At 39.4% G+C, this 72,089-nt stretch overlaps 1 protein-coding gene across 9 annotated transcripts; it reads left to right on the forward strand.

Annotated features, from left to right (window-relative positions):
- The first annotated feature begins 19,446 nt into the window (after nucleotides 1-19,446).
- On the forward strand, nucleotides 19,447-58,536 carry LOC128700028 (nuclease EXOG, mitochondrial). Of its 9 annotated transcripts, none has more exons than XM_070098770.1 (8): nucleotides 19,454-19,666; nucleotides 21,424-21,677; nucleotides 21,988-22,139; nucleotides 33,273-33,413; nucleotides 45,983-46,174; nucleotides 47,066-47,265; nucleotides 47,562-47,700; nucleotides 58,171-58,536. In XM_070098770.1, exons 2-8 carry the CDS (start codon nucleotides 21,497-21,499, stop codon nucleotides 58,381-58,383), a joined length of 1,218 nt encoding a protein of 405 aa, XP_069954871.1. In that variant the 5' UTR covers nucleotides 19,454-19,666; nucleotides 21,424-21,496; the 3' UTR covers nucleotides 58,384-58,536. The 9 variants fall into 9 exon arrangements, with proteins under 9 accessions (XP_069954879.1, XP_069954871.1, XP_069954872.1 ...); XM_070098771.1 differs by having other exon boundaries at nucleotides 21,438-21,677; XM_070098776.1 differs by lacking the exon at nucleotides 19,454-19,666 and adding an exon at nucleotides 19,835-19,965 and having other exon boundaries at nucleotides 21,438-21,677.
- The last annotated feature ends 13,553 nt before the right edge of the window (nucleotides 58,537-72,089 follow it).

Here is a 72,089-nt window from a genome sequence, read left to right on the forward strand (position 1 = left end):
TAACACTCAGGTACCTACTTACTGCTAGCAGAACAGGGGCAGCAGGTGTAGGGAAACATACCCAACGTTTCACCCTTGCCGGGGATCGATCCCGGTCCCTAAGTGTGAGAGCTGAGGACGCTTCCAACTGAGCCACGAATTCACTTTGTTATAGTTTAGGACCTAATGTTAGGTATATAAGGCAGATCATGTTGTCAGTGATCGTTCCCTTTGGCTAAGTATGCAAAATAAAAACAATAGTGGTTCGTTGGATTATTATTCTCTCTCTCTCCCTCTCTCTCTCTCTCCCCCAACGAGTTAGATGTTCGCTTATTTTATACCTTTGATTGCAGGGACACCAAGCTTCTTTTGATATAATTATTCGGTATTGATTTATTAATGAATGATCATAAGAGCATCGAGTGGGCAGGAATGTGAAGTGAGAAGAGAAATGCGTTAGTGTATTATAAAAGAAAAATGCCCAATGGGCGCGTGCGTGCGTGTGTGTGTGTGTGTGTGTGTGTGTGTGTGTGTGTGTGTGTGTGTGTGTGTGTGTGTGTGTGTGTGTGTGTGTGTGTGTGTGTGTGTGTGTGTGAGTTCGTTCAGCAAAACACAGGAGATTACCATAACAAATAAAAATCAAACAGTGCTCCGCCAGTCACCACCTCAGTTACAACAATCATTGTCTGGCTACACGTAATCATTCATGACCACATACTGTAGATAAATGGTTCAGAGAATCGACAGGATGATGAATTAGACACTAGAGCAACACTTGGGTATTGTCGGTTCTCTGAATCATTTATCTACATTCTTGTCAGACACAGCAACATCTTGGGACCTTGATACAGGGAATTCTACGCTTATCTAACCTATAGTCATGACCTACTTCCATCTGTGGTTTGTCCAGGGTGATGCCGGCTACGACTGCTTCACCTCACCTGTCTACACGAATGAATACTGTTTCCAGCAATATCTGGTGGAGGACGACTAAATTGAGTCCTACTTGGTGGTCCATTACTAACCCCCTCTGGCGGTCCATAAACAAATTATCACATGTCATGATGAAGATTAAGACGTGCAAAAGTTGGGTATCTTTATTGATGAAACGTTTCGCCTACACAGTAGGCTTCTTCAGTAAAGATACCCAACTGTTGCACATGTGTCTTAATCTTCAACTTGTCGGTATTTTATACTATTTTCAACACTACATATCATATTGTCAAGCGTCGTGCAAGTGCACGTTCAATGCACCTTACAACAGAGTTGTAGCGTAACGGAAGACTGAATCCCTGGTTTAAGGGATACGTCAGTGTCCCTGTCTTCTAATAACGTATTATTTTTTCCTTTTAATCTACCTTGTTCATTATTACTATCGTATTTACTTTGTCTGTTTCGTAAGGTGAAGTCCAGGATCTTTCCTTATTTCATGGTGGCCCGGTGGCCTGGTGGCTAAAGCTCCCGCTTCACACACGGAGGGCCCGGGTTCGATTCCCGGCGGGTGGAAACATTTCGACACGTTTCCTTACACCTATTGTCCTGTTCACCTAGCAGCAAATAGGTACCTGGGTGTTAGTCGACTGGTGTGGGTCGCATCCTGGGGGACAAAATTAAGGACCCCAATGGAAATAAGTTAGACAGTCCTCGATGACGCACTGACTTTCTTGGGTTATCCTGGGTGGCTAACCCTCCGGGGTTAAAAATCCGAACGAAATCTTATCTTAACAATTGTCATCAATGATTTGTTAAGTTATACCATGAATTACGAAAGCAGACAAAGCAAATGTGATAGTAATTATGAACAACGTAGATTACAGGAGAAAAATAAACATGGGAAACTCAGGCGCCTCTTAACTCTGCAGGACCTTTATTATTTGGACATGATACATAGTTGTACAAGGAATTATAGTTGGGTGTACATGTCAAAAGCCCCTTGAACGAAGCTTGCAAATTGTAATGATCACGGGAGTGGTGTAAACTGGGGAAGCAATTCCAATAACTGGTGAAAAAAGACACTAGGTCGGAGAAATATATAAGCAAGGAGGATTGAGTTAGAGAAGGACTTACCTAGTATAGGGCAGTAGGCCTACTGCAGTGCTCTTCTAGTTTTATGTTCGTATGCAGAAATTTACATGATAAATTAGACACATGTGCAACACTTGGGTATCTTTATTGAGGAAACGTTTCGTGGCACAGTGGTTTCATCAGTCCAGTGCAGAGAAGAATGGTGAAGATCAGAAGGAGTTTGAGTTAGTCAGTCCCTCAGAACCTCTGAACCATTTATCTAGAAATTTACATACATGAAATGCCAATGACTGAGGTGGCGCCAACATCCACCAAAACATTTTGACAACTTTATTTTCTACTGACTTTATTGACACATCGACAGTTTCTAAGGACAACGAATCCAAGACATGAGTAACACACAAGTGCAACACTTATGTATCTCTCTTTATTAGTTATCTAAATTATCGTTAAATAAGGATACCCAAGTGTTGCACTTGTCCCTCAAGTTATTGGTGTTGTATATCATTTTACTACGTGTGATAAATGGTTTTGAAAACGAGTCAAAGACACATGAACACGGTAAGTTTTTTATTGAACCACATAAAAACAATGAAAATTAGACACATGCAACACCTGGGTATCTTTAATGTAGACGTTTCGCCATCCAGTGGCTTTATCAATACAAATTCAAGGACATAATTTGAAGACAGTAGAACTATATACAAAAGATGAGGTAATCAATCCCTCGGTCTTGGAGTTGGTGTGAAGAGCACCGTGGTGGTGAAGAATCAGATTCTTCACCACATTATATATAGTATCGTGCCGCATAGGTAAAACTTGCTATTTTGGCTTAAACAGCAACGCTCTTCTTGCCGAATAAGACAAACGAAAATTTGTGTATGCAGTAATTTCGCAAAAATCATTCTGAATCTAACAAAAAATATACATTTCATTGTGTTTGTTTATTATTAAATTATTGTAAACTTATCTAAAATATATTTAGTTAGATTAAGGTAAATTAAACTGCGCTTCTTATAATAATGCTACATAAGTTTTCTAAGGTTCTTTTGGTGCAAAATTATTAATTTTTACATTAACATAAATGAACAAAAATATACCTTTAAGCGTATAAAATAAAATTTTAGAAAGAACTTACTTTAAATGAGTTCTTGCTAACTGGCCAATTTTACCTATTCAGCACATTATATATATATATATATATATATATATATATATATATATATATATATATATATATATATATATATATATATATATATATATATATAACACCTCGTCATTTTGTTTTACATAACATTCATATGCTAATTCCATTTTCACCATTTAAAGGCAAAATTCAACAAATATGTTTAGTAAATTCATCATATTAGTATTAATATCTGCGTTTTTATGTAAGTTTTGGAGTTGTTTCTTACCACAAGTGTATTACGTCACCTTCCTAACGTTCTGTGAATCATGTAGTATTTCTCTTATTTATTTCTGCCAGAAATACCGTGCATAATTATGACCGTTGCCAGGCGCACGTACGCTGGCAAAGTCCAAAATCTCATCAAACGTAATATAATTTCGGAAAATTATTATTATTGTGGTTAACAATATTTTAATTAATAATAATACAATGCTATTTTTGTCCCGCTTACTGCAACACATCAGGAGAATTTCCGACTCTTCACTAGTTAAAAAGTATCTTAATTATCTTCGTCCCAAAGTCTGGTATTGCTGCCTCTATTTCATCTCTTACAATCGACAATTTCTCATATTCTCCTCATCTTTTTAGCGTCTTCTACCTCCTCCTACCTCACCTCACTCCTAACACAACATTCTCTCCAATTTTCTAGCGCCTTCTACTTTCTGATCCCTCATGTCACTCCTAACACATTGTCCTCATCTTTCTAACGTCTTCTACCTCCTTATTAAACTTACTCCTAACACGCAGATCCGCAAATCTAGTCCTTAGTCTCTGCAAAATTTGCTAACAGTAACTCATCTCTCTTCACAAATAATATTTGAGTATATTCACAAATATACCCTGTGTGTGTATATTTACAAATACACCCTCTGTGTATAATTAAAACTGTAACTTAAATATGTATTTATAAATATAAAGTGTATATACACAAATATACACGAGTATATATTCGCAAAGTGGATCACGTATATTTACCTGGAGAGAGTTTCGGGGGTCAACGCCCCCGCGGCCCGGTCTGTGACCAGGCCTCCTGGTGGATCAGCGCCTGATCAACCAGGCTGTTGCTGCTGGCTGCACGCAAACCAACGTACGAGCCACAGCCACAAAGTAACCCGTATATACAGTATAACAAGTGTGTATAATCAAAAGTACATTATCCAAGACATTGCTTTAGGCCAAAGGACTGACCACCCTCTGTCAAGACTGGGGGACTGACCACCCTCTGTCAAGACTGGGGGACTGACCACCCTCTGTCAAGACTGGGGGACTGACCACCCTCTGTCAAGACTGGGGGACTGACCACCCTCTGTCAAGACTGGGGGACTGACCACCCTCTGTCAAGACTGGGGGACTGACCACCCTCTGTCAAGACTGGGGGACTGACCACCCTCTGTCAAGACTGGGGGACTGACCACCCTCTGTCAAGACTGGGGGACTGACCACCCTCTGTCAAGACTGGGGGACTGACCACCCTCTGTCAAGACTGGGGGACTGACCACCCTCTGTCAAGACTGGGGGACTGACCACCCTCTGTCAAGACTGGGGGACTGACCACCCTCTGTCAAGACTGGGGGACTGACCACCCTCTGTCAAGACTGGGGGACTGACCACCCTCTGTCAAGACTGGGGGACTGACCACCCTCTGTCAAGACTGGGGGACTGACCACCCTCTGTCAAGACTGGGGGACTGACCACCCTCTTTCAAGACTGGGGGACTATGAGTAGTGTACCATCCCACCACTGGTTCTACTATCAGTAGTGTACCATCCCACCACTGGTTCTACTATCAGTAGTGTACCATCCCACCACTGGTTGTATCAGTAGTGTACCATCCCACCACTGGTTGTATCAGTAGTGTACCATCCCACCACTGGTTGTATCAGTAGTGTACCATCCCACCACTGGTTCTACTATCAGTAGTGTACCATCCCACCACTGGTTTTATCAGTAGTGTACCATCCCACCACTGGTTGTATCAGTAGTGTACCATCCCACCACTGGTTCTACTATCAGTAGTGTACCCGTCCACCACTGGTTGCATCAGTAGTGTATATCCCACCACTGGTTCTACTATCAGTAGTGTACCATCCCACCACTGGCTGTATCAGTAGTGTACCATCCCACCACTGGTTGTATCAGTAGTATATCCAACCACTGGTTCTACTATCAGTAGTGTACCATCCCACCACTGGCTGTATCAGCAGTGTATATCCCACCACTGGTTCTACAGGTTTCCTGACCACTTTGTATGTGTGAATGTTTGTCGGAACAAACGACTCACTTGAAAAAAAAAAGAAGAGGAAAGGTGGTGCATGGGGTGGAAAAGGTAATGAAAGGAGGGGAAGGAACACTAGCGAAGAGTTAGAATGAGAGAAAGAAGGATAAAAGAGGAGAGAAAAGAGAAGCAGAGCAGGAATATGGTGGATCACACACACACACAAAGCACGTCAAGAAGTTAGAGAAAGTACAAAGGTTTTCAACAAGGCTAGTTCCAGAGCTCAGGGGAATGTCGTACGAGGAAAGGTTGAGGGAAATCGAACTGACGACACTAGAGGACAGAAGGGTCAGGGGAGACATGATAACGACATACAAGATACTGCGGAAAATAGACAAGGTGGACAGAGACAGGATGTTCCAGAGAGGGGACACAGAAACAAGGGGTCACAATTGGAAGCTGAAAACTCAGACGAGTCACAGGGACGTTAGGAAGTATTTCTTCAGTCATAGAGTCGTCAGGAAGTGGAATAGCCTAGCAAGTGAAGTAGTGGAGGCAGGAACCACATATAGTTTTAAGAAGAGGTATGACAAAGCTCAGGAAGCAGAGAGGGAGAGGACCTAGTAGCAATCAGTGAAGAGGCGGGGCCAGGAGCTGAGTCTCGACCCCTGCAACCACAATTAGGTGAGTACACACACACACCACAGACAGAGAGGACGAGAGAGAGAGAGAGAGAGAGAGAGAGAGAGAGAGAGAGAGAGACAGACAGACAGAGAGAGAGAGAGACAGAGAGAGAGAGACAGAGACAGAGAGAGAGGGCGAGAGAGAGACAGACAGAACTTGAGGTAGGTAACACCTCTTAGCTTGTAAATAAAGGTAGGAACTCTTACCCTAACCATGTATAACCCTTGTGTAAATAAAAAAAAATAGAGGGAAGGAGAGGGCGAGTGAGTGAGAGAGAGAGGGATGGAGGGAGAGAGCGAGCGAGAGGGCGAGAGATGGAGGGAGGGAGAGAGAGAGAACTGGGACACCTGAATAACCTTGCATGTGTCGAGGCTGTCAGTCTGGCTCTTTTATTACATACATACATACATATATGTCGTGCCGAATATGTAAAACTGCTCAATTAGCAAGAACTCATTTAAAATTAAGTCCTTTCTAAAATTTTCTCTTATACGTTTAAAGCTACATTTTTTTTTCATTAATGTTAATGTAAAAAAAATTAATTTTGCTCCAAAAGAATCTTAGAAAACTTACCTAACCTTATTATAACAAGAACAATTTATTTTAGCCTAACCCAACTAAATATACTATAGATTTGTTTACAATAATTTAATACTAAACAAACACAGTGAAATATATTTTTTTCGTAAGGTTCAAAATGATTTTGGTGAAATTATTGCATACACAAATTTTCACTTGTCCTATATGGCAAGATGAGCGTTGCTATTTAAGCCAAGATCGCAAGTTCTGCCTATTCGACACGACATATATATATGTGAAAATTTGTGTATGCAATAATTTCGCCAAAATCATTCTGAACCTAACGAAAAAAATATATTTCACTGTGTTTGTTTAGTATTAAATTATTGTAAACAAATCTAAAATATATTTAGTTGGGTTAGGCTAAAATAAATTGTTCTTGTTATAATAAGGTTAGGTAAGTTTTCTAAGATTCTTTTGGCGCAAAATTAAAATTTTTTACATTAACATTAATGAAAAAATATATATTTAAACGTATAAGAGAAAAGTTTAGAATGGACTTAATTTTAAATGAGTTCTTGCTAATTGACCAGTTTTACATATTCGGCACGACACACACACACATATATATATATATATATATATATATATATATATATATATATATATATATATATATATATATATATATATCTATATATATATATATATATATATTTATATATATATATATATATATATATATATATATATATATATATATATATATATATATATATATATATATATATATATATATATATATATATATATATATATATATATATATATATATATATATATATATATATATATATATATATATATATATATATATATTTAAAATATATATATATATATATATATATATTTATATTATATATATATATATATATATTTATATATATATATATATATATATATATATATATATATATATATATATATATATATTTATATATATATATATATATATATATATATATATATATATATATATATATATATATATATATATATATATATATATATATATATATATATATATATATATATATATATATATATATATATATATATATATATATATATATATATATATATATATATATTTATATATATATATATATATATATTTATATATATATATATATATATATATATATATATATATATATATATATATATATATATATATATATATATATATATATATATATATATATATATATATATATATATATATATATATATATATATATATATATATATATATATATATATATATATATATATATATATATATATATATTTATATATATATATATATATATATATATATATATATATATATATATATATATATATATATATATATATTTATATATATATATATATATATATATATATATATATATATATATATATATATTTATATATATATATATATATATATATATATATATATATATATATATATATATATATATATATATATATATTTAAAAGTTTACAACGTAATTTTCACATGTGCGTTTATTTTGACCTGATTACTTTTGTTTTATTCTATCCATATTCCTGTTTACAAGTTAGTGTCTAGGTATATTTCTTGTCATTTGTTAGTCTTTGTATGTCTGTAATTTTGCTTATCTCTGTCCATAATGTTTATATAAACTCAAGGTGATTCAATACAAAAATAACCCGTACATAAGAATAAGAAACTTATGACGACGTTTCGGTCCACCTTGGACCATTAACTAGTTAAAGATCCAAGTTAGACCGAAACGTCAACATTAAGACACGGTATTGTGTCTTAATGATGTTCAAGATAAGCCATAGTGAACGCTTGGATGGGACGAGACAGACATGGTCAGTGAGGAGGCGTTATCTTATACTGTTCTAAAAAAGCCCAGCTTATTAATGTTGTCATTTCATATTACCTGGAAATGATGTTCTTTAGACTATGCTTAAACCCCAGTACTACCTTACTACTGTACGGTAGTACTGGGGTTTAAGCACAGTTGATAGCATCTACTTGTATAGCAAGCAGATCCTATCAACTTCCTGATGAAAAATTTGGAATCCCTGTTTCTTCAACATAAATGTCAACATATAATTGTTAGTGACCTCAATCAACATCTTATACAGAGGGATTTTGATGAAACTCTTGCATTAAAAACTTTGCTGACTTCCCTACTTATATCTTTGGCTCCTCCTTGGACCCAGTAGTGAGTGATCTGTCTGAAAGCAGTCACTGGCTATGTAACCCAACTTAGCCTCTTGGCTTTGTTGGGTTAGTTAACCACATGACTCTGTACGACACTGAAGATACCAACCCAACTTAGCCTCTTGGCTTTGTTGGGTTAGTTAACCACGTGACTCTGTACGACACTGAAGATACCAACAGTACAAAGCGAGGAATCAAGTACAACCTGGATATGGGAGAGAAATTGGTTGGTTCTTTCCTCAGAGCTCGCCACCTCCGATTGGAATGCTCTTCTCTAGGGATGATGTGGATAATCACGCGAATGCCTTTATTAAATATATCCTTAATCTCCAACATAAGTACATCTCTCACCGGCAGTATGCAAAGAAGCCTTCGGATCAGCCTTGGTTTGGGTTTCGCTGCCGAGAGGCCGCTTGGAGAAGGTACAAAAGGCGTCCTGCTATCTGTAACAGGAGCCTCCACAGGCAAGCCTGTCGACAAATGGAGGAATCCCAAAACTAGACTATCTTTAAACGAGTGGCTGACTCAAAAAGGTAAATTGACATCAGATAGAATGGGTTCTAAAGCGTGGTGGTCCATGGTCAAGGACCGACGAAGATATTATTCACCTGATGAAATTTTCCACCTCAAAATTGACAGTGCAGGACTGTCTCTACTGACAGTCAAGAAATGCTGACGTCTTTCCTGAATAGATGCAAGTCCCTTATCTATAATAATAATAATAATAAAAATAATACCTTTATTTTCTACAAGCACGTGTATAAGGTATACAGGGCTAGTTGACATCAATAACATACTGCTATATAGAAAGCCCCTTGTTATGCAGAGCATTTAGGGCAAATTAGGTCAATTTTGTCCCAGGATGTGACCCACACCTGTCCACTAACACCCAAGTACCCATTTTACTGATGGGTGAACATAAACAACAGGTGTTAGGAAACGCGCCAATGTTTCCGCCCTTGCCTGGAATCGAACCCGAATAAGCAAGAACTGTGTCAAAGCTGTCGGAGGTGACAATAAGGCAGGATGAAGTTTATCTCTTTAAATCCCTGAATCAAGATAAAGCTGTGGGCCCGAATAAGGTGAACCCAAGAATGCTGAGTAGGTGTGCAGATCAGCTAGCATCACCTCTTAACTCGAATCTATCAGCAGTGTAAATGTCTACCAGTGTAAATGTGGAAAGAGGCAAATGTACTCCCTGTTCACAAAAAGCAGAGCAAAGCCGAAATCAGCAACTGCAGCTCAGTTGCCACTCTTGTCAATCACTAACAAAATTCTCGAGGCAATAATCACACGGCAGATGACAGTACTTTTTGACTACCAAACTCTTCTTTTGTGACCCTCAATTTGACTTTAGAAAAAGTCACTGCTGCTGATCTGTTAAACCTCTCTAATACTATTTGGCATCAGTTGCTGGATGAATGCAAGATCAGCTGTGTAGTAACAATGGACATTGCTGGTGCTTTCGACCAGGAACTCTTGGCAAAACTACAAGCAATAGGAGTTTTTGCACTACACCTCCTTAGTGATTATCTTTAAGGTAGATCTCTAAGAGTAGCTATCGGTGGGAGTCAACAAGACAATCCGTGCCAGTGTTCCATGGAGAAGTGTGCTTGGGCCATTGTTATGGGATGTCTACTTCAATGACCTTCAGTTCATCCCTGAATCCCATGTCTATACCGATGACTGTACTCTGACATTTACTTATCCAAGAGAGGAAATGCCAGTTTCTCTCAGCCACATCGATCACCAACTTTCAGCTATATCAACCTGAGAAAAAACATGACAGGTTACATTCCCCTCTTAGAAAACGCAAATTATGATGATCATAAATAGAATAATTTTAACACCGGAGCAAAAGTAAGAATGAATGAATGAATGGAAGTGTGAATATCCTGTGGGTAAAATTTGATTCCAGAATGTCTAAGAAGAATCACATGGTAAATCGTGCAAGGCAGCCAAGACGATAATAGCACTAAGGCTTATCTTATATCTGCTCAACAGTAGAGGCTGTAAAACTCTGTAAGAGGCACAAGTATACTCACACCTGGAATATGCACGATTTTCCTGGTTTGTCAGACCTCATCTCATTTACGACTTCAGGACAGAATAGAGAACCGAGCAAGATGACCTCTCTCGTTAGGACCCGCTCTAGTTCGATCTGTCATTTTAAAAGAGCCTTCAAAATTGGAAAGATGTGGGTGGCCTTACTGTTATGTACAAGGTAAATACTGTCAAGGTACCACACTTGGCTCCACTTCGCTGACGGGGAGAAGACAGCTTCTACACAACAAGACGGGCAACAAACAGCAGCTACACTGTGCCTGTACCCCTCTCAAGAACATCACTTCATCCGAGATCATTCATTCTTAAAATGACTTGAATCTGAAACATGTTCGTACAGCATAACAACATCGATGACATAGTTGGCCAAATGAAATCGCCGGTTCACAGCTGACTCCAACTTCACCCTGTTCCCTGTTTCATAACAATATAAACGCTTTCAAATGACCTAAGGTAGGTAATAACTCTTGGCTTGTAAATAAAATTTGGAGCTCGCAACATAATGCTGTAAAAACACTTGTGTAATTAAAAAACAAAACATGTATGAACCACGGTTCAAGTCTTCCGTTTATTCATATCCGTGTATGTTTGTTCATGTGTATATTATTATTTCTCTTATATACATTATCTTCTTGAATATAAACTTAGTCATCGCCTCACCCTCTCCCTGGTGGCCCGGTGGTCTGGTGGCTAAAGCTCCCGCTTCACACACGGAGGGCCCGGGTTCGATTCCCGGCGGTTGGAAATTCCGACACGTTTCCTTACACCTATTGTCCTGTTCACCTAGCAGCAAATAGGTACCCGGGTGTTAGTCGACTGGTGTGGGTCGCATCCTGGGGGACAAGATTAAGGACCCCAATGGAAATAAGTTAGACAGTCCTCGATGACGCACTGACTTTCTTGGGTTATCCTGGGTGGCTAACCCTCCGGGGTTAAAAATCCGAACGAAATCTTATCTTACTCTCTCCCTTCCCATCCGTTCCCTACTCTCCCTTCCCGTCCGTTCCCTACTCTTCCTTCCCGTCCGTTCTCCTCCCTCCTTTCCATCTTCTCCCTCCCTCTTTCCCCTTTCTTTCCTCTTCCTGTCTTCCATCCACCCCCCTTCCTCATCCATTTATTTCTTTTCATTTTCCTCCTCTTCGTCTTTTTTCTTCTTCCTCCTCCTCCTTCTGGTCTTCTCTTCGTAAAAGGATCACAAGAACGAGAAAATGTCCGGCCAAATCCCTTTAAGTCTGTTCCTCTTTCTCTTCTCTTTGGAGCTGTCATCATCATCATTTTTCTGTCTCTCAGGCACATCCAAAACGCCAGAGAACACACAAACGTGAATTTTTTATTTTTAATAATTATCTCCTTTTCTTCCGTGTACCTTTATCCTCATCCTGGGATTGTTTTCTTTAGCATCTTCTGTTCTATAAGTCTATTACAAGTTTAAAGTCATGAAGTCAAAGCTCAGAAGAGATGCAGTGTGTGTGTGTACTTACCTATGTATGGTTACAGGGGTCAATTCACAGCTTTTGGCCCCGTGGTGAGAGAGAGAGAGAGAGAGAGAGAGAGAGAGAGAGAGAGAGAGAGAGAGAGAGAGAGATTTAAAATATTTGAATGATATATGGATCATATGTTTACATTTAAGCGAGTATACATTATGTTGAGAAATTTCCATATGCATGTAGTAGTACTGCATAAGGTGTGGAAACTCTTAATTTAAGGAGTGGAACTCCTAGAACTCTTCAGACGCCCATTTGCAACAGGCGTTCCCTTTCTGAACTACAACACTGAGGTACTGGAAGAGAGAGGTGACAGCCCTCAGGTCTATGGTGATTTTGATGTGCCTCGAACCCAGCTCTCTAAGGAAAAGCCGTGGCACTCTTTTACCATGGCCCATATCTCACTAAACTTGTAGGGACGAAGTGGTACTGGTAAGCCAGGTCCCTACACTGGCTGAGCTTGTGATTTTCCTTGTGATCAGCAGCACCACTCTGCTGACCAGCACTATATGGGATGTAGGTGTTGGCTAGATACAGAAGTATAGCCCCACACCAACAGTCTATCGTTCTTCCAGTGATTTAATGTGATGCCAATCAGCATGGCTCGCGGACATGTCTGGGTTACTGGGTGGTAAAGCTGGAGTTTCTCGGCTGGGCACTGGGCTGTAGCAAGGATTCTCTTCATCTTCTTGACTTCATTATGGCTAACATAATATACATACATAATTACTGTGTAATGATTTTAATATATATGTAATCACTTTAATACATACTGCGGCAGTCGTAGTATTGTTTAAGATTACTTTTTTATTTTGGTTCTACTGATAATTATACTCGTCGTTGAGGCTGGTATCCAACTTGGTGAAAAATGTAACTAGTCTCATAGTATATCTTTCCTCTGATGTAGCTGGCGCTAGGAGGAAACATGACCAGTGATTTTACTGGTCACTTGGCGTTATGTGCCTTGGTGGTAGTGGTGTACTCACTTAATTTTGGTTGCAGGGGTTGAGACTCGGCTCCTGACCCTGCCTCTTCACCGAGTGCTACTAGGTCCTCTCTCTCTCTCTCCCTGCTCCATGAGCTTTATTTATTTATTTATTTATTTATTTATTTACAATTTGAGCATACATATAGAGGTACAAAAAAATACAGATAAGAGCAGCATGCCAAAGCCACTTATACTATGCATAGCATTACGGGCTGGCTTAAAATTAACTAAGCAATGACGAAATCAGTGATAATACATTATTGTAAACAGATAACTATAAAGCACAAATGAGTATTACAAAGACAGGTCATATGGTTGCATGCATTGTTGTACATTCAGTCGTATGGAGTATTCTGTTAGGTAGTGTATTTAAAAAATAATAAAGTTAGATTGGGTTTTAGGTTCAACATTTATGTGATATAATTGTGAGAAACATTTAAGATATACAATTTATAAGGTTCAGTTATTCAGTATTTATTTGGTTTTGGGTGAGTAAGTGATCTTTGAGAAGAGACTTGAATTTATAAACAGGTAGTGTTTCTTTTATATTTACAGGTAATGAATTCCAGATTTTAGGGCCTTTTATGTGCATTGAGTTTTTGCATAGTGTGAGATGGACACAAGGAACATCAAAGAGTGATCTGTGCCTTGTGTTATGGTCATGTGTTCTGTTGAGGTTGGCAAGGAGATGTTTGAGGGGAGGGTTAATATCAGAGTTAAGTGTTCTATGTATGTAATAGGTGCAGTAATAAGTATGGATGTTTTGTATGGTGAGTAGGTTTAGTGTATTGAATATTGGTGGAGTGTGCTGCCTGTAGTGAGAATTTGTTATTCTAACTGCAGCCTTTTGTTGGGTAATTAGTGGTCTGAGATATGTATGGTTCCTGCCTCCACTACCTCACTTGCTAGGCTATTCCACTTCCTGACTACTCTATGAGTGAAGAAATACTTCCTAACATCCCTTTGACTCATCTGGGTCTTCAACTTCCAGTTATGGCCCCTTGTTTCTGTGTCCCTTCTCTGGAACATTCTGTCTCTATCCACCTTGTTTATTCCACGCAGTATTTTGTATGTCGTTATCATGTCTCCCCTAACCCTCCTGTCCTCCAGTGTCGTCAGGCCAATTTTCCTTAACCTTTCTTCGTAGGACATTTCCCTTAGCTCTGGAACTAACCTTGTTGCAAACCTTTACACTTTCTCTAATTTCTTGACGTGCTTGATCATTCCTTGAACAATTCCTTACTAAGGTATCGGAACGCTGTTCTCAGGTTTGCCAGGCGCCCATATGCTGCAGTAGTTATCTGGTTGATGTGTGCTTCCGGAGACGTGTTTGGTGTTATGGTCACCCCAAGATCTTTCTCCTTGAGCGTGGTTAGCAGTCTTTGGCCACCTAGCCTGTACTCTGCGTGTGTGTGTGTGGGGGGGGGAGGGTTTACCACACTAACATTACGTCATACACTAACACCCAGTACATTGTGACCCGGTGGCCTGGTGGCTAAAGCTCTCGCTTCACACACAGGGGGCCCGGGTTCGATTCCCGGCGAGTGGAAACATTTCGACGCGTTTCCTTACATCTGTTATCCTGTTCACCTAGCAGCAAATAGGTACCTGGGTGTTAGTTGACTGGTGTGGGTCGCATCCTGGGGGACAAGATTGAGGAAATAAGTTAGACAGTCCTCGATGACTCACTGACTTTCTTGGGTTATCCTGGGTGGCTAACCTTCCGGGGTTAAAAAATCCGAAGAAATCTTATCTTAATACACACATACAGATAGGTGAGTATACCCCCCTCCCCCACAGATACAGGCACACACCCTGCAACCACAAGTAGGTGACTACACACACACACACAACAACACAAACACCTAACTCTCGACACTGAGTGTAAGTCTCTGCTGGCTTGGGTCTCTGCTGAATAATTGAGGCTAACACAATTAATCCATTTGTAAATTGTTTTAGGTAAGTCTCTAATGCCAGAGTTTTATCCTGGATTAACTATTTTATGGTATTAAATTTACGTACGCTTGTATCCCTCTCTTTTTTTAACAGAGTTAACATTGTTTATTTGACCTGTTAAATTTATTTTAGTTGTTTTATGTATTTAGGCATTCATTCATTTTGGAGTATTTCTTATTCGTATGTGTGTCTAATTATCCGTGTGTGATTATCTACGAGTACCTTTCTTGTAACCATGATTCGCGAAATCGTAACAAGTACATCACAGTTAGTGTGGGATTCGTCTGTAAAAACCCGCATTTGTGGTCCAGTCGGGGGCCCATGCTAACCTGTCTGTGATGTATAGATATACACCTGGTTTGAAGAGTCTTGTTAGGCTGGCACGAATCGGTTGTTAGCACACTGGTCTGCAAGTTTTAGGACTCGCCTGCCATGGGTTCAATCCCCGCAAGTCCCGCTATTTGTATTATTTGTAGTTACAGAATTGTCTGTGTGTCTCGTCTTCAGTGAATGTATTTTCAATATTTTTACTTTTTTGTGCTATCTTTATCACGCTACGTAACTACTTCTGGATACTCTGTTATATAGCTACTTCTATATACTACGTTATGTACCTACTTCTATATACTACTCTCAGTAGTAGTTTACCTGGAGTTTACCTGGAGAGAGTTTCGGGGGTCAACGCCCCCGCGGCCCGGTCTGTGACCAGGCCTCCTGGTGGATCAGCGCCTGATCAACCAGGCTGTTGCTGCTGGCTGCACGCAAGCCAACGTACGAGCCACAGCCCGGCTGATCAGGAACTGACTTTAGGTGCTTGTCCAGTGCCAGCTTGAAGACTGCCAGGGGTCTGTTGGTAATCCCCCTTATGTGTGCTGGGAGGCAGTTGAACAGTCTCGGGCCCCTGACACTTATTGTATGGTCTCTTAACGTGCTAGTGACACCCCTGCTTTTCATTGGGGGGATGGTGCATCGTCTGCCAAGTCTTTTGCTTTCGTAGTGAGTGATTTTCGTGTGCAAGTTCGGTACTAGTCCCTCTAGGATTTTCCAGGTGTATATAATCATGTATCTCTCCCTCCTGCGTTCCAGGGAATACAGGTTTAGAAACCTCAAGCGCTCCCAGTAATTGAGGTGTTTTATCTCCGTTATGCGCGCCGTGAAAGTTCTCTGTACATTTTCTAGGTCGGCAATTTCACCTGCCTTGAAAGGTGCTGTTAGAGTGCAGCAATATTCCAGCCTAGATAGAACAAGTGACCTGAAGAGTGTCATCATGGGCTTGGCCTCCCTAGTTTTGAAGGTTCTCATTATCCATCCTGTCATTTTTCTAGCAGATGCGATTGATACAATGTTATGGTCCTTGAAGGTGAGATCCTCCGACATAATCACTCCCAGGTCTTTGACGTTGGTGTTTCGCTCTATTTTGTGGCCAGAATTTGTTTTGTACTCTGATGAAGATTTAATTTCCTCATGTTTACCATATCTGAGTAATTGAAATTTCTCATCGTTGAACTTCATATTGTTTTCTGCAGCCCACTGAAAGATTTGGTTGATGTCCGCCTGGAGCCTTGCAGTGTCTGCAATGGAAGACACTGTCATGCAGATTCGGGTGTCATCTGCAAAGGAAGACACGGTGCTGTGGCTGACATCCTTGTCTATGTCGGATAAGGATGTCAGCCACAGCAGTAACCAGTTACCAGTAACCAGTGTACCAGTAGATGACTCACTACCAACCGTCTCTGCCTGAGTCACTGTCTGTATTCATATTGTGCTGACCACAGCAGTATTCAAAGACCCCCTCACATATGGGTACTGTGGGCGGCCAGTCAGTGTTACGAGAGTGAGCAAGGAGACAAGGTTACGGCTGTTTGGGCGCTCCCCACATTATCCGTAATTATACGTACTACCAGCCTACATGAGTATTACTTTACCCTATCCACGTGTTCGAACTCCCACATGATAAATGGTGGCACCGGTGTGGAGCGTGGATTTAAGTTTTTACGGGTAATTCAAGACGTTAGAAGACTGTTTGTGAGTAGCCGGCAGGGTCAAAGGTGAACCGTCTCACCCACCAGCTACTCGCTCCCCTCACAACCTCCACCTCCAGCCTGCAAGCCTGTTGCAGCCGTTTTTTCAAGCTTCCTGGCTTAGTTCGTGTGCTAATTGATTCAATCTCCGAGGGGTTGACCCGGGTTTTGCAATTAAGCCAGTCAGTAAGCCAGACTGTGGAAGTGAACGCCAGTCAGTCTTACGAGAGAGAGCAGAGAGGCAGGCCGGCTGTTTGGGCGCTACCCACATTATCCGTAATTATACGTACTACCAGCCTACGTGAGTATTACTTTACCCTATCCACGTATTCGAACTCCCACATGATACTACGTCATGTGCCTACTTCTATATACTACGTCATGTGCCTACTTCTATATACTACGTCATGTGCCTACTTCTATATACTACGTCATGTACCTACTTCTATATACTACGTCATGTACCTACTTCTATATACTACGTCATGTACCTACTTCTATATACTACGTCATGTACCTACTTCTATATACTACGTCATGTACCTACTTCTATATACTACGTCATGTACCTACTTCTATATACTACGTCATGTACCTACTTCTATATACTACGTCATGTACCTACTTCTATATACTACGTCATGTACCTACTTCTATATACTACGTCATGTACCTACTTCTATATACTACGTCATGTACCTACTTCTATATACTACGTCATGTACCTACTTCTATATACTACGTCATGTACCTACTTCTATATACTACGTCATGTACCTACTTCTATATACTACGTCATGTATCTTCTTCTAAATACTTCACTATGTTTTTTCTTCTATATACTACGCTATATACCTACCTCAGTCTAAGATTATTCTGAATCACTTTCACTTTATTAGTAAGGAAGTGCTTGTATTTGACAAACTATATCTGAAGAACTCCATATACGACTATATAACATTTTCTGAAGAAATACCTGCAGAAATAGTTTAGTAATCAAATCACCTAAAAATACTCTATGTAACAATATCAGAAATTTTCCGTATAATACTATCACTGACAAAGTATCCCTATACAATTATTTGTATTATTTGTATTTGCCAGACGAGCATTGCGGAGGTTATTCGTTTGATGTGAGCCTCTGGTGATATACCAGGCACTATCGTCACCCACGTATCTTTCTCTTTGAGGTATGTAGCCTCTGTTCACCGTGTCTATATTCTTCCCTAATCTTCGTGTCTATGATCCTTCCCTAATCTTCGCAACCTTGTATTTGCTGCGATTGAATTCAAGGACTGAGATAAGGCTGGAGTTGATGTGTGTATCGCCAAAGGGTCACAGGGGTCTGACGAGGGTGGGGAGCTAGTGTTAGTACTGGGAAGTTGGGGGCAAAAGTTGTGCCAGCTAGGATTGTGGACAGGTGGTGTGCCATCTAGCTCTGTTGGGGTAAGTAAGTAAGTAAGTAAGTAAGTAAGTAAATTTATTCAGGTATACACAATACAGTTACATAGAATTATCATACATAGCAGCATATGTGTAGAGAACCTAGGATAACCCAAAAAAGGATCCACCCGGCTTTATTGCTAACAGTTGTTCCCATTTCTCTTTACGTAGGAAACCTTGTTTCCAATTCCTTCCCAGTTTTGGGAAATATATTTGTCCTAGTTTCGCAGGCAACAGGACTCATACGGCATACTATCATCGACCTAAACTAGACAAGGATTCTCCCCAAGACACCGGGAGATAAGATAAGATAAGATAAGATTTTGTTCGGATTTTTAACCCCGGAGGGTTAGCCACCCAGGATAACCCAAGAAAGTCAGTGCGTCATCGAGGACTGTCTAACTTATTTCCATTGGGGTCCTTAATCTTGTCCCCCAGGATGCGACCCACACCAGTCGACTAACACCCAGGTACCTATTTGCTGCTAGGTGAACAGGACAACAGGTGTAAGGAAACGTGTCGAAATGTTTCCACCCGCCGGGAATCGAACCCGGGCCCTCCGTGTGTGAAGCGGGAGCTTTAGCCACCAGGCCACCGGTATGGCGTAATATCATCCCTCCGTTTACTGAACAAGGATTCTTTCCAGGACATCGAGACAGGACTCAAAACGGCGTAATATCGTCTCTGAACTGGACAAGGATTTTTTTCTCTGGACATCGCGAGGCAGGACTCAATACGGCGTTAGTTGTCAGTGACCCTGGTAATCCTCCCAAAACAATATAATACGGCGTATGTTGTGGTGGCCCTGTAAACCCCAAGAACAACAGGAAGTAAGTGTCATTTTGTATTTTTGTAAATTATATGGAATTTAACCTAGGATATTTAAATAAAATGAGGGTAACTTATTTCTACCTAAGTAGTTAACATATATGATTAAATTTTTACAATGGTTGTGATGGAACAAAGGTGCTTCAGAGAAGGTACACTTCAGATTTATCTTTAGATAAGATTTGTTCGCATTTTTAACCCGGAATGTTAGCCACCCAGGAGGACTGTCTGTCTTAATTCCACTGTGGTCCTTCAATCTTGTCCCGCAGGATTCCACCCACACCAGTCGACTAACACCCAGGTACCTTCTTACTGCTAGGTGAACAGGGGCAGCAGGTGTAAGGAAACATGCCCACCGTTTCCACTCATGCTGGGGATTGAACCATGGACATTCAGTATGCGAGGAGAGTGATCTTCCAGTCGAGCAACGAGACACCATAATTATTCCACCCAACGTGGGGCTTGAACCCAAGACTCCATGCTCTACCAATAATCTCATGCTCTGTCGACTGAGCTAGCCATCAACAAGAGTCATAGGGAGGGTTATTGAGGTACCTTATTTTCTCTCTCTTGCCAGAGTTAAAATTATAATAGTTAAGGCATTACAATGGAACCTCACTGGAAATACGTTACAGCTTGACTAATTTTGGGGTTATCCTAGGTAATTAACACTTGTGTTATTATGTAAAACAATTATAATTATCCAAAAGATGTGAAATGGTACAAAAATAAACAAACTTGCTCAGGTTATACCATTCTACATGTCCCTAGTAAAGTAGTTTAGTTTATTTGTCCATGGCATTACCAAAGTTTTGTGTTGAATATTTTTCTGTTGTTGCTACAAGAAAAGTCTGTAATCATGCAGTGCATTTGTAACTAATTTATTGTGAGTTTAATCTTAAATTTGCCTGAAATGCACTGCATAACTACTACTGCAGTTGTAGTGCCTTCAGCTCACAACCAGAAGACCCGGGTACAATCCTGGAAAAGATAAAACATGTAAGCAAGACTCCTTGCACCAGCTGCCCCAGTTCAATTAGTAGTAAATAGCTACCTGGTTATTACCTGATTGTTGTTGATATATTTCTGGGGTAGAGGATAAAAGAACCCCAGTAGAAATAAACCACACTGTTTGTCTTCTCGAATGATGTGTTAATAGCCCTTTTGAGTTACTATTTTTTCTGCCCTTTCCTCAAGGTCAAATATGTTATTAATCTATAATTTTTCGTATTATTTGGCTATTTCTCTAAGTAATTTTTTTTTATTTTGACCATGAACAGTTTACTAAATAAATTCAAAAAGATCATACGTACTTAAATGGTATACAATAACAACGAGTTGATGAATAAGATATGTGCAAGGACCCCAATGGAAATAAGTCACTCTGTCTGACTTTTTTGGGATATCCTAGGTTCTCTACATATATGCTTCTATGTATAATAATCTATGTAACTGTATTTGTGTATACCTGAATAAACTTACTTACAAGACTAGGAATCTTCATTAATGGGACATTTGCCTGCACTTTAGGCTTCATCAGTTGAATACAGAGATGAAACATACTCCTGGAGATGTCAGTCATGGTGATAGTAGTAGACGAAGTAGATAAGCAGTTCGATGTAATCAGTCCATCACCTTAAGACTAAGAGACTGATTATCTTGCACCAGGGGTGATAGACTGATTACATCAAACCGTATTAGATAATAATTTAAATAATTTCTTGTATGAACACAAACATATCATCGTCATAAATTCCAGATTTTGCCATCCAGGTTGCCTCCAGCAGTACAGAACAACTCAGGTTTCAATTGGATTAAAAAACCTCACAACGATGAAACTACCTTTTGTTGGTGGTGTAGTTGCTGGATGTCTGTCCACGATGGGATGGATCACTTTTTCAAAGCTGAGCTACAGCAGTTCTGAGACCTCTACCAAAGATGATCCACATTTTGCCGACTTGTCAAAAGCACCGATTAAAATTCGTTCTTCTGAAGGGTTTAGTCATTATCCAGGTATTTAACTGTTTAATTTATTCATTAACATTACGAATTAGCAGTATATAAAGAGGATTTTTAGTTCCAGACCATTTGTTGAAAAATAAATTAATGAATCTTTTGCCAAAAATACAACTAACCCTTAATTAATAACTATAGTGATATTTTCTTGTGCGTGTGCTTTTTTTGCATTAAACCAACCTTTTCGGTCAGAGTACTTATTAAATCTAACAACTTCATTTCATCAAACGAAAACTCAGAAATAAAATTTAAGTTTTTGTGGCACAGCCATTATAAAGAATCATGATGATTTTATAAATTGTTTCAGAGGAGAACACTAGAGTTGAACAAATCCTAAGATTCGGTTGGCCCATTGGTGGACGCATTAAGAGGAAACTTAAGAATCATGTACTTGAGTATGACTGCACTAACAAAATACCTGTGTGGGTAGCAGAACACCTCACTCAAGAATCTCTTAAGGTGATGTTGGAGTGTGAGCAGTGTAACATTTATGAAGGGATTCAGAGAAACCGGGTAGCTGGGCTGAGTCCTGGAGGTATGAAATAGGGTGCCTGTGCTCTAAAGAGGGGTGGATATATGTTGCAGTTTTTGAACTGGAATGTAGGTGTGCCTCTGGCAAGACAGTGATGAAGTGAGTGATGATGAACGTGTTTCTTCTTTTTTGGGTCACCCTGCCTTGGTGGGAAATAGCTGATGTATTAATAAAAAAATTATGAAAGATGGATAAATGCCAATGCAGTACAATATTTTTAAATGCAGCCAATAGTGTATATTGATCATATTAAGTGAATGGTAAGAAGGAAAGTACAGTATTTCCCCACAAGACACATAAGTTATGCTCTTAAAAATTGGCTCCAACAGTAGAAATATATGATACAAGGTGAATAACATAGAAACAATAGGGTCACATTCCACATGTTGCCCTTCAAGAGATGATTCTTGATCTTAGGAATTGAAGCTACCCTCCCATTACTCTGATCACACCTATTACCTTCTATTCCTCAGATGCTGTATGAACCCTTTGAGTTTAGCTCTTCCCCATGAATATAAGAATAATCCACACACAGTTAGCCTCTCCCTCCTCCCATTTTTCAAGTACAGTGGTACCTTGACTTATAAGTGCCTCAACTTATGAGTTTTCCGAGTTACGAGCTGTCGCTTGGTTGATTTTTTGCTTTGAGTTGCAAGCCAAAATCTGAGTTACGTGTGAGCCTCAGATATGCTGCCACTAGTTGGCGCATCAAACACCACAACATCCACCCAGCATCCCGCATCTCACTTGTTCAGTGCATGTGGTTACCTCGCCGTGGAAGCATCTCTCTTGTGTTGTGCATGCGTTTTGTACTTTTTGTGCAGTTATTTTACCAAATTTCTTTATTCTAACCATCGTGATACCTGGAGTATATGTGGAAAGAGTTCCGGGGGTCAATGCCCCCACAGCCCGGTCTGTGAGCAGGCCACATGGTGGATCAGGGCCTGATCAACCAGGCTCAGAATGCCTCAGAATTTTTAGCAGTTAAGTTCAGCGATCAAGTGTAGCATTAAGAGTGTAGCAAGTAAGTTAAGCGATTAAGTGATAGTGTTTATGATGAACGAATGCAACCGAAAAAGCACAAAACGAAACGAACTCCTCCAATCTCCTCTGCTTATTTTTTCTATCCTCCACCTCTGCCAGCATCTTCTGTTAGCCCAAGCTGTCTGATCTCCAAGGTAAATACACTTTATAAAACCAATTTATTTCTTTACATTCTCTTTTATTATGTTTTATGTCTTTATGCAATATTTCTTATTTATAAATACATTTTCTTATTTAAAAACTCATAACAAAAAAATTTGGGTGTTTTTTTGGGGGGCTGGAATTGATTAATGTCATTTCATCTAATTTTGATGAGGAAAATTGATTTGATATACGAGCAGATTGAGTTACGAGCTTAGTCTGGAGTTTACCTGGAGAGAGTTCCGGGGGTCAACGCCCCCGCGGCCTGGTCTGTGACCAGGCCTCCTGGTGGATCAGAGCCTGATCAACCAGGCTGTTACTGTTGGCTGCATGCAAACCAACGTACGAGCCACAGCCTGGCTGGTCAGGAACCGACTTTAGGTGCTTGTCCAGTGCCAACTTGAAGACTGCCAGGGGTCTGTTGGTAATCCCCCTTATGTATGCTGGGAGGCAGTTGAACAGTCTCGGGCCCCTGACACTTATTGTATGGTCTCTTAACGTGCTAGTGACACCCCTGCTTTTCATTGGGGGGATGTTGTATCGTCTGCCAAGTCTTTTGCTTTCGTAGTGAGTGATTTTCGTGTGCAAGTTCGGTACTAGTCCCTCTTGGATTTTCCAGGTGTATATAATCATGTATCTCTCCTGCCTGCATTCCAGGGAATACAGGTTCAGGAACCTCAAGCGCTCCCAGTAATTGAGGTGTTTTATCTCCGTTATGCACGCCGTGAAGGTTCTCTGTACATTTTCTAGGTCAGCAATTTCACCTGCCTTGAAAGGTGCTGTTAATGTGCAGCAATATTCCAGCCTAGATAGAACAAGTGACCTGAAGAGTGTCATCATGGGCTTGGCATCCCTAGTTTTGAAGGTTCTCATTATCCATCCTGTCATTTTTCTAGCAGATGCGATTGATACAATGTTATGGTCCTTGAAGGTGAGATCCTCCGACATGATCACTCCCAGGTCTTTGACGTTGGTGTTTCGCTCTATTTTGTGGCTAGAATTTGTTTTGTACTCTGATGAAGATTTAATTTCCTCGTGTTTGCCATATCTGAGTAATTGAAATTTCTCATCGTTAAACTTCATATTGTTTTCTGCAGCCCACTGAAAGATTTGGTTGATGTCCGCCTGGAGCCTTGCAGTGTCTGCAATGGAAGACACTGTCATGCAGATTCGGGTGTCATCTGCAAAGGAAGACACGGTGCTGTGGCTGACATCCTTGTCTATGTCAGATATGAGGATGAGGAACAAGATGGGAGCAAGTACTGTGCCTTGTGGAACAGAGCTTTTCACCGTAGCTGCCTCAGACTTTACTCTGTTGACTACTACTCTCTGTGTTCTGTTAGTGAGGAAATTATAGATCCATCAACCGACTTTTCCCGTTATTCCTTTAACACGCATTTTGTGCGCTATTACGCCATGGTCACACTTGTCGAAGGCTTTTGCAAAGTCTGTATATATTACATCTGCATTCTTTTTGTCTTCTAGTGCATCTAGGACCTTGTCGTAGTGATCCAATAGTCGAGACAGACAGGAGCGACCTGTTCTAAACCCATGTTGCCCAGGGTTGTGTAATTGATGGGTTTCTAGATGGGTGGTGATCTTGCTTCTTAGGACCCTTTCAAAGATTTTTATGATATGGGATGTTAGTGCTATTGGTCTGTAGTTCTTTGCTGTTGCTTTACTGCCCCCTTTGTGGAGTGGGGCTATGTCTGTTGTTTTTAGTAACTGTGGGACGACCCCCGTGTCCATGCTCCCTCTCCATAGGATGGTAAAAGCTCGTGATAGGGGCTTCTTGCAGTTCTTGATGAACACAGAGTTCCATGAGTCTGGCCCTGGGGCAGAGTGCATGGGCATGTCATTTATCGCCTGTTCGAAGTCATTTGGCGTCAGGATAACATCAGATAGGCTTGTGTTAACCAAATTCTGTGGCTCTCTCATAAAAAATTCATTTTGATCTTCGACTCTCCGTCTGGTTAGCGGCTTGCTAAAAACTGAGTCATATTGGAACTTGAGTAGCTCACTCATTTCCTTGCTGTCATCTGTGTAGGACCCATCTTGTTTAACCCTTTGACTGTTTCAGGCCCCTCTCTGAAACTGTCATTCTATGTCGCCAAATATTCGAAAAAAAAAAAACGAAAAAAAATTTTCTTATGAAAATGTTAGGAATATTTTTCTGAATGTTTTAAGCCTAAAAAAATTTTTTTGCCATCAGTACTTACCGAGATATGGAGGCAGAAAGTGACGTGCGTACAGCAACAGCAGCGACTGCCGCCCACCCGGTATTCTTTTATTTACTCTAATTCAAAGGTTTCTTGCATTTTTCAATATTTTTCTGTTCCAGGTAACTTATGTGGCCTGTGAGACCAATGTAAGGTGCATTGTTCAAATATACACTCATTATTTACAACACAATAACAGAACAAACTTTATCACTATTAGTTTGTGTATACACTTTGTTTACACAAACAAACAATACAAAACAATGTTTATTACTATTGTTCCATAATATATATACATATGTACAGTCACTAAACACGTTCCTAGAACTGCTGCAGCTTGTGGAACTCTTTGAAACATGGGTATATGCAGAGGGGCACTTGACACTCCTCACACATAAAACGAGTGTCTCTGCGTGTTTGTGGGCGTTTTGTGGTATGTGTACATACATAACACCTCTTCTGAGCATTTTTCTTGGCAGTAGTAGGAGGCAGTTGCATGGGGTAGTGATCACCAGGCCTGAAACGAGATGACGTGTGTTGGTAATTTCGTGGGCGCTGGTCTATTGCAGGTGTTGCTCCTTGGTACTTTGCAATTATTTGTCTGATTACTGACAAGCAAAATTCACCATATTTTGGTGTTTTGTTGGTCTTCAACTTGTATATGTTATAAGCATTTAGCATAGAGATATCAACAAGATGGAAAAAAAGTTTTATATACCACTTATAACTCTTGCATACACAGTCTGCAAACCCAATCTGCATGTCACATTTGTCCACTAAGTGCATATTGAGGTTGTAGTCCATGACAGCTGCAGGCTTTAGAATGGGTTCATTGGTCTCTCTGTTGTGCCTGCCACTGTGTACCATTTCGTTTCGGTGAACTGATGTCAACAATGTGACATCACGTTTGTCATGCCACCGAAATGCCATAATGTCATTGGCAGCAAAGGCTTGCACCTCACCTCTGCGAGTGCCAGCATCAAACCTTGGCATGTTTACTATTACGACGCACTGTGCCACACACGTCTGTCAAGTTCACTCACAAGAAATCACTGAGTAACGGGCTTGTGTACCAGTTATCAGTAAATAACATATGCCCCTTACCAAGATATGGTTCCATCATTGTTCGAACCACATCACCAGAGATACCCAATAACTTCATGGTATCTCTCGAAGTATTACTGCCAGTGTACACAATAATATCCAAAACTAGACCACTTCTGCAATCACACAGTACGAATAGCTTTATACCAAAGCGTTTCCTCTTGCTTGGTATATATTGCTTGAATTAGAGTCTTCCTTTGAATAAAATCAAGGACTCATCAATAACAAGCTTCCTGAAGGGATAAAAATACATGCAGCACTTTTGTTTCAGGTACATAAACACATTTCTTATCTTATATAACCTGTCGCTTCTGTCAGGCCTGGTTTTGTCTGAAAAGTGTAACATACGTAACAGTATCAGGAAACGATCGACACCTATAATGTTGCCCAGTATGTGGTGACAGTGTGCTTATACACATGCGGCATAAGCATTATTGTGGCAAAAAACAGGTACATCTCTCCCACAGTTGTCTCCTTCCACTTGTGTAGCCGTGATTTTGGTGAGAGAATTGTATTTGCCATGGTGTAATCACAGTATGTGTTTGTTTCCCTGACAATGATGTCCATCAGGGGTTCATCGAAGAATAACTCAAAGCAGTCCAGTTCACTGGCATTGTTCCAAAGTGGACATGATGGCTTTATTCCACTTTGTGTTTCATCAAAGTCATGGGGACTGGGAACAAACTCGTCACCATCCTGCCAATCCCAGATGCGGTCTGCTGGTGGGGTCTGGATATTGTACCGTGGTTGTGGTTGTGCAGGTTGTTGGAGTGTGGGGTCGGGTGAGGCTGGTTGTTGTGCAGAGTCAGCAGCGTGGGTAGTAGCGTGGCCCGCTGATGGTGCCACATGGGCAGTGCCACCCTCACTATCACCACCACTGCCTGCTCCCTCACTCACATCGTTCATACCCATCGTTACAATACCGTCATCTTCACTATCAGGTCGTGGTGTAGGGCCATAGGATGTGCTCCCAGAGTTTCTCCTTCCCCTTGGAACAACATATGAAACTCTACCAGACCGCATGCTACGTCGTACATACTGCCGCTTCACTGGGGAATATTCACCCTCACTGTCACTAGAACTGCTTTCAATGACATTGAAATCACTATCACTATCACATTCACTGCTAAAATCTGGGTGTTGTACAAGACCAAATAGTTTCCTCTTTCGTCCTGGTACAGGCAAACGTGAACGTGAACAAGCCGGCCCAGCACCAGAGGTGGAAGGTTGTGGGTCATCTGGGTTTTCATCAATAATTACGTTATCCTGGGCACTTTTTCCAGTAACACTCACTTCAAAACCCTGGAATTCACTGTCACTGACATTTTCATCGCTGTTATAGCTATTACTTTGGAGCAAAAGACCTCCAATCCGCCGAGGAGTGAGGAATTTCTTACCGAGAGGCATGGTGAAAATGGACTAACAAGATGGCATTCCCACAATGCACCGCTGGGTCCCAGATTTTTTTCACAGGGTGCACACCGACCACTGAGACCCATTCTCTCTCATGTAGGCCTACCAAGCCTTTCCCACTTGATTTGAAGCCGCTAGAATTTGTGTATAAATACGTCAGAAACATTGGCTCGTAAGACGTATTTATACGTCGTAAACAGTCAAAGGGTTAAGTAGGGGCCCAATACTGGACGTTGTTCTCGACTTTGATTTGGCATAGAAGAAATACTTTGGGTTTCTTTTGATTTCATTTATGGCTTTTAGTTCTTCCCACGATTCCTGACTCCTATAAGATTCCTTTAGCTTAAGTTCGATGCTTGCTATTTCTCTGACCAGTGTCTCCCTACGCCTTTCAGATATATTGACCTCTTTTAGCCGCTCTGTTATTCTTTTCCGTCGCCTGTAAAGGGAGCGCCTGTCCCTTTCTATTTTACATCTACTCCTCCTTTTTCTTAGAGGAATAAGCCTTGTGCATACATCGAGTGCCACCGAGTTAATCTGTTCTATGCATAAGTTGGGGTCTGTGTTGCTTAGTATATCTTACCAGCTTATATCAGTTAGGATTTGGTTTACTTGGTCCCACTTTATGTTTTTGTTACTGAAGTTGAATTTGGTGAATGCTCCCTCGTGACTAATCTCATTATGTCGGTCTGGGGCTCTGCGCATACATGTCTGAACCTCAATTATGTTGTGATCTGAGTATATTGTTTTTGATATGGTGACATTTCGTATCAGATCATCATTGTTATTGAAGATGAGGTCGGAATAAATTAAACTCATAAGCCAAGGTACCACTGTACAGTAATAGCTTTGCTACAGTCTGACAGCCATGTTGTTCAGTTGAGGATTGTGGCAAGACGTATTTTGTTGACTGAGCATTGAGCTTCTTAATGCAGTAAGATTTTTTTTTTTTTATTATTATTTTTAACCTGGAGGGCTAGCCACCCAGGATAACCCAATAAAGTTGGTGCATCACTGGAGACTATTTTATTTCCATTAGGGATTCTTCAATCTTCTCCCCAAGATGCAACCAACAACAGTCAACTAACAGGGGGCAGGTGTAAGAAAGTATGCCCTATATTTCACCGGTGTTAGGGATTTTAACCCTTTCAGGGTTTCGGCCATACTAGTACGGCTTACGCACCAGGGTTTTTGACGTACTAGTTCGCCTAAATTCTAGCACCCTCAAATCTAGTGAGAGAAAGCTGATAGGCCTACATATGAAAGAATGGGTCTATGTGGTCTGTGTGTGCAGTATAAAAAAAAATCCTGCAGCAAACAGTGCGTAATGAGAAAAAAAACTTTGACCGTGTTTTTGGATTAAAACAGCGACTTAGCACTGTATTTTCGTATGGTATTTATTGTTGTATTCTAGTTTTCCTGGTCTCATTTTATATAATGGAAGACATATTACAGAAGTTGAGATGATTTTGACTGGTTTTACAATGAAAAGTACCTTGAAATTGAGCTCAATTTAGCAGAAATGTTTGATTTTTACCAAAGTTCAAAAGTCAACTGGTGAGTCTAATATTCTTTTACAAGTGTGTTGATATTATTTATACCATTTCTACACTAATGCAGTAGTCTGCATAACAGTAAATCTTCTATTTTTTGTGAGAATAAAAATTCGAAGTGGAAAGCAAAAGAATGTAAGAGGGGTGTGGGGACATGACTAATGAACAGAGGAAATGTTATTTTAGTGCCAGGAATGTCTTTCTTGTTTATTCTGGACCCTATTCAGAAATTGGCATCTTTTGAAATTTGTGTGAAATTGGCAAAATTGCTAAATTCTTGTACTCATTCGATAGAAAAAATGGAGTTCTAGCGAAATAGTTATGATTTTTGTCGACTAGTACACTGGAATTTGCCGAAAATAGGGCTCAAAGTGGGCAAAATCGCTGATGCGTAAACATCGTCGAGACCGCTAACTTCGTGAGAGCATAATTTCGTAAGTTTTCCATCAAATTTCATACTTTTGGTGTCATTATGATCGGGAAAAGAATCATATTTTTTTTTTCTTTTTTTTTCCTTTTTTTAAATTTGGGCGACCCTGAGAAGAAGTCTCTGAGAGGGCCTGGCGACCCTGAAAGGGTTAAAAGTGCTTGGGCAGAAGTCAGTCACTGGCTAAGGTAAGTATGGGTGGCTCTTAACCTCAATAACTACAAGTGAGACTCCATATCCTGAGATGTTTTCTTAGTGTTGTCACAGTTTTCTTTCTAATGATTGTCACAGTTTTCTTTCTAATGATTTCTGGTGTCATAGTAATCCTCTTGGGTGTCATGGTTAATGTACAATAATGAATAAGGCATTTCAAGAGGTAGTACTTCCACAAAGCATTTATTATTAGTACATTATTAAAACTTTTTATCATTAGGAATGATAGCTGTGTCTGTAGCAGATGAGTGTCTGTAGTAAACACATGAGCAAATAAAGAGGACATTTTATAATGAATAAGTTTCAGTCTTGGGACTTTGTTCACTCCATGGAGTGAACAAGGTCCCACAGTTAAATGTGCTAAATGTTTGTCCACATTGTGGTTGTCAAATGACTGCAGGATTTGGGCTAGCAACTACACTTGTAAATGTTTGAACTAAAAGTTTAAAATGTGTACATATTAATAAATTAACAGCACATACTTGTTGGTACAAATGTTCAAAGAAATTGCTTAGTATTATATCCCTTGTGCCAGACAAATATGAACTTCATATAAAAATCTTACAAGACTTTGGATCCTTCAGGAGGGGTTCCCTGATGCTAATGAGCAACTCACAGTCCAAGGAAATGGAACTATCCTCTCCATATATCAAACCTGATTACCTCATATTTCCCAGGCACTGTATGAGTCTTATTGATTTAGTACTTCACCTTGAATATAATAATACGCTGAGAAGATGGTCACTACTGCAGTACATCTGAGTCACAGACTGAGGGATGTGTGATGGAGGAGGGTGGACCTAGGCTAAGCTACTTTATTCTTTTGAGGTGTAATTATACCTTTATTACTACTACATAAATCTGAAAATAGGTTAGACAGATACTTGAGTGGGAGTAGGACTTGCCTTGCCAAGTCCACAGACCTACTGCAGTGCTCCTCAGTTCTTAACCCTTTCAGGGTCCAAGGCCAAAATCTGAAGTGGTGCCCCAGTGTCCAAGAATTTAAAAAAAAAAAAAATGTTATTTTTTCTTATGAAATGGTAGAGAATCTTTTTGTGAATGTAATAAAACAAAAAGTACGAAATTTGATGGAAAACTGACGAAATTATGCTCTCGTGAATTTCGATGTATCAGCGATATTTACGAATCGGTGATTTTGCCGACTTTGACTCCCATTTTAGGCCAATTACATTATTCCAGTCGACCAAATTCTTAGCTATTTCACTAGTATTACTTCTATTCTATCGATTGAGCACAAGAAATCGCCAAGTCAACTGTTTCAACTACAAAATAAAGTGACCGGAAATCGGTAATTTGGCCAATTTAACACAAAGTTCAAAATATTCCAATTTCAAAATAGGGTCCAGAATAAACAATGTAGGTATTCCTGGCACTAAACTAACATTAACTCTGTTCATTAGTTACGTTTTGAGGCTTTACAAATAAATTCCGTTTTGATTTTTTATTCACATAATGAATTTTTATTCACACCAAAAAATAGAAGATTTACTGTTATGCAATATTGTAGTAATTGTATAAATATCATCACCACATTTGTGAATGTATATTAGACCCACCAGCTGGCGTGTATTAGACGTGTGAGGTCGTTTGTTTACTCTTGAACATCGGCAAAAATTTAACATTTCCGCCACTTTGAGCTCAGTTTCAAGCCATTTCTAGTGCTAATACCAATCAAAATTATCTCTATTTCTGTAATATGTCTTCCATTCTATCAAATGAGACCAAGAAATCACAAATACAACTATAAAAAACATACGAAAAAACACTGCAAAGTCGCTGTTTTAATCGAAAATCATGGTCTCAGTTTTTTTTCTCTCATTATACACAGTGTGCTGCAGGATTTGTTTTATGTGGTGCACACATACCACATAGATGTATTCTCTCATATCTAGGCCCAAATTTACCACTCACAGTTTATCAGAGTGAGCTGAGCTCATGACGTAGATCTACGGTTTGGACCCTGAACGTAAAGCCGTAGATTTATGGGACGGACCCTGAAAGGGTTAAAGTCTTATGAATGTATGTGCATTCTTGAAAATGTCTGTATATTTACAAGTGCTGTACTGTTATGCAGTATTTGTAAATAGTATATAAATGTTCATGAATTCAGTGCATGACAGAAGCAATTTTTAAAGAGAGTGCTTCTGTATAATCTAGAATGCTCAGGTTCCCAAAACTTTTGAGGTGTAGACATAGCTGACAGTCCATTACTGAATCACTATTACTAGCAGTAGACAGTCAGACACAATTCCACATTCAGGTTCTATGGGTGAATGCTTAAGTAATACAGTGGTAGCTTGAGTTACAAACTTAATTCGTTCCAGAGGCCTGTTTGAGTGCCGATACCGAATGAATTTGTTCCTATAAGGAATAATGTAAATTAGATTAGTCCGTTTCAGACCCCAAAAATACACTTAGAAAAGAACTTACAAAAATACACATCACTATCCATGTTAAGCAGAGCTTTTACTAACAGAATTATGGTAGGTCCCCATAGTTGCCATAAGTCACTTCACAGGACTTTTAATTCCAGCTCCAGCAACAATAGATTCTGTCAAATTTCTAGGAATGAGTGATAGGACATTTTTTTAAATTTAAGACACTGTGGTAAAGTGATTTTTTCTTGTATCATGATTTTCCCCACACAATTTTTTCAGTAAGAATCTACTATTGAGGGTAACATTGTGCCCTTGTGGCACATATTTGAGACCCCTGTTGTACCTTATACAATGTACCAATATTGATTTTCTGTTGGGTACATTTTTTCCAAATTCTTACTTTATGTGAGAGAGAATGAAAAGTACTTCATAAGAGAGATTATAAAACTTTTTTATTTTAATATAATTATAGTCACAATGAGTTAGTCAAGCATTGCATAAATTCCATTCACTAAATATTGATTCTTATGAACGAATCACATTCCAGGGTACAGCCAGCAGACAAGTGGCAAGGTTTAAGATGGATCCCCACATACCAAAGAAATTTTCAGCCCAGAACAGTGATTATAAAGACTCTGGCTGGAGTCGAGGGCACATGTCTCCTGCAGGCAATAATAAGATGTTGCAGGTATGTTTACATCATTAGAATGGATGGTTTATTCTCTGTCTGTCTGCATTTCTCTTTCTCTCTGTCTGTATTTCTCTCTCTCTCTCTCTCTCTCTCTCACACACACAATTAGCATGAGAGTAGTAGTTGCCTCAGCACAGCTTCACATCTTTCCATCTAATATGTTTTGGTGGTACAAGGTGTATTAATAATTTACCCTAATCTTCCCTTGTTAACCCTTTGACTGTCGAAGGGCCAAATCCTGAAGTTGCTTCTGGTGTCGCAAAATATTCGAAAAAAAAAAAAAATTATTTTTTCTTATGAAATGATAGAGATTCTTTTCCCGATTGTAAAGACACCAAAAAAACGAAATTTGGTGGAAAACTGACGGAATTACGCTCTCGCGAAGTTAGCGACTTCGGCGATATTTAAAAATCGGCAATTTCGCCCACTTTGAGCCCTATTTTCGGCTAATTCCGTTATTCCAGTCAACCAAACTCATAACTATTTCTTCAGAACTCGATTTTTTCTATCGATTGAGTACAAGAAACTGCCCATTTACCGATTTCAACTACCCAATAACATTGTCAGAAATTTGCAATTTGGCCAATTTCACGAAAATTAAAAAATACGACAATTTCAAAATAAGGTCCAGAATGAACAATGCAGACATTCCTGGCTCTAAAATAACATTTTCTTTGTTCATCAGTCATGTCTCCAGGTCCCTGTGATATTACTCTTGCTTTTTATTTTGAAATTTTATTCAAACAAAAAATAGAAGATTTACTGTTATGCAGACTACTGCAATACTGTAATAATTGTAAAAATTACATCAACCCATTCATGACTGCGTATTAGAATGGCTAGTTGGACATTTATTGGACAATGACATCATTTGTTCACTTTTGAACATCGGCAAAAATCAAACATTTCCTGTACTTTGTGCTCCATTTTCAGGTTCTTTTTATAGTAAAATTAATCAAAATTACCTCCATTTCTATAATATAGTTTCCATTCTATCAAATGAGACCAAGAAAACGAGAATACAACCACAAATACTATACGAAAATAGACCACAAAGTCGGCATTTTAATTAAAAAAAACGGTCGGAGTTTTTTTTTTCTCATTATGCACTGCGTGCTCCAGGATTTTTTTTATGTGGTGCACACTGACCACACAGACCCATTCTCTCACATGTGGGCAATCCAAGAATTTTTAACAGTATAAGTTCCCCAATTAAAGAGATCTAACTGATTATTTATTATCCAATACACTAAGCTCTTACAAAGCTGCTCTGTGTATATATATATATATATATATATATATATATTTTTTTTTTTTTTATATATATATATATATATATATATATATATATATATATATATATATATATTTTTTTTTTCAACAAGTTGGTGGTAATTTCATGCACTGGTCAGGGAGGTATACCATCTTTTAGGAGTGAAGAGGAGCAGAATGTAAGTATGGGGGAGGTACGTGAGGCATTACGTAGAATGAAAGGGGGTAAAGCAGCTGGAACTGATGGAATCATGACAGAAATGTTAAAAGCAGGGGGGGATATAGTGTTGGAGTGGTTGGTACTTTTGTTTAATAAATGTATGAAAGAGGGGAAGGTACCTAGGGATTGGCGGAGAGCATGTAAAGTCCCTTTATATAAAGGGAAAGGGGACAAAAGAGATTGTAAAAATTATAGAGGAATAAGTTTATTGAGTATACCAGGAAAAGTGTATGGTAGGGTTATAATTGAAAGAATTAGAGGTAAGACAGAATGTAGGATTGCGGATGAGCAAGGAGGTTTCAGAGTGGGTAGGGGATGTGTAGATCAAGTGTTTACATTGAAGCATATATGTGAACAGTATTTAGATAAAGGTAGGGAAGTTTTTATTGCATTTATGGATTTAGAAAATGCATATGATAGAGTGGATAGGGGAGCAATGTGGCTGATGTTGCAAGTATATGGAATAGGTGGTAAGTTACTAAATGCTGTAAAGAGTTTTTATGAGGATAGTGAGGCTCAGGTAAAAGTAGGTCTTAGACAGGGATGTGTAATGTCACCATGGTTGTTTAATATATTTATAGATGGGGTTGTAAAAGAAGTAAATGTTAGGGTGTTCGGGAGAGGGGTGGGATTAAATTATGGGGAATCAAATTCAAAATGGGAATTAACACAGTTACTTTTTGCTGATGATACTGTGCTTATGGGAGATTCTAAAGAAAAATTGCAAAGGTTAGTGGATTATGTGTGATTATGTGTGAGTGTGGTGAAAGTGTTGAATGATGATGAAAGCATTTTCTTTTTGGGGATTTTCTTTCTTTTTTGGGTCACCCTGCCTCGGTGGGAGACGGCCAACTTGTTGAAAAAAATATATATATATATATATATATTTTTTTTTTCAACAAGTTGGCCGTCTCCCACCAAGGCAGGGTGACCCAAAAAAGAAAGAAAATCCCCAAAAAGAAAATGCTTTCATCATTCAACACTTTCACCACACTCACACATAATCACTGTTTTTGCAGAGGTGCTCAGAATACAACAGTTTAGAAGCATATACGTATAAAGATACACAACATATCCCTCCAAACTGCCAATATCCCAAACCCCTCCTTTAAAGTGCAGGCATTGTACTTCCCATTTCCAGGACTCAAGTCCGACTATATGAAAATAACCGGTTTCCCTGAATCCCTTCACTAAATATTACCCTGCTCACACTCCAACAGATCGTCAGGTCCCAAGTACCATTCGTCTCCATTCACTCCTATCTAACACGCTCACGCACGCTTGCTGGAAATCCAAGCCCCTTGCCCACAAAACCTCCTTTACCCCCTCTCTCCAACCCTTTCGAGGACGACCCCTACCTCGCCTTCCTTCCCCTATAGATTTATATGCTTTCCATGTCATTCTACTTTGATCCATTCTCTCTAAATGACCAAACCACCTCAACAACCCCTCTTCTGCCCTCTGACTAATACTTTTATTAACTCCACACCTTTTCCTAATTTCCACACTCCGAATTTTCTGCATAATATTTACACCACACATTGCCCTTAGACAGGACATCTCCACTGCCTCCAACCGTCTCCTCGCTGCTGCATTTACCACCCAAGCTTCACACCCATATAAGAGTGTTGGTACTACTATACTTTCATACATTCCCTTCTTTGCCTCCATAGATAACATTTTTTGACTCCACATATACCTCAATGCACCACTCACCTTTTTTCCCTCATCAATTCTATGATTAACCTCATCCTTCATAAATCCATCCGCCGACACCTCAACTCCCAAGTATCTGAAAACATTTACTTCTTCCATACTCCTCCTCCCCAATTTGATATCCAATTTTTCTTTATCTAAATCATTTGATACCCTCATCACCTTACTCTTTTCTATGTTCACTTTCAACTTTCTACCTTTGCACACATTCCCAAACTCATCCACTAAGCTTTGCAATTTTTCTTTAGAATCTCCCATAAGCACAGTATCATCAGCAAAAAGTAACTGTGTTAATTCCCATTTTGAATTTGATTCCCCATAATTTAATCCCACCCCTCTCCCGAACACCCTAGCATTTACTTCTTTTACAACCCCATCTATAAATATATTAAACAACCATGGTGACATTACACATCCCTGTCTAAGACCTACTTTTACCAGGAAGTAGTCTCCCTCTCTTCTATACACCCTAACCTGAGCCTCACTATCCTCATAAAAACTCTTTACAGCATTTAGTAACTTACCACCTATTCCATATACTTGCAACATCTGCCACATTGCTCCCCTATCCACTCTATCATATGCCTTTTCTAAATCCATAAATGCAATAAAAACTTCCCTACCTTTATCTAAATACTGTTCACATATATGCTTCAATGTAAACACTTGATCTACACATCCCCTACCCACTCTGAAACCTCCTTGCTCATCCGCAATCCTACATTCTGTCTTACCTCTAATTCTTTCAATTATAGCCCTACCATACACTTTTCCTGGTATACTCAATAAACTTATTCCTCTATAATTTTTACAATCTCTTTTATCCCCTTTCCCTTTATATAAAGGAACTATACATGCTCTCCGCCAATCCCTAGGTACCTTCCCCTCTTTCATACATTTATTAAACAAAAGTACCAACCACTCCAACACTATATCCCCCCCTGCTTTTAACATTTCTGTCATGATCCCATCAGTTCCAGCTGCTTTACCCCCTTTCATTCTACGTAATGCCTCATGTACCTCCCCCACACTTACATTCTGCTCTTCTTCACTCCTAAAAGACGGTATACCTCCCTGACCAGTGCATTTAATTACCACCTCCCTTTCTTCCTCAACATTTAAAAGTTCCTCCAAATATTCTCGCCGTCTACCCAATACCTCCCTCTCCCCATCTATTACTCCCCTACTCTGTTTTTAACTGACAAATCCATACTTTCCCTAGGCTTTCTTAACTTGTTTAACTCACTCCAAAATTTTTTCTTATTTTCATTAAAATTTCTTGACAGTGCCTCTCCCACTCTATCATCTGCTCTCCTTTTGCATATATAATATATATATATATTTTTTTTTTTTTTATTATCACACTGGCCAATTCCCACCAAGGCAGGGTGGCCCGAAAAAGAAAAACTTTCATCATCATTCACTCCAGGTTGGTAGACAGCAACCACCCAGGGAAGTACTACCGTCCTGCCAGATGACTGTGAAACAAAAACCTGTAACTGTTTTGCATGATGGTAGGATTGCTGGTTTCTTTTTCTGTCTCATAAACACGCTAGATAACAGGGATATCTTGCTACTCCTACTTACACTTTGGTCACACTTCACAGACACGCACATGCATATATATATATACATACATCTAGGTTTTTCTCCTTTTTCTAAATAGCTCTTGTTCTTTTTTATTTCTTCTATTGTCCATGGGGAAGTGGAAAAGAATCTTTCCTCCGTAAGCCATGCGTGTCGTATGAGGCGACTAAAATCCCGGGAGCAATGGGCTAGTAACCCCTTCTCCTATATACATTTACTAAAAAAGAGAAGAAGAAAAACTTTATATATATATATATATATATATATATATATATATATATATATATATATACGTATATATATATATATACAGTGGACCCCCGCATAACGATTACCTCCGAATGCAACCAATTATGTAAGTGTATTTATGTAAGTGCGTTTGTACGTGTATGTTTGGGGGTCTGAAATGGACTAATCTACTTCACAATATTTCTTATGGGAACAAATTCGGTCAGTACTGGCACCTGAACATACTTCTGGAGTGAAAAAATATCGTTAACCGGGGGTCCACTGTATATTATTTTTATTTTATTATCACACTGGCCGATTCCCACCAAGGCAGGGTGGCCCGAAAAAGAAAAACTTTCACCATCATTCACTCCATCACTGTCTTGCCAGAAGGGTGCTTTACACTACAGTTTTTAAACTGCAACATTAACACAGCAGGGCCCCGCTTTATGGCGTTCCGCTAATACGGTCATTTCAAATTATGACCAAAACTCGCTATACGGCTCCCCCCACCTGACTTTCTAATACGGTCACCGTGCCCCACCCTGTTTGTTTACATTCTTTGTGAGCTCAGTAAGCACTAAGTCTCTCCATTTTGTCTGGAAACTCCAAAATTTTGAATGTTTTTAAAAGTTATTTCATATTTTATATATACTCTGATAATTATACTTATGTATACCTGTACTTAAATAAACTTACATATTGTGCTGGCATGCAGGTACACCATACCCCCAGCCGGGATTGAACCCGCGGTCATAGAGTCTCATTTAAATGTCATATATTACGTTAAATACACATTTTCATTAATCCATCTATGATATTTTTTTCAAAATTATATAATAAACACGATACATAACATAAAAAGATGATAAATACACCCCACAATAGAATAAATAAACATAAATATGAGATGTGGTAGCAGACGACTTGCACAAGTGACGCCATATTAGAAATGATAATAATAATAATCACCGAGTCTCATTAAATGTTGTATATTACGTTAATATAATCATTTTCATTAATCCAGCCATGATATTTTTTTTCAAAATTATATAATAAACACGATACATAACATAAAAAGATGATAAATACACCCTACAATAGAATAAATAAACATAAATATGGGATGTGGTAGCCAGATAACTTGTACAAGTGACGCCAAGAATAACATTTTCTCTAATCTAACATAAGAGAAAATGTGTTACTGGGGGTAACTGTAGAAAATTATTCCTTTCGTATGTAAGTTTATTCAGGTATACACAAATACAGTTACATAGATTATCATACCCCCCTCACCACCGCCACCCAGGGAACAACAACAACAACAACAACAACAAACATGGCTGACTCTCCCTCCAACTCCACTCCCTTCAAAGGATTCACCCATGATAACTCAGGTATGATTATTCCTGACAATATCAAGGACTACATCGTTGCTCTAGAAAATGAAATCAAAGATATCAAAGCAACACTCGAGCGACGAGAATCCAAGATAACCAACCTCGAGAACAAGATCCAAAACCTTGAAGAGAAGATTACATCGGGAAGTGTTGACACAGAAAATACTCTAAAAGCAGCTATAGCCAGTCAAACTGAGCAACTAACAACAATAAATATGAAGGTTGAAGAAGCAATCAAGGACTGGAATCAGAACATGCACACTCGACTAAATGAATATCTTGATTTCCAAGACGACAAAACTGAACAAGATAAGTTGTCTGATGCAGTTATAATTAACAGTCCACACATTCCTAGTGACATAACACAAGCACAGTGCAAAGAAACTGCTATCAGGATAATACAGAACCACGTACAAGTCATCGTGCAAAACAATGAAATCAAAGAAACACGTTTGTTAGGAAAACCAGGAAGTAAACACAGTATAATGATCCGACTTCATTCATACGATAAAAGAAAGGACCTAATTAAATCAGCAATTACAATGAAAAATGGAGTGTACATAAATGAGTGTCTAACAAAAAAACGTCAAAACCTTCTGTTCAGGCTGAGAAAACTTAAACAGGAAAACAAAATACATCAGTGTTTCACGCGAGATGGGAAAATACTAGTAAGGAAAACATCAACAGGACAACAATATACCATCTCAAACGAACATGATTTCTCTACCTTCCTTAGAAAAGTTGACATTTCTGTAACAGATTAGATAAGTGCCCTTAATACATATATACGTGTGGTGCATATAGTGTACGTTACTATTATATTGTGCATTATTATTTTTATTATTTTTCATCACTAGCTAATGCCAACTACCTCCAATACTCTATACTTCTTTCTTACTGCTATTAATTGTTCATAATTTTAAATTACAAGTCAAATCTTACTCCAAATTAATAATATTCATTATTCTTACCTGTCCATTTAATTTTGTTTATCACTACTTGTTTTTTAGTCACTTTTCATTGTGTATGCAATTAGTATATATTCCAATTACTTTTTTGCAAGTACCAAAACTATCTTTTGCTAGCTAGTACCAACTACCTCATTTTTTTTACTTTTTATTGTGCAATAAACTGCTCAATTATTTAATATTACAAATCAGATCTTACTCCTAAACCAATATTATTTCATAGTGACCATCTGTCCATTCAACTTTGTTTACCATTACTTAATTTTAGTCCCTCATATATTTTCTCCTTTATTTTAGCTTATATAACTACCCTAGTTTATATATTCACAATTGTTAAAATAATCAAGGTGCTATTCTCAGGTGCTAAAGTAGAATTAGTTCACAATTTTGCCATTACATTCCAAAGCTCATTTATTTGATTACCACTTTATAGTTCACCACAACTTATATTAGTCCCTTTTATATTATAATTTTATACTATAATTCTAACTTTAAAGAATTACCTTTATAGTACTACCTACTATCATATTCCCAAGCTCCATTATTTGATCATCACTTTATTTGTATTAGTCCCTTTTATATTGTCTCCTTTATTTTAGCTTAAAAAAAAAAAAAAGAAAAAAAAAACTACCTTAGCTCATTATTTTACATTTGTTAAATAGTTCAGGTGCTATTTTTTAGCTTAAGACTATTTACTTTGTTTTATACTTAATTCTAACTATAGATTCACTACAAATCTTATGATTACAAGCATTGATCCTGATACCAACCTCTTATATAATGACTTAAATGAACCAAACAGTTACTGTAATTACTACACTGCAGAACAATCAAAGGCACTTCTCAGTGCCAATAACAACATAACTATCTTTAACTACAATATCAGATCTTTAAGCAAGCATTACGATGACCTCATAGCATTACTAAATTCCTTACATGCCAATATGTCCATCATTACACTAACTGAAACCTGGCTAAAGCCTGATAGTACAGATGTCTATGCCATTCCTGGTTACACAGCCATACACAACTGTAGGCCAGACCAACAAGGGGGTGGCACAGCCATATACTACTCAGACCAACTAGAATGTATCACTAATACTTGCACAAGGGATGAACATGGGGAATATATAATAGCTAAATTCAAATCCAAATACCTACAAAAACCTCTCACATTGATAAACATCTACAGAGTTCCACAGTCAAACATTAGCCAATTTAGTCAAAACCTAGGAAGTATGATAACTGATGCACGCATGAACAAAGATCACTTACTACTCTCAGGTGACTTCAATATAAATCTCCTGCAAGACCAGGACCCACACGTTACTGAATTCACAAACACAATGAGTAACTGTATGTTGCTACCAACAGTAACAAAACCTACAAGAGTTACAGAGACTAGTGTTTCCCTACTTGACCACATCTGGACCAACACCATATCCCCTTTAAAATCAGGCATAATTACAGATAATACCACAGACCACTACCCTACTTTCCTCATAACAACTCTTGGTAAACTACCCCAAGACACTACTAAAGTCACCTTCAGACTTCACAATGAGGCAGCCATTAATAACTTCACAACAGCAGTAGCAAACATTGACTGGCACACTGAGCTAGAAATCTATACAGATATTGACGAATGTATTAATAATTTTCTAAAAAAGACCCAATACCTCTATAATAAGCACTGCCCTAAAAAAACTAAACAGATGACAGCTAAGAGACTGAACAGTCCCTGGCTAACACCCAGCATTCTCAAATCCATAAATACAAAACACCAATATGAAAAACAGTACAGAATGGGTCACATAACCAGAGACCAAACAAAACGTTACTCGTCAATCCTAACCAGCCTGATAAGAAGGGCAAAAAAATTGTATTATGAGAACAGATTATCCAACTTACGAGGTGATATAAAAAAGACCTGGAAAACCCTATCAGAAATTCTGGGAACAAAAAAGATATCACGAAATAGCGAAATAAAATTAGCAAAATCAGATGAACCCCAACTCCCACCAACAGAAACAGCAAACAGACTCAATGATTTCTTCTCCACTATAGGACAAAACCTTGCCAATAAAATCCCAAGCTCAGATACCCCACCAAATGACTACCTCACCGGCAACTACCCAAACACACTGTTCCTAGCTCCGACTAACCCATACGAAGTCTCCCTTATTATCAATGCACTAAAAAACAAGGCAGGAGATTTAAATACCTTACCACCCTTTATATACAAAAAAGTGTCACAAGTGCTATCACCAATCATTGCAACACTCTTTAACAAATCCATTGAATCCTCCACCTTCCCTACAGTACTCAAAATAGCAAGGGTCACCCCGATCCACAAAGGAGGAGACCAAACAGAGTTGAATAACTATAGGCCAATATCCAACTTACACCCTCTCTCAAAAATCTTCGAAAAATTAATTCATAAACGAATCTACTCCTACCTTATCTCCCAAAACATACTCAACCCCTGCCAATTTGGATTCAGGCCTAATAAAAATACTAATGATGCTATTATACACATGCTAGAACATATATACACTGCAATAGAGAAAAAAGAAGTCCCACTGGGGATCTTCATTGACTTACGTAAAGCTTTTGATACAGTTGACCATGACTTGCTCCACGTAAAATTGTCACACTATGGTATAAGAGGGCACTCCCTCAACTACCTCAAGTCATACCTCAGCAACAGAAGCCAATATGTGTATGCAAATGGGGCAAACTCTTCTGCACAACCAATTACAGTTGGTGTCCCACAGGGAAGTGTCCTTGGCCCTCTTCTCTTTCTCCTATACATAAATGACCTACCAAATGCTTCGCAATTACTCAAACCCACACTATTTGCAGATGACACTACATACGTCTTCTCCCACCCGAGCCCAGTCACGCTAGCCAATACTGTAAATACCGAATTACAGAAAATATCTACCTGGATGAGGACTAACAAACTTACACTAAACATTGACAAAACCTACTTCATTCAGTTTGGTAACAGAGCTACAGATGTCCCTCTTAACATAATGATAAACGGATCACCTATCACAAAGCTAACAGAGGGAAAATTCTTAGGAATCCACCTTGATAATAGACTCAAATTTCATACACATATACAACAAATTTCTAAAAAAATTTCCAAGACTGTAGGCATACTATCGAAGATACGGTACTATGCTCCACAGTCAGCCCTCCTGGCCCTATATCACTCACTTATTTACCCCTATCTCACCTATGGAATTTGTGCATGGGGCTCAACAACAATTAACCATCTCAGACCACTAATTACCCAACAAAAGGCTGCAGTTAGAATGATAACAAATTCTCACTACAGGCAGCACACTCCACCAATATTCAATACACTAAACCTACTCACCATACAAAACATCCATACTTATTACTGCACCTATTACATACATAGAACACTTAACTCTGATATTAACCCTCCCCTCAAACATCTCCTTGCCAACCTCAACAGAACACATGACCATAACACAAGGCACAGATCACTCTTTGATGTTCCTCGTGTCCATCTCACACTATGCAAAAACTCAATGCACATAAAAGGCCCTAAAATCTGGAATTCATTACCTGTAAATATAAAAGAAACACTACCTGTTTATAAATTCAAGTCTCTTCTCAAAGATCACTTACTCACCCAAAACCAAATAAATACTGAATAACTGAACCTTATAAATTGTATATCTTAAATGTTTCTCACAATTATATCACATAAATGTTAAACCTAAAACCCAATCTAACTTTACTATTTTTTTAAATAAACTACCTAACAGAATTCTCCATACGACTGAATGTACAACAATGCATGCAACCATATGACCTGTCTTTGTAATACTCACTTGTGCTTTATAGTAATCTGTTTACATTAATGTTTTATCACTGATTTCATCATTGCTTAGTTAATCTTAAGTTAATTTTAAGCCAGCCCGTAATGCTATGCATAGTATAAGTGGCTTTGGCATGCTGCTCTTATCTGTATTTTTTTTTTTTGTACCTCTGTATGTGTGCACAAATTGTAATAAATAAATAAATAAATAAATAAATACATAACAACATATGTGTAGAGAACCTAGGATAACCCAACAAAGTCAGAGTGACTTATTTCCATTGCCTTCACTCAGAGCATCATTTCTTCTCAAAATGATGTTACATGAGAATGGGAGTGTTCTTCTTTATTTATTCTACCGTATCAGTGTAGAGACAACCTGTACACAATGTAACTTGTACACAAACCAGACGTGTACACTTTGTTTACAAAACTTACCTTCGCCTGGTTTGTTTACATAACTCTGCGCCTGTACTCTCTCATGCACTCATTCGTTCTCTCTCTCATTTATTCGTTTTATCTCATTTACTTACTCCTGACCCTACATTAAGACTACAAATATTTTAAGGTAAGTAATGAGTGAACTGTATATACATTTTATCGCTCTGGGATGCTTAAATGTAATAAAATATTATGTGTAGGTGGGTTGGCCTGGTATGGTAGCCCGGCTGACTACCATACATACCACACTTGATTTTTTACAATAAATACTACTTATCTCACCCTATATTTTAAGGTAAGTATTGAGTGAACTGTATATACACTTTATCGCTCTGGGATGCTTAAATATCATAGAATAGTATGTGTGGGTGGGGTGGCCTGGTATGGTAGCCTGGCTGACTACCATACATACCACACTTGATTTCTTACAATAAATACTACTTGTCTCACCCTAGATTAAGACTATAAATATTTTAAGGTAAGTAATGAGTGCACTATGTGTGTATTGTACTTTTTTATTGTTTTTTGATGCCTGGTTCTATTGCTAACTTAATATATGTTAGTGTAAACTTGTTATCTAGTGTTTGTATGCATTTGTAAGTGGAAAAAAAGGGTGTTCCACTTTACGGCGGTAGCCTGGAACCTAACCAGCCGTATAAGTGGGGCCCTACTGTATATATGTATATGTATATATATTATATATAATATATATATATATATATATATATATATATATATATATATATATATATATATATATATAATTTTAGATTTACTTTTTCAGTCATATTAACATAAATTGCACTATGAAGATGAGCTTCATAAGAGAGCTTACAGTATTAGCAATTTACAAGACTCCAAATTCTTGTCCTCAGGAATTCATGGACGAATCATTTTACCTCACAAATATTATACCACAAGATATTGACAATAACGGAGGATTTTGGAACCGATTTGAGATCTTCTGCCGTGACTTGACGCAGAAGTACACGGATGTGTGGGTCACCTCGGGTCCACTCTTCCTGCCAACCCAACAAGAGAATGGCAAGAAAATAGTTACATATGAGGTAACATTATAGTTTATGGGGTGCTTAAGTTTGTTTTTAATTACTACAATGAAAAGTCATTTTAAAATACCTACAGTAAGACCCTAATTTAATGGACTTTGGAAATATACTGAACAAATTCTGCTGGATCACTTGATTCGGAAACAATGCACAAAGGCCACTGGTTACAGAATTTGTTCGCTGTTATGATCTTAACAAAACAATCTTGTGTCCACCACCGTTGCCACCCATGCCCCTTTTTAGTTCATTAAATCAAGGATTTGCTTATTATTACAAGATGGAATTTGTTTCTAGACCACAACTGATGCTTTAGTCTGATAATATTGCATCACTAAAAGGTAAGTGCAACATGGACTGAAAATAATCACTGCAAAGTGTCAGTTTTGGCCTCAATCAAGGAGGGTCTCTCAAGCTGAACTTTACACTTGATTTTTATTCTGTTTTATTTTCCATCCTTACTGGAGTTTCATTAATCAGGGGTTGTTGAAGTTGTTTGGATATTTAGAGAGGGCAGAGCAAAATAGGATGACTTGGAGGGTGTATAAATCTGTAGTGGAAGGAAATTGGGGTAGGAGTCGCCCTAGGAAAGATTGGAGGGAAGGGGGTAAAGGAGGTTTTGTTTGTGAGGGACTTGGACATCCAGCAGGCATGTGAGCATGTTAGATGTGAGTGGAGGCAAATGGTTTTTGGGACTTGACACACTGTTGGAGTGTGAACAAGGTAACATTTTGTGAAGGGATTCAGGGAAACTGGTTAGCCAGACTTGAGTCCTGGAGCTGTGGAAATATACATATCCTGTGTACCTGTACAAACACACATTTGTAGTTCTGTATTTCATAACTGCAAAGTTATCAAACAGAATTTTACTATTACAAATAATTTTCTTGTCAGGTGATTGGTGAGAATGAGGTAGCAGTGCCCACACACCTCTACAAAGTGATTGTTGCCCATAATGGAGACAACATTGTTACAGGATCATTTGTTGTGCCAAATAAACCTATTGACTACTCTCATCACCTTAAGGAATTCCAAGTCACCATGGATTACCTTGAGAGAAAAGTTGGTAATAAATTTTATACTAATATGAACAGGTAAAGATAAATGTGCATTTGGTAAGTTGCTGTAGATTCTTTGTATTAAACAAAAATATTCTCAGAGTGGAGGATGGATTTATTAATGTTTAACACCTGATATATTTTAGCACATGATTTAATGTCTGGCTATATTTGCAGTCATACCTACAAATTTGCAGGAGAGGTTATATTCATTGATGAACAATGATTTATTATTTTTCTAATCTTGAAACTAGGACAGTGACGAGCAGAGTTATAGGATTAACCCCATGAAAATGATCAACTCTAAGTTAATTATTGTTACTGCTTTTCAGAGATGAAGCAAGAGATCTGTGTGAAGATACAGGTTGCAATCTGATGTCCAAAACAGAGATGGATGAGTATATCATTACTCAGAGGCTCAAGGGGGTAAACAGTCTTAAAAAACTGGCAAAACTATGGAAAAATATGGAGGTAAATTGCCTTAACCCTTTGACTGTTTTGGTAGTTTATATACATCTTAAGAGCCAGTGTTTTTGACATGTTAATACGCCAAAATTCTAGCGGCTTCAAATCAAGCAGGAGAAAGCTAGTAGGCCCACATGTGAGAGAATGGGTCTTTGTGGTCAGTGTGCACAGTATAAAAAAAAATCCTGCAGCACGCAGTGGGTGAGAAAAAAAAAAAACTCCGACCATGTCTTTGGATTAAAACACCAACTTTGAGGTGTATTTTCGTATAGTATTTATTTTTGTATTCTCATTTTCTTGGTCTCACTTGATAGAATGGAAGACATATTACAGAAATAGAGATGATTTTGAATGGTTTCACAATGAGAAGGACCTTGAAATTGACCTCAAAGCAGCAGAAATGTTCGATTTTTGCTGATGTTCAAGAGTAAACAAATGATGTCACCGTCCAATACGTGTCCAATTGGCCAAGCCAATATGCAGTCATGAATGGGTTGACATTATTTATACAATTATTACAATAATGCAGTAGTATGCATAACAGTAAATTATTTTTTGTGTGAATAAAAATTCAAAATAGAAAGCAAGAGGGGCCTGGAGACGTGACTAATGAACAGAAAAAATGTTATTTTAGTGGCACGAGTGTCCATTGTTTTTTCTGGACTCTATTTTGAAATTGATATCTTTTTTAATTTGTGTGAGATTGGCCAAATTGCCAATTTCTGACCACATTATTAGGTAGTTGAAATCAGTAAATGGGCAGTTTCTTGTACTCAGTCGATAGAACAAATGTAGTTTTAAAGAAATAGCTACGAGTTTGGTTGACTGGAACAGTGGAATTTGCCGAAAATAGGGCTCAAATTGGGCAAAATCGCCGATGAGTATATATCGCTAACTTCATGAGAGTGTAATTCCACGAGTTTTCCATCAAATTTTGTACTTTTCATGTCATTACCATTGGGAAATGATTCTCTATCATTTCATAGGATTTTTTTTTTTTTTTTTTTTTTTTTAATATTTTGCGACACAGAGAGATATGTACTTTAGGATTTGGGGTCACAACAGTCAAAGGGTTAAAGAGGAACATATTATGCCAGGTCATGATTCAACTTTGACCACACTCAGGATATTACAAGTACAGGAAGGCTCCACTTATATGGCAGGTTAAGTTCCATGCTACTGCCATAACGTGGAAATTGCTGTAATGTGAACTGCACATTTTTCACTTATAATGCATGTAAATTCTTCATAACATGTTTACACTATCATATATTAAGTTATCAATATAACTAAGCATTAAAAAATGAAGAAGTAAAATACACATACAGTATACTCATTACTTACCTTAAAATATTTGTAGCCTTAATGTAGGGCAAGGCAAGTACAGGTCTCCCTCAACATTCACGTTTTCAACTTTCACGGGCTTCACACATTTGCGAATTCCCAACCGCCAAATTCCCAGCCGCCAAATCATATTTAAGTTTCCCGCCACCTGCGAGTCCCTACTACCCTCCCTCCGACCCCCGCAACTGGCAGCCAGCCCTCCCACCACTCAGTGTGGTTAGTGTTTTGTTTGTTCATTATTTGCTATTAAACTACAGTATAAATAATGTAAACCCATTCATGACTGCATATTGGAATGGCTATTCGGACAGGTATTAGACGGTGACATCATGTGTTTACTCTTGAACACTGCGAAGAATTAAACATTTCTGCTACAGCTAATAATAACAATAGTAATAATAATAATAATAATAAATATGATATAATTGAAGAAGGAAATTGTACAAAAATACGAGGGAGTGGTTGACACATCGTCAGTATGACTTTGTTTATTCTGAAGTGAACATTATTCTCCCTGCTCTTCCAAACATTTCACAATAATTCATTGTGTTTGGTGCTTGTAGATTGAGTGTGACTGGAGTGGTAGAGGCAGTGATTGAGGCAATGGTATTTAATAACATACATGTTAATATTATAATATGTACTATGAATACAGGAAAGAGTAAGGTTATGAGGATAACAAAAAGATTAGGTGATGAAAGATTGAATATCAGATTGGAGGGAGAGAGTATGGAGGAGGTGAACGTATTCAGATATTTGGGAGTGGACGTGTCAGCGGATGGGTCTATGAAAGATGAGGTATTATTTATAAATGTTGCAGGCAGTATAGGGCAATGTGTGGTGTGAATATAATGCAGAGAATTCGTATTATGGAGCGAAACAGAATAAATGAAGTGGAAAAGAGGGAGTAGGATGTCCTGGCCCTAAGCGAAACAAAGCTGAAGGGGGTAGGGGAGTTTCAGTGGGGGGAATAAATGGGATTAAATCTGGAGTATCTGAGAGAGTTAGAGCAAAGGAAGGGTTAGCAGTAATGTTAAATGATCAGTTATGGAAGGAGAAAAGAGAATATGAATGTGTAAATTCAAGAATTATGTGGATTAAAGTAAAGGTTGGATGCGAAAAGTGGGTCATAATAAGCGTGTATGTACCTGGAGAAGAGAGGAATGTAGAGAGAGAGAGATTTTGGGAGATGTTAAGTGAATGTATAGGAGCCTTTGAACCAAGTGAGAGTAATTGTGGTAGGGGACCTGAATGCTAAAGTAGGAGAAACTTTTAGAGAGGGTGTGGTAGGTAAGTTTGGGGTGCCAGGTGTAAATGACAATGGGAGTCCTTTGATTGAACTTTGTATAGAAAGGGGTTTAGTTATAGGTAATACATATTTTAAGAAAAAGAGGATAAATAAGTATACAAGATATGATGTAGGGCGAAATGACAGTAGTTTGTTGGATTATGTATTGGTAGATAAAAGACTGTTGAGTAGACTTCAGGATGTACATGTTTATAGAGGGGCCACAGATATATCAGATCACTTTCTAGTTGTAGCTACACTGAGAGTAAAAGGTAGATGGGATACAAGGAGAATAGAAGCATCAGGGAAGAGAGAGGTGAAGGTTTATGAACTAAAAGAGGAGGCAGTTAGGGTAAGATATAAACAGCTATTGGAGGATAGATGGGCTAATGAGAGCATAGGCAATGGGGTCGAAGAGGTATGGGGTAGGTTTAAAAATGTAGTGTTAGAGTGTTCAGCAGAAGTTTGTGGTTACAGGAAAGTGGGTGCGGGAGGGAAGAGGAGCGATTGGTGGAATGATGATGTAAAGAGAGTAGTAAGGGAGAAAAAGTTAGCATATGAGAAGTTTTTACAAAGTAGAAGTGATGCAAGGAGGGAAGAGTATATGGAGAAAAAGAGAGAGGTTAAGAGAGTGGTGAAGCAATGTAAAAAGAGAGCAAATGAGAGGTTATCAACAAATTTTGTTGAAAATAAGAAAAAGTTTTGGAGTGAGATTAACAAGTTAAGAAAGCCTAGAGAACAAATGGATTTGTCAGTTAAAAATAGGAGAGGAGAGTTATTAAATGGAGAGTAAGAGGTATTGGGAAGATGGAGGGAATATTTTGAGGAATTGTTAAATGTTGATGAAGATAGGGAAACTGTGATTTCGTGTATAGGACAAGGAGGAATAACGTCTTGTAGGAGTGAGGAAGAGCCAGTTGTGAGTGTGGGGGAAGTTCGTGAGGCAGTAGGTAAAATGAAAGGGGGTAAGGCAGCCGGGATTGATGGGATAAAGATAGAAATGTTAAAAGCAGGTGGGGATATAGTTTTGGAGTGGTTGGTGCAATTATTTAATAAATGTATGGAAGAGGGTAAGGTACCTAGGGATTGGCAGAGAGCATGCATAGTTCCTTTGTATAAAGGCAAAGGGGATAAAAGAGAGTGCAAAAATTATAGGGGGATAAGTCTGCTGTATGCTAGAGTTATTATTGAAAGAATTAAGAGTAAGACGGAGAATAGGATAGCAGATGAACAAGGAGGATTTAGGAAAGGTAGGGGGTGTGTGGACCAGGTGTTTACAGTGAAACATATAAGTGAACAGTATTTAGATAAGACTAAAGAGGTCTTTGTGGCATTTATGGATTTGGAAAAGGCATATGACAGGGTGGATAGGGGAGCAATGTGGCAGATGTTGCAAGTGTATGGTGTAGGAGGTAGGTTACTGAAAGCAGTGAAGAGTTTTTACGAGGATAGTGAGGCTCAAGTTAGAGTATGTAGGAAAGAGGGAAATTATTTCCCAGTAAAAGTAGGCCTTAGATAAGGATGTGTGATGTCACCGTGGTTGTTTAATATATTTATAGATGGGGTTGTAAGAGAAGTAAATGCGAGGGTCTTGGCAAGAGGCGTGGAGTTAAAAGATAAAGAATCACACACAAAGTGGGAGTTGTCACAGCTGCTCTTTGCTGATGACACTGTGCTCTTGGGAGATTCTGAAGAGAAGTTGCAGAGATTGGTGGATGAATTTGGTAGGGTGTGCAAAAGAAGAAAATTAAAGGTGAATACAGGAAAGAGTAAGGTTATGAGGATAACAAAAAGATTAGGTGATGAAAGATTGAATATCAGATTAGAGGGAGAGAGTATGGAGGAGGTGAATGTATTCAGATATTTGGGAGTGGACGTGTCAGCGGATGGGTCTATGAAAGATGAGGTGAATCATAGAATTGATGAGGGGAAAAGAGTGAGTGGTGCACTTAGGAGTCTGTGGAGACAAAGAACTTTGTCCTTGGAGGCAAAGAGGGGAATGTATGAGAGTATAGTTTTACCAACGCTCTTATATGGGTGTGAAGCATGGGTGATGAATGTTGCAGCGAGGAGAAGGCTGGAGGCAGTGGAGATGTCATGTCTGAGAGCAATGTGTGGTGTGAATATAATGCAGAGAATTCGTAGTTTGGAAGTTAGGAGGAGGTGCGGGATTACCAAAACTGTTGTCCAGAGGGCTGAGGAAGGGTTGTTGAGGTGGTTCGGACATGTAGAGAGAATGGAGCGAAACAGAATGACTTCAAGAGTGTATCAGTCTGTAGTGGAAGGAAGGCGGGGTAGGGGTCGGCCTAGGAAAGGTTGGAGAGAGGGGGTAAAGGAGGTTTTGTGTGCGAGGGGCTTGGACTTCCAGCAGGCATGCGTGAGTGTGTTTGATAGGAGTGAATGGAGACAAATGGTTTTTAATACTTGACGTGCTGTTGGAGTGTGAGCAAAGTAACATTTATGAAGGGGTTCAGGGAAACCGGCAGGCCGGACTTGAGTCCTGGAGATGGGAAGTACAGTGCCTGCACTCTGAAGGAGGGGTGTTAATGTTGCAGTTTAAAAACTGTAGTGTAAAGCACCCTTCTGGTAAGACAGTGATGGAGTGAATGATGGTGAAAGTTTTTCTTTTTCGGGCCACCCTGCCTTGGTGGGAATCGGCCAGTGTGATAATAAAATAAAAATAATATTATTAAATACATACATGTTAATAATAATACATGTTATTAATAATAAAATGTACTATTATTATTTATAACATATATGTTATTAAATACCACTGCCTCAACTGCTGAATTATTGTGAAATGTTTGGAAGAGCAGGGAGACTAATTTTCACTCCAGCATAAACAAAGTCACACTGACGATGTGTCAACCACTCCCTCGTATTTTTGTATAATTTCATTCTTCAATTATATCGTATTTATTATTATTATTATTATTACTATTGTTATTATTAGCAATAGCAGAAATGTTCGATTCTTTGCTGTGTTCAAGAGTAAACACATGATGTCACCGTCTAATAACTTTCCTAATAGCCATTCCAATATGCAGTCATGAATGGGTTTACATTATTTGTTCTGTAGTTTAATAGCAAATAATGAACAAACAAAACACTCACCACACTGAGTGGTGGGAGGGCTGGCTGCCAGTTGCGGGGGTCGGAGGGAGGGTAGTAGGGACTCGCAGTGGTGGAGACATTGGTGGAGTCTGTGGTATTTAATAACATACATGTTATTAAATAACGTATGTTATTAAAGCATAACATGTATATATTTAGTACAATTTACGACGTTTTCATGTATTTTATGATTATTCATGGTTCAACAAGTTAAGGAAGCAGTATTGTAATATATTTCCCTACAATATATTGGGGCACCAAACATTCACGGTTTTTCAACATTCACGAGGCTCTTGATCCCCTAACCCTCGCGAATGTTGAGGGAGACCTGTACACGTAGTAGTATTTATTATAGTTAGTCCGATGTGGTAGGTGTGGTACCACACCTACACGTAATATACGACATTTTAAGTGCCCCCAGAGTGATAAAATGCATGTACAGTACACCCATTACTTACCTAAAAATATTTGTAGTCTTAATGTATGGCGAGAGGCGAGTATTTATTGTAGAAAGTCACGTGTGGTAGCTGACCTGGCTACCACATTTAAGGTGCCCCAGAGAAATTATTACCATTGACATAACTTGTTCACTGAGTTTAATCATTTCTAACAACAGCTTCAGCTGTTCTGTTAAACCTGGCCAGCTCATTCATTCAAAAGAGGATTTCAGATCATCAGTATGTGATGCAACAATGTTCATGTCGACCTTTGATAAAGTATTATACCATAGTTATTTCTTTTAGCATTTATGCAATTAGAACAGAATATTTTAAATGTTGTACATCAGTTGGGAAATGTGTAGGTGTATTATTTTTTTTTTATTATCATCACACTGGCCGATTCCCACCAAGGCAGGGTGGCCCGAAAAAGAAAAACTTTCACCATCATTCACTACATCACTGTCTTGCCAGAAGGGTGCTTTACACTACAGTTTTTAAACTGCAACATAAACACCCCTCCTTCAGAGTGCAGGCACTGTACTTCCCATCTCCAGGACTCAAGTCCGGCCTGCCGGTTTCCCTGAACCCCTTCATAAATGTTACTTTGCTCACACTCCAACAGCACGTCAAGTATTAAAAACCATTTGTCTCCATTCACTCCTATCAAACACGCTCACGCATGCCTGCTGGAAGTCCAAGCCCCTCGCACACAAAACCTCCTTTACCCCCTCTCTCCAACCTTTCCTAGGCTGACCCCTACCCCGCCTTCCTTCCACTACAGACTGATACACTCTTAAAGTCATTCTGTTTCGCTCCATTCTCTCTACATGTCCGAACCACCTCAACAACCCTTCCTCAGCCCTCTGGACAACAGTTTTGGTAATCCCGCACCTCCTCCTAACTTCCAAACTACGAATTCTCTGCATTATATTCACACCACACATTGCCCTCAGACATGACATCTCCACTGCCTCCAGCCTTCTCCTCGCTGCAACATTCATCACCCATGCCTCACACCCATATAAGAGAGTTGGTAAAACTATACTCTCATACATTCCCCTCTTTGCCTCCAAGGACAAAGTTCTTTGTCTCCACAGACTCCTAAGTGCACCACTCACTCTTTTCCCCTCATCAATTCTATGATTCACCTCATCTTTCATAGACCCATCCGCTGACACGTCCACTCCCAAATATCTGAATACATTCACCTCCTCCATACTCTCTCCCTCCAATCTGATATTCAATCTTTCATCACCTAATCTTTTTGTTATCCTCATAACCTTACTCTTTCCTGTATTCACCTTTAATTTTCTTCTTTTGCACACCCTACCAAATTCATCCACCAATCTCTGCAACTTCTCTTCAGAATCTCCCAAGAGCACAGTGTCATCAGCAAAGAGCAGCTGTGACAACTCCCACTTTGTGTGTGATTCTTTATCTTTTAACTCCACGTCTCTTGCCAAGACCCTCGCATTTACTTCTCTTACAACCCCATCTATAAATATATTAAACAACCACGGTGACATCACACATCCTTGTCTAAGGCCTACTTTTACTGGGAAAAAATTTCCCTCTTTCCTACATACTCTAACTTGAGCCTCACTATCCTCGTAAAAACTCTTCACTGCTTTCAGTAACCTACCTCCTACACCATACACTTGCAACATCTGCCACATTGCCCCCCTATCCACCCTGTCATACGCCTTTTCCAAATCCATAAATGCCACAAAGACCTCTTTAGCCTTATCTAAATACTGTTCACTTATATGTTTCACTGTAAACACCTGGTCCACACACCCCCTACCTTTCCTAAAGCCTCCTTGTTCATCTGCTATCCTATTCTCTGTCTTACTCTTAATTCTTTCAATAATAACTCTACCATACACTTTACCAGGTATACTCAGCAGACTTATCCCCCTATAATTTTTGCACTCTTTTATCCCCTTTGCCTTTACACAAAGGAACTATGCATGCTCTCTGCCAATCCCTAGGTACCTTACCCTCTTCCATACATTTATTAAACAATTGCACCAACCACTCCAAAACTATATCCCCACCTGCTTTTAACATTTCTATCTTTATCCCATCAATCCCGGCTGCCTTACCCCCTTTCATTTTACCTACTGCCTCACGAACTTCCCCCACACTCACAACTGGCTCTTCCTCACTCCTACAAGATGTTATTCCTCCTTGTCCTATACACGAAATCACAGCTTCCCTATCTTTCATCAACATTTAACAATTCCTCAAAATATTTCCTCCATCTTCCCAATACCTCTAACTCTCCATTTAATAACTCTCCTCTCCTATTTTTAACTGACAAATCCATTTGTTCTCTAGGCTTTCTTAACTTGTTAATCTCACTCCAAAACTTTTTCTTATTTTCAACAAAATTTGTTGATAACATCTCACCCACTCTCTCATTTGCTCTCTTTTTAGATTGCTTCACCACTCTCTTAACCTCTCTCTTTTTCTCCATATACTCTTCCCTCCTTGCATCACTTCTACTTTGTAAAAACTTCTCATATGCCAACTTTTTCTCCCTTACTACTCTCTTTACATCATCATTCCACCAATCGCTCCTCTTCCCTCCCACACCCACTTTCCTGTAACCACAAACTTCTGCTGAACACTCTAACACTACATTTTTAAACCTACCCCATACCTCTTCGACCCCATTGCCTATGCTCTCATTAGCCCATCTATCCTCCAATAGCTGTTTATATCTTACCCTAACTGCCTCCTCTTTTAGTTTATAAACCTTCACCTCTCTCTTCCCTGATACTTCTATTCTCCTTGTATCCCATCTACCTTTTACTCTCAGTGTAGCTACAACTAGAAAGTGATCTGATATATCTGTGGCCCCTCTATAAACATGTACATCCTGAAGTCTACTCAACAGTCTTTTATCTACCAATACATAATCCAACAAACTACTGTCATTTCGCCCTACATCATATCTTGTATACTTATTTATCCTCTTTTTCTTAAAATATGTATTACCTATAACTAAACCCCTTTCTATACAAAGTTCAATCAAAGGGCTCCCATTATCATTTATACCTGGCACCCTAAACTTACCTACCACACCCTCTCTAAAAGTTTCTCCTACTTTAGCATTCAGGTCCCCTACCACAATTACTCTCTCACTTGGTTCAAAGGCTCCTATACATTCACTTAACATCTCCCAAAATCTCTCTCTCTCCTCTGCATTCCTCTCTTCTCCAGGTGCATACATGCTTATTATGACCCACTTCTCGCATCCAACCTTTACTTTAATCCACATAATTCTTGAATTTACACATTCATATTCTCTTTTCTCCTTCCATAACTGATCATTCAACATTACTGCTACCCCTTCCTTTGCTCTAACTCTCTCAGATACTCCAGATTTAATCCCATTTATTTCCCCCCACTGAAACTCCCCTAACCCCTTCAGCTTTGTTTTGCTTAGGGCCAGGACATCCAACTTCTTTTCATTCATAACATCAGCAATCATCTGTTTCTTGTCATCCGCACTACATCCACGCACATTTAAGCATCCCAGTTTTATAAAGTTTTTCTTCTTCTCTTTTTTAGTAAATGTCTACAGGAGAAGGGGTTACTAGCCCATTGCTCCCGGCATTTTAGTCGCCTCATACGACACGCATGGCTTACGGAGGAAAGATTCTTTTCCACTTCCCCATGGACAATAGAAGAAATAAAGAAGAACAAGAGCTATTTAGAAAAAGGAGAAAAACCTAGATGTATGTATATATATATGCATGTGCGTGTCTGTGAAGTGTGACCAAAGTGTAAGTAGGAGTAGCAAGATATCCCTGTTATCTAGCGTGTTTATGAGACAGAAAAAGAAACCAGCAATCCTACCATCATGCAAAACAGTTACAGGTTTCTGTTTCACAGTCATCTGGCAGGACAGTAGTACTTCCCTGGGTGGTTGCTGTCTACCAACCTACTACCTTAACCTTATTAAATGAATTATCTGGAGGAGTAGCTTAAGATATATCTTTCGTCAACCTTAATTATTCCTCTCAAAATTTAATCTTTTGAACTTGCAGCAACTGGGCTGTCTCATCAAAGTATTCATGAGATTTTTATGATGTTCATATACAGCAATACCTTGCATAGTACAGTTAATGTGTGTCAAAAATATACCATACTATGCAATACCATACTGATCAAGGTATCAAGGTATTACTATAATCTGTTTCATGTAATGTGTTCCAACAATGCAATTAAATGCATTTTTGAATATCAAAATAATTTCATGCTTTCATCTAATTACAGAAAAAAGGAATCTCTGCTAATACAAAGGTGCAAGAGCTTTATCAAAAGCGCTTACTTGATCTGTCCAGAGAGGAAGCTCAAGCAGGGGCCATGCTAGCAACGGCACACACTGTTGATGTTCCATCTCGAGAAATAACCCCAGGCAAGAATTTAGATGATGGAGAATCTACTGCAGCTCACAAACATTTAGAACGAGTTGCAGCAAGTGGATAAGAAAAGGGCAGCTAAATATAACTGCTGTTTTCAGACAGAAACAAACTGTAGTTTTCATATGAGAGAATATTCAGGATTTATTCTTTATTTTTTCACCTTTGACATTACTCTTCAGCCACTATTGACATTGATTGATAAACATACAGAATAATTTGCCCTTAGTTTGATTATTCCCCACTTAGATCTGTAATTATATCTAAGTTCAAATATGAAATGTCTGAGAATCATCCTTCAAGAAACTGGCCGTATCCCACCGAAGCAGGGCAACCCAAAAAGAAAAACGAAAGTCTCTATCTTTAACTTCAGTAATATATACAGGAGAAGGGGTTACTAGCCTCCTCCTCTTGGCATTTTAGTTACCTCTTATGACACACATGACTTAAAGAGGAAGAATTTTGTTCCACTTCCTCATGAAGATAAGAGGAAGTAAACAAGGACAAGAACTAGTAAGAAAAATAGAAGAAAACCCAGAGGAGTGTGTATACAGCCTCTCCTCACTTAGCGACATACTCGTTCACTGACGCTTCAGACTTATGACAGGTTCTCTGACCAGTATGCATACCTAAATAATGTACATTAGAGATGTTGTTGTCGTAGGTTCGCCTGCACTGCTGGCCCAGGTCTTCTCCAGGTGGTGACCTGGCCTTTGGCTCCCAGGAATGGGAGTATCTTGGGGGCATGTCAGCAGTGAGCAGCTGACGATGCGAGGACAGCTTGATGGGGCTGCGCAGCAGCAGACAGTCTGGAAGGGCCGAGAAGGCAGCCATTACAGGGGCGATTGCAACCAATGGCAAAGTGCTGGGGGAACTTAGTTTCACGCTGATTGGTCAGTGAGAAGCTTGCTATTCGATTGATCCATTTTGAAGAGATCTTAACTTCTTCTCTGGGAGGTAGTCAACTGCAAATGGGAGAGGGTCTTCTAGATGCTGGGTGATGAGTGCGAGCATTTGTTCAGTGTTATAATTATGCTGGGAGTCGCAGGTGAATTTAACAGTCCCATCCTGGATCTGCTGGTGAATTTCTTGGGCTAACATTTTGCCTTTGTATTGGTCAGTGATGTAAAACCAGATCTCTGGCTTTGTTGAGGCAGCAGGAGTTTCATCATGATGTTGTAGTGTTTTAGCTTTCTTGGCTGGTGGCGGGTAAGGTGGGAGAGGTTTCTCATTGGTGGGATTTGGAGGCATCTCGATGGCCTGCGATTGGTCCATCTCCATGACGGGAAGCGGCAGTGGTGGTGGTGCAGTGGTGATGTTGACAATATTTGCAGTGGGCTTCATGATGCCAGACAAAGGTGAAGATGAGGGAATGTAAAGCTGGGTATGTTGTTGAGTTTGAAGAGTTCATTGATGGTGGTGTTGAATGATCCAGGTGCAGCTACATTGTGTACATGGGTGTACATAATGCAGTAAAGAATTTTGGTGGAGCCACCAGCAGGCATTGATTGTGATGCAGTACTGGTAGAGGAAGTAGCTCGAGTGGCCTAGAAAATTTTGGTGGTATCTGCTTGGAGTTTTGTAATAGCAGCATATGTTGGAGATTGAGCAGTGGTTTTCTTTTGTTGTTCTAGATGTTTCTTGAGTACTTCTCATCTGGTTGGGCACTTGGCAGCAAGGGTATGGTGGTCATTCTTGCAGTTCAGGCATTTAGGTGGAGTGGTGGTGGTGCAAAGCTGCAGGTAGAGCAGAACTTCTTGTCCTTGATGGGGCAGTCCTTAGTGGTGTGGAGGTATGAGTAACAATTATAACACTGTGGGATGTGCTTGAATTTCTCAGCTTCAATGTAGGTTGGATTGATGAGAAAATAGTGGATAGCCAGTCCCTCAGCGAGAGCTCTGGCTGCCATGGTGATGTCACTGAAGGTGACCTTCAGCATGGAGGAAGCATCATGTATTTTAGTAATAAATTCCACCTTGGCCCAGGGGTTCTGGTCTTCAATGGATTATTTGATTTCTTCAGTAGCCTGGGTAGTGATGAGTTTGTCTAGTCGCTTGAGGAACACAGTCCTTTTAGCCCTGAGGAACACAGTCCTCTTAGCCCTGAGGAACACAGTCATCTTAGCCCTCAAAGCTGGGGAAGTCATGACTTGAAATCCTCAGTCTTGAAGAGTGGTAGTAGCAGTGGTGGTGATGAGTTTCTCAGCCTTGGTGTCATCAGTACAGATGACAATGAAGACCTCTTTGAGCGACAGAATCGCATTAAACTTGACTCACAGACTGCCCGACAGCAGCTGCAAGTGCTGGTTTGGACGAGTCACTGAGTGTCCCAGTTGCTGGTTTAATCTTCACCCTGTTCGAGAAATGCATTGTGGAATGATGCAGAATGTTGAAGTAAAGGTTCCCCTTCCCAACGAATCGTAGGGATACTGGGTGATGTATGACATCAGAGCTGATTTCTTTTATTCTGTTTTACAATATACAGTACACTACTGCATAAACATTTTAAAAATATGCCAGAAATATTATAAATGGTGTAAAAGTGACATTAAAACAATATCAAAGATAGTTGACACAAACCCACTGCCATTATCGTATGCTCCTCACCAGTGGCGTTGCTAGGGTTGGTGTCACCTGGGGTGGCATCTTTGGTGTCACTCCCATGAAATCCAAGGGCAGGGGGTTGGGGGGAGTAAACTCCAGTTACGTCACTACTGCATGCCCAGTGACTAATGTTTAGCAATGAGAACGTTTAAGGGCCATAAACCAAACAGGAGAATACTTCTCAACTTTATTAATGATAAAATATTTAATTGTAGTAATATTGAGGAAAGAAACTCAAATACCACTTTGAGTACAGGCAACAGATCCTACATTTATTCATCTTCAACAATGCAAAAAAAAAAAAAATAAAGAAAAACATTGCACAAGAATGGTATACAATACCGACAAGATGAAAAATGACACGTGCAACATCTGGGTATCTTTATTGTAGACATTTCTCCATTCAGTGGCTTTATCAATACAGATTCTAGGACATAATTTGAAGACAGAACTACAGTATATACAAAAGATGAGGTAATGAGTCCCTCAGCCTTGGAGTTGGTGTGCTCTTCACACCAACTCCAAGGCTGAGGGACTGATTACCTCATGTTTCGTATATAGTTCTACTGTTTTCAAATTATGTCCTAGAATCTGTATTGATAAAGCCACTGAATGGAGAAATGTCTACAATAAAGTTACCCTGATGTTGCACATGTGTCTCAGTTTTCATCAAAAACATTGCAATATCAGAGAAACACTAGTTCCGATTTCACCGTGAGTACAGGTAACATCTCAATGAATCTGATCTTACATTTCCTTACCTTCAATCCTGCAAAATCATCACATCAAAATCAATGATTTTCCCTATATAGGCCCATTTGTACTCTGTAATCATATAACAGGCTATATAGAAACAAAAGATTTTTCTCTTATGTTGCTGCAACACTGTTTTAGGCATTAGTGTCACCTTCTTTAGAGGCTCTATGGTGTCACCACTTGATGGTGTCACCCGGGGCAACCCCCCCCCTTACGATGCCACTGCTCCTCACTTAGTGACGAATTTGTTTATCGATGTGGTCTTAGGAACAGAACTCCATCATTGAGGAGAGGCTGTATATATGCTTGTACATGCATTTCGGGTAAAATGAAAGGGGGTAAGGCAGCCGGGATTGATGGGATAAAGATAGAAATGTTAAAAGCAGGTGGGGATATAGTTTTGGAGTGGTTGGTACAATTATTTAATAAATGTATGGAAGAAGCTGGATGTCCTGGCTTTAAGTGAAACAAAGCTGAAGGGGGTGGGAGAGTTTCAGTGGAGAGGAATAAATGGGATTAGGTCAGGGGTTTCAAATAGAGTTAGAGCTAAAGAAGGAGTAGCAATAATGTTGAAGGATAAGCTATGGCAGGAAAAGAGGGACTAAAAATGTATTAATTCAAGGATTATGTGGAGTAAAATAAAGATTGGATGTGAAAAGTGGGTTATAATAAGCGTGTATGCACCTGGAGAAGAGAGAAGTGTAGAGGAGAGAGAGAGATTTTGGGAAATGTTGAGTGAATGCGTGGGGAGTTTTGAATCAAGTGTGAGAGTAATGGTGGTTGGGGATTTCAATGCTAAAGTGGGTAAAAATGTTATGGAGGGAGTAGTAGGTAAATTTCGGGTGCCAGGGGTAAATGTAAATGGGGAGCCTTTAATTGAGCTATGTGTAGAAAGAGATTTGGTAATAAGTAATACATATTTTATGAAAAAGAGGATAAATAAATATACAAGGTATGATGTAGCACGTAATGAAAGTAGTTTATTAGATTATGTATTGGTGGATAAAAGGTTGATGGGTAGGCTCCAGGATGTACATGTTTACAGAGGGGCAACTGATATATCGGATCATTATTTAGTTGTAGCTACAGTTAGAGTAAGAGGTAGATGGGAAAAGAGGAAGGTGGCAACAACAAGTAAGAGGGAGGTGAAAGTGTATAAACTAAGGGAGGAGGAGGTTCGGGTGAGATATAAGCGACTATTGGCAGAAAGGTGGGCTAGTGCAAAGATGAGTAGTGGGGGGGTTGAAGAGGGTTGGAATAGTTTTAAAAATGCAGTATTAGAATGTGGGGCAGAAGTTTGTGGTTATAGGAGGGTGGGGGCAGGAGGAAAGAGGAGTGATTGGTGGAATGATGAAGTAAAGGGTGTGATAAAAGAGAAAAAGGTAGCTTATGAGGGGTTTTTACAAAGCAGAAGTGTTATAAGAAGAGCAGAGTATATGGAGAGTAAAAGAAAGGTAAAGAGAGTGGTGAGAGAGTGCAAAAGGAGAGCAGATGATAGAGTGAGAGAGGCACTGTCAAGAAATTTTAATGAAAATAAGAAAAAAATTTGGAGTGAGTTAAACAAGTTAAGAAAGCCTAGGGAAAGTATGGATTTGTCAGTTAAAAACAGAGTAGGGGTGTTAGTAGATGGGGAGATGGAGGTATTAGGTAGATGGCGAGAATATTTTGAGGAACTTTTAAATGTTAAGGAAGAAACAGAGGCAGTAATTTCATGCACTGGCCAGGGAGGTATACCATCTTTTAGGAGTGAAGAAGAGCAGAATGTAAGTGTGGGGGAGGTACGTGAGGCATTACGTAAAATGAAAGGGGGTAAAGCAGCTGGAACTGATGGGATCATGACAGAAATGTTAAAAGCAGGGGGGAATATAGTGTTGGAGTGGTTGGTACTTTTGTTTAATAAATGTATGAAAGAGGGGAAGGTACCTAGGGATTGGCGGAGAGCATGTATAGTCCATTTATATAAAGGGAAAGGGGACAAAAGAGACTGTAAAAATTATAGAGGAATAAGCTTACTGAGTATACCAGGAAAAGTGTACGGTAGGGTTATAATTGAAAGAATTAGAGGTAAGACAGAATGTAGGATTGCGGATGAGCAAGGAGGTTTCAGAGTGGGTAGGGGATGTGTAGATCAAGTGTTTATTCAAATTCAAATTCAAATTCAAAGTTTATTCTCTATAAGGATTACAATGCTGAGTTTACAGAAATTTGGTTATTGTTTGGTTTACATGTAGTAAAATTGTGATTACAGAGTGTACCACTAGAACGCTTAGCATGGCTAGGCATTTCGGGCATACTTAGTTTTATTCTTAATTGTAAAATATTACAAATTATGAGGTAAGTTGGTATTATGGCTAAGTGACTAAATACTATGTGAACAGTATTTAGATAAAGGTAGGGAAGTTTTTATTGCATTTATGGATTTAGAAAAGGCATATGATAGAGAGGATAGAGGAGCAATGTGGCAGATGTTGCAAGTATATGGAATAGGTGGTAAGTTATTAAATGCTGTAAAGAGTTTTTATGAGGATAGTGAGGCTCAGGTTAGGGTGTGTAGAAGAGAGGGAGACTACTTCCCGGTAAAAGTAGGTCTTAGACAGGGATGTGTAATGTCACCATGGTTGTTTAATATATTTATAGATGGGGTTGTAAAGGAAGTAAATGCTAGGGTGTTCGGGAGAGGGGTGGGATTAAATTTTGGGGAATCAAATTCAAAATGGAAATTGACACAGTTACTTTTTGCTGATGATACTGTGCTTATGGGAGATTCTAAAGAAAGATTGCAAAGGTTAGTGGATGAGTTTGGGAATGTGTGTAAAGGTAGAAAGTTGAAAGTGAACATAGAAAAGAGTAAGGTGATGAGGGTGTCAAATGATTTAGATAAAGAAAAATTGGATATCATATTGGGGAGGAGGAGTATGGAAGAAGTGAATGTTTTCAGATACTTGGGAGTTGACGTGTCGGCGGATGGATTTATGAAGGATGAGGTTAATCATAGAATTGATGAGGGAAAAAAGGTGAGTGGTGCATTGAGGTATATGTGGAGTCAAAAAATGTTATCTATGGAGGCAAAGAAGGGAATGTATCAAAGTATAGTAGTACCAACACTCTTATATGGGTGTGAAGCTTGGGTGGTAAATGCAGCAGCGAGGAGACGGTTGGAGGCAGTGGAGATGTCCTGTTTAAGGGCAATGTGTAGTGTAAATATTATGCAGAAAATTCGGAGTGTGGAAATTAGGAAAAGGTGTGGAGTTAATAAAAGTATTAGTCAGAGGGCAGAAGAGGGGTTGTTGAGGTGGTTTGGTCATTTAGAGAGAATGGATCAAAGTAGAATGACATGGAAAGCATATAAATCTCTAGGGGAAGGAAGGCGGCGTAGGGGTCGTCCTCGAAAGGGTTGGAGAGAGGGGGTAAAGGAGGTTTTGTGGGCAAGGGGCTTGGACTTCCAGCAAGCGTGCGTGAGCGTGTTAGATAGGAGTGAATGGAGACGAATGGTACTTGGGACCTGACGATCTGTTGGAGTGTGAGCAGGGTAATATTTAGTGAAGGGATTCAGGGAAACCGGTTATTTTCATATAGTTGGACTTGAGTCCTGGAAATGGGAAGTACAATGCCTGCACTTTAAAGGAGGGGTTTGGGATATTGGCAGTTTGGAGGGATATGTTGTGTATCTTTATATGTCTATGCTTCTAGAATGTTGTATTCTGAGCACCTCTGCAAAAACAGTGATAATGTGCGAGTGTGGTGAAAGTGTTGAATGATGATGAAAGTATTTTCCTTTTGGGGATTTTCTTTCTTTTTTGGGTCACCCTGCCTCGGTGGGAGACGGCCGACTTGTTGGAGAGAAAAAAAAAAAAAAAAATGGAAGAGGTTAAGGTGCCTAGGGATTGGCAGAGAGCATGCATAGTTCCTTTGTATAAAGGCAAAAGAGAGTGCAAAAATTGTAGGGGGATAAGTCTGTTGAGTATACCTGGTAAAGTGTATGGTAGAGTTATTATTGAAAGAATTAAGAGTAAGACAGAGAATAGGATAGCAGATGAACAAGGAGGCTTTAGGAAAGGTAGGGGGTGTGTGGACCAGGTGTTTACAGTGAAACATATAAGTGAACAGTATTTAGATAAGGCTAAAGAGGTCTTTGTGGCATTTATGGATTTGGAAAAGGCGTATGACAGGGTGGATAGGGGGGGCAATGTGGCAGATGTTGCAGGTGTATGGTGTAGGAGGTAGGTTACTGAAAGCAGTGAAGAGTTTTTACAAGGATAGTGAGGCTCAAGTTAGAGTATGTAGGAAAGAGGGAAATTATTTCCCAGTAAAAGTAGGCCTTAGACAAGGATGTGTGATGTCACCGTGGTTGTTTAATATATTTATAGATGGGGTTGTAAGAGAAGTAAATGCGAGGGTCTTGGCAAGAGGCGTGGAGTTAAAAGATAAAGAATCACACATAAAGTGGGAGTTGTCACAGTTGCTCTTTGCTGATGACACTGTGCTCTTGGGAGATTCTGAAGAGAAGTTGCAGAGATTGGTGGATGAATTTGGTAGGGTGTGCAAAAGAAGAAAATTAAAAGTGAATACAGGAAAGAGTAAGGTTATGAGGATAACAAAAAGATTAGGTGATGAAAGATTGGATATCAGATTGGAGGGAGAGAGTATGGAGGAGGTGAATGTATTCAGAGATTTGGGAGTGGACATGTCAGCGGATGGGTCTATGAAAGATGAGGTGAATCATAGAATTGATGAGGGGAAAAGGGCGAGTGGTGCACTTAGGAGTCTGTGGAGACAAAGAACTTTGTCCTTGGAGGCAAAGAGGGGAATGTATGAGAGTATAGTTTTACCAACGCTCTTATATGGGTGTGAAGCATGGGTGATGAATGTTGCAGCAAGGAGAAGGCTGGAGGCAGTGGAGATGTCATGTCTGAGGGCAATGTGTGGTGTGAATATAATGCAGAGAATTCGTAGTTTGGAAGTTAGGAGGAGGTGCGGGATTACCAAAACTGTTGTCCAGAGGGCTGAGGAAGGGCTGTTGAGGTGGTTCGGACATGTAGAGAGAATGGAGCGAAACAGAGTGACTTCAAGAGTGTATCAGTCTGTAGTGGAAGGAAGGCGGGGTAGGGGTCGGCCTAGGAAAGGTTGGAGGGAGGGGGTAAAGGAGGTTTTGTGTGCGAGGGGCTTGGACTTCCAGCAGGCATGCGTGAGCGTGTTTGATAGGAGTGAATGGAGACAAATGGTTTTTAATACTTGACGTGCTGTTGGAGTGTGAGCAAAGTAACATTTATGAAGGGGTTCAGGGAAACCGGCAGGCCGGACTTGAGTCCTGGAGATGGGAAGTACAGTGCCTGCACTCTGAAGGAGGGGTGTTTATGTTGCAGTTTAAAAACTGTAGTGTAAAGCACCCTTCTGGCAAGACAGTGATGGAGTGAATGATGGTTTAAGTTTTTCTTTTTCGGACCACCCTGCCTTGGTGGGAATCGGCCAGTGTGATAAAAAAAAAAAAACATGCATTTGTAGTGTGACCTAAGTGTAAGTAGAAGTAGCAAGACATACTTGAAACCTTACATGTTTATGAGACAGAAAAAAGACAGCAGCAATCCTACCATCGTGTAAAACGCTTGGCAGGACGGTAGTACTTCACTGGGCAGTTGCTATCTACCAACTTACTACCTATAATGTCTGAGAATACTGTTTATAATAAATTGTGTATTTTTGTCTTTTTAAATGTTTTGCTCTCTGAAGGCAGTGCCTCTCCATGGTTTACCTGGAGAGGGTTTCAGGGATCAACGCCCCTGTGGCCCAGTCTGAGACCAGGCCTCATGGTGGATCAGGGTCTGATCACCCAGGCTGTTACTGCTGGCCACATGCAAGCTGACGTACGAACCACAACCCGGTTGGTCAGGTACTGACTTTAGGTGCCTGTCCATTGCCCTCTTGAAGACAGCCAGGGGTCTATTGCTAATCCCCCTTATGTATGTTGGGAGGCAATTGAACAGTCTTGGGCCCCGGACACTTATTATGTTGTCTTTCAGTGTACTCGTGGCACCCCTACTTTTCATTGGGGGAATGTTGCATCTCCTGCCGAGTCTTTTACTTTCATAGGGAGTGATTTTCATGTGCAGGTTTGGTACCAATCCCTCCAGGACCTTCCAAGTGTATATTATCACGTATCTCGCCTGCATTTGAGGGAATACAGATCAAGGACCTTCAACCATTCCCAGTAGTTTAGGTGCCTTATTGTACTGATGTGTGCTGTGAAAGTTCTTCGTACACTCTCCATGTCTGCAATGTCACCAGCCTTGAAGGGGACCGTTAGTGTACAGCAGTATCCCAGCGTAGAGAGCACAAACAATTTGAAGAGAATCATGAAGAAAATAAATGGTATAAAATACCGACACAATGGAAGCATAAACTGGATCGAACCCTCAATCCAGTTCACACTTGAAGAAGTCGACAACACTCTTCCTTTCCTTGATGTTCTTCTCTGCAAAGCTGACCATGAACTTCATTTTAAAGTCTATCGAAAACCAACCAACCAAAACGATCTTCTCCACTTCTACTCTCACCACGGCACCAAAACTAAACGTGGTGTAATTATAGGCTTCTTCCTGCGCGCACTCAGAATCTGCAGCAATGAGTTCCTTGAGGAAGAATGGACTATAATTGAACAAGTATTTTCTAAACTCCACTATCCTCGTCACTTCATCAGAGACTGCAGACGGCGGGCGTTAAACATCTTCAACACACCCAGAGAAGACACTGCCGAGAAGAGATACATAGTCCTCCCCACCAACTCCATTGCCAAACATTTTTCCAACATCTTTTCCAATACATCATTCCAAGTATCTACCTCCACAACCACGACCATCAAGGACATCACCAGTAGTAGACAGGACAAGCTTCCATCCTCTGCAGGGGTATACATAATCCCTCGTAATGACTGCAACAAATTATACGTGGGCGAAACATCAAGAGACCTCCAAACACGTATTTCAGAACACCAATACACAAGCAGGACTGACGATACAAGGAATGCCTGTGTACAACATTGCAATTCACACAACCATTTAATTAACTACAGAAACTCAAGACTTATTGCCACAGAAGACAACACTCAATACCGAAGAATCCTGGAATCATCGCTTATCTCTATAACCAACAATTTCAACCAGAACAATGGTTTCTATAACATAGCTGAACCACTTGCCAAGAAACTTCTTCATCGCTATCCCACATAAGAACATAGAACACTGCAGAAGGTCTGCTCACAACTTATCCAATACCCCTGCCAAGCTACCCAAGATTTTAGACTCCATAACCCCACCCGGTAGATCATCAGATGCAGCATTCTCCACCTGACCTCAACATTCTGAACCTGACTATATATACTCACGTACCTTCCACCCCAGGTGTTTGTGACTTGAAAAAGCCCACTGTGGGGGCGAAACGTTGTCAATAAAGGATCACATTAAACTGCATATGTGTGTATGTTTCCATGAAGAGAATCATCATGGGCTTGGCATCCCTAGTTTTGAAGGTTCTCAATATCCATCCTATCGTTTTCCTACCAGATGAGGTAGATACATTGTTGTGGTCTTTGAAGGCGAGATCCTCTGACATTATTGCTCCCAGGTCCTTCACATTACTTTTCCGCTCTATTGTATGGTTAGAATTTGTTGTATACCCTGACATTTTTAATTTCTTCAAGTTTCCCATATCTGAGTAGCTGAAATTTCTCCTCGTTGAACTTCATATTGTTTTGAGTGGCCCATTCAAAGATTTGGTTGATGTCCACTTGGAGTCTCGCGGTGTCTTCGATGGAAGTCACTGCCATGGTACTCCAGGTGTCATCCTCAAAGGAAGACACGGAACTATGGCTTACATCTCTGTCTATGTCAGAAATAAGGATGAGGAATAGAATGGGAGCGAGTACTGTGCTTTATGGAACAGAGTTTTCTACCGTGGCTGCCTGGGACTTTACTCTGTTTGCTATTACTCTTTGTGTTTTATTTGTCAGGAAGTTGTAGATCCATATACCAACTTTCCCTGTTATTCCTTTATCACGCATTTTGTGTGCTATTACACTATGGTCACACTTGTCGAAAGCTTTTGCAAAGTCTGTGTATACTACATCTGTATTTTGTTTATCATCTACAACATCCAGGACCTTGTCATAGTGGTCCAGTAGCTGGGACAGGCAGGAGCGACCTGCTCTAAACCCGTGTTGCCCTGGGTTGTGTACTTGATGGGTATCTAGGTGGTTGGCTATTTTGCTTCTTAGAACCCTCTCAAAGATTTTTATGATATGGGATGTTAGTGCTATCAGTCTGCAGTTCTTTTCAATTGCTGTACTGCCACCTTTGTGTGTGGGATGACCCCTGTGTCCATGTTCCCTCTCCATAAAATGCTGAAGGCACGCAACAGGGGCTTCTTGCAATTCTTGATTTACAGAGAGTTCCATGAATCTGGGCCTGGGGCAGAGTGCATGAGCATGTCATTAATTGCCTCTTCAAAGTCTTGTGGAGTTAGAATAATATCCGAGATTTTTGGGATGACCAAAGTTTGGGTTTCGTTCATGAAGAATTCATTTGGATTGTTGACCCTTAGTCTGGGCAGTGGCTCGCTGAACACTGCGTCATATTTGGACCTTAGTATCTCACTCATTTCTTGGTTATCATCTGTGTATGTCCCATCCCTCCTAAGGAGGGGCCCAATACTGGATGTTGTCTTTCCTTTAGATTTGGCATAAGAGAAGAAGTATTTTTTTTTTTTTCAGTTTCCTTTATGGCTTTTAGTTCTTCCTGTGATTGTCTCCTATAAGATTCCTTCAGCTTAAGTTCAATATTTGCAATTTCATTGACTAGTGCCTCCCTTCATATTTCAGATATATTGGCCCCACTCAGCAGCTCTGTGACTCTTTGCCTTCATCTGTATAGGGAATGTCTCTCTCTTTCTAGTTTACATCTTCTCTTTCTTTTTCTTAATGGAATGTGTCTTGAGCAGATCTCAAGAACCACAGAATTCATTTTTTCAAGGCAAATGTTCGGATCTGTGTTGTTTAGGATATCTTCCCTACTTGTTTCATTTAGGACATGGCTTACTTGATCCCACTGTATGTTTTTGTTATTGAAATTGAATTTCGTGAAGAGACCTTCATGACTGCTCACATTTTGCTGGTCCAGAGCCCTGTGCATACATGTCTGTACCTCTATTATGTTGTGATCTGGTGGTGGGATAGCAATATTTGTTGATGCCACAGAATACACTGGCTGAAACTTTCTTCACAAGGGTGCCTGTGGCCTGCAACAACTTGATTAAAAGCTGTTCCTTGCATATGCTCCTTATTTCTGCTTACCAAGAAGTTGTGCCTGTCACTGAAACTGTGGCCCTTTTGTGGGAAACTTTTTTCTTTGGTAGTTTAATGGATGTACAGTAAACAAAAGGCTTAGTATTGATTCTGTCTTAGTCAACTAGCTGGTCATTCATTACTCCATTGTGGTCTGGTGGTGGGTTACTGCATACAGGATTACTTGAATATTCTCTCTCCAGACTTACAGGTTGTGGGTTTTAGTTTCATGGGATAACTTGTGCATGCCTCTCCATGATTCCTGGGGCCACTGATTAAACTGTGCCTTTCCTTAGTCTTCCTTACAGAATCATTTAAAGAGTTTGCAGGAGACATCCAGTCAGTTGAAGCTTTAAGACCTTCCTGCCTCCAGAGTCTAGACATCTGACCCCCTGTCACAAATCACAAATACCTGGGGTTTCAGGAGTCAACGCCCCCATAGCCCGGTCCATAACCAGGCCTTGCTTTGGATCAGAACCTGACCATCCAGGCTGTTACTGCTGGCCACATGTAAACCCACGTATAAACCACAGCCTGACTGGTCAGGAACTGACTTTGGGTGCCTGTCCAGCTCCTCCTCGAAGATAGCCAGAAGTCTATTGGTAATTCCCCTTATGTATGCTGGGAGGCAACTGAACACTCTTGGGTCCCTGACACTTACTGTATTGTCTCTAAGTGTATTTATGGCACCACTGCTTTTCATTGAGGGGATGTTGCACTGCCTGCCAAGCCTTTTGCTTTCATAGGGAGTGATTTTGATGTGCAGATTTTCCAGGTGTATATTATCAGGTATCTTTCTTGCCTGGAGTACAGGTCAAGGGACTTAACCATTCCCAGTAATTTAGATGCCTTATTGTACTTATATGTGCATTGAAAGTCCTCCATATATTCTCCAAGTCTGCAATTTTGCCTGCCTTGAAAGGGACCATAGTGTACAACAATATTCCAGCCTAGAGAGAGCAAGTAATTTGAAGAGAATCATCATAGGCTTGGCCTCCCTAGTTTTGAAGCTTCTCATTATCCATCCTATCATTTTCCTAGCAACTTGACCAGAGTAAGATCTGACTTCCTTTCACTTTCATG

This window comes from Cherax quadricarinatus, chromosome 64, assembly GCF_038502225.1.
Source record: "Cherax quadricarinatus isolate ZL_2023a chromosome 64, ASM3850222v1, whole genome shotgun sequence".
In the NCBI taxonomy this organism is placed as follows: Eukaryota; Metazoa; Arthropoda; class Malacostraca; order Decapoda; family Parastacidae; genus Cherax; species Cherax quadricarinatus.

What these genes read in the sequence shown, in the direction of transcription:
- LOC128700028 (XM_070098770.1), top strand. Translation starts at nt 21,497, where the DNA reads ATGAAACTACCTTTTGTTGGTGGTGTAGTTGCTGGATGTCTGTCCACG. An exon ending in AGGGTTTAGTCATTATCCAG is followed by an intron (nt 21,678 to 21,987) that starts GTATTTAACTGT and finishes AAATTGTTTCAG; the next exon opens with AGGAGAACACTAGAGTTGAA. An exon ending in TCACTCAAGAATCTCTTAAG is followed by an intron (nt 22,140 to 33,272) that starts GTGATGTTGGAG and finishes ATCACATTCCAG; the next exon opens with GGTACAGCCAGCAGACAAGT.